Source organism: Balaenoptera ricei, chromosome 16 (assembly GCF_028023285.1).
Source record: "Balaenoptera ricei isolate mBalRic1 chromosome 16, mBalRic1.hap2, whole genome shotgun sequence".
Classification (NCBI taxonomy): domain Eukaryota; kingdom Metazoa; phylum Chordata; class Mammalia; order Artiodactyla; family Balaenopteridae; genus Balaenoptera; species Balaenoptera ricei.
Window position 1 is genome coordinate 89620971 of NC_082654.1, and position 72089 is coordinate 89693059.

The window sequence follows — 72089 nt, forward strand, 5'->3', positions numbered from 1 at the left end:
CCTTTCCTTCCCCGGTGGCGCACTCCTCCCATGATGCCCTGGGGCGCACCCCTCCCATGATGCCCCGGGGCACACCCCTCCCATGATGCCCCGGGGCACACCCCTCCCATGATGCCCCGGGGCCCACCGGAAGCAACTCCTCACCTCTCTGGGAAATTGAAACCGCCTTTCTTCTCGGTAGTTACCGGCTGTTTCCTTGGAAGTCCACGGCTGCTGATTTTTTCACGTGTTTTCAATACTGTGATCCACCCACCCTCCCCGAACTAGATGGTAAGCTGTTTGAGAGAACCAACTTCTAATCCCCAATGCCTGGAACGGTGTCTTTATAAGCCTTTTGCTAAATGAAGAGCAGCTAAACGTTTTGTTTGACAGAGTGAAGCAAAGCTGAGTAGAAAAACAGCAGATAACAGAGCCAACGCTCAGCAGAGAATATGGAAGAATAGCGTTACCTTTATAATAACAGCTGGCATTTAAAACCCTAAATCCTTACCTTAGTTTGCAAGGCTCTAAGCATCTGGCCCCTAGCCGCTTCTGCCACTTCATTCCTTGCTACTGTATCCCTGGCTCCTTTCATCCCTGCCCTACTGGCCTTTATTCTCTTCCTGTGCAGGCAAGTTCCCCTCCCAGAGCCTTTGCATTTGTTTCCTCTGCCTGGAATACTGTGCCCCGTTGATATTCTCCTGGCTTGCTCTTCCTCTAAGTGCTCAAATATCATCTCTTTAGAGAAACTTATCCTGATTGATCCATTTCAAACCCACACAGCCACTGTTTCCTTATCCTAATTTTCCTTTCCTTCAGAGAATTTATCACTAATTGACATTTGATATCTGTTTGTTTGTTGTCTGTCCCCACATACACACACACTAGAATAGAGTTTCCATGAGGGCAGAGACTTTGCCTGTTCTGTTCCCTAGTGCTTAAAATCTTCCCAGCATGTAGTAAGCCCTCAATGAATGTTTGATGAATAAACAATTGAATACGTGCATGCTCCCTGTTACCGGCTCTGTGCATTACAGCTTCAAAATTAGCAATTCCATATGTGAATTTCATCACCATCCTGGTTTTGTGAGAGATCTCAAGCTGGTTCCATCTAGCCCCATCTTGGTCAAGTTTGAGGACTTTGCCATCATACCCCCAACCACCTTTTGGGTAGGGTGATAAATTTATCTGGGTTTGCCCAGGATTGTCCTGATTTTAAAACTGAAGTCTCAGGAATCTCTTCAATTCCAAGCAAATTAGGAAGGTTGGTCACCCTGCTTTGAGGTATCTAGGCTCCATTTTCCTCGTCTTGTTTTATTGTTGTGAGTGTGTGGAATGAGGGGGTGGGGGGTGGGGGGTGGCGGTGACTTAAGAGTGTTCTGGGCCACCTGGAGAGGAAATTGGCTATATGTAGTGGGTAGAATGGGAGGGCTGGATGGCCAGTAGTGAGGCTGTGGTCAGCTGATGGGCCTTACCAAACAGCAACAAAAAAGAGATGAAAGAACAACATAGAAGATGCTGTCCTGGCTTCCAGAGCCCTCTGGCACAGGCAATGGTTGGTACATTCTCTAGAGAAAGTTCCTGGCTTCTAAGTCTCAGGCTCTGCTGTTGACATGGCCTCACCCACTCCATGTCACTTTCAAAAAGTAGCCTATCATGCATTTATTAACTCATTTGTCACAAGAACCCCATGAGTTAGGTATTGTTATTATCCCCATTTTACAGATGAAGAAACTGAGGCTCAGAAAAGTAGAATAAGTTGCGCAAATTCAAATAGTTTAAATAGTGAAGTCAGGATTTGAACCTCAGTATTCTGACTCTCAAAGTCCACTCTTAGTCACTACATTATCATGCAGCTCTTAACAATGTAAATATGCATTTGGGCTATGCCTAGCCAAGGGCATAAAATCTTTTTTTTTTTTTTAGGCTATGTTGTTTCATACCCCAACAGTTGAAATTAAAAGTAATTGATCACGCGTTTCTTAGTTCTAATGAGGCTTTAAGCACTGAAGAAACCAACAAAAAAAATACAACTACTAGACAAAAATGGGCAAATGACATGGACCCTAAGTCTCACAGGCATCAGTCAAGATTATGAGGCCAGATAAGAAAGTCTCCAGTTTACTGGACAGACCTTACTGGTAGAATTTCTTCTCTGAACACAATGTTCCCAGGCCATGCACACACTCTCTCCATGATATTTTCAGAGAAGGATGCCTCGTTTGCGTGTAATTCTGAGAAGCATGTATAATTCTGAGAGCGTTAGTGTCTTAGCAGGATCTTGCAAAGCCAGAAACAGCTGTCTTGTAGTGAAAACACAAACTGGACTTGGATTCAAACCAGACTTGTTCTAGCTCCCATTCTGCCACTTACTAGCTGTATGACTAGTCACTTAATCTTGCCAAGCCTCAGTTTTCCAACCTGTAAAACTGATAAATCTCTGTCCTCACTGATTGAAGGAAAATCAGTTTAAATATTTCTCTGGATAATCGCCCATCAACTTTTTGCTTTGCAAAATTGTAGTGTAGAAATGCCAGCAGTATGGAAGTTTATGTATTGCACTTGAAAGAGTTCTGAACTAGCGCTCTTGGATCTGAGAGTAGAATGGGAAGGGGGTCTGTCTAATTAATTAGCATTAATTAGGTAACCTGTCCAGAACCTCAGTTTCTGATTCTGTAACATCAGGGTTAGATTAGGTAATATTCAAGGTTCCCCTCTAGTTCTGGATCTAATATTCTCACTCAATATTTTTAATTAGGCGATTCAATATAAATTTGTATCATTCACTAATATACCTGTCCTGTGACTTTTGCCCAGAAATTTCTGTTTCTGGCTGGGGAACTTCTTGCTGCTTTTGGAAATTTCATCTGTTACATAGCTCTTAGATAGTTGTAACGGGTAAGGGATGATCCTCCTATCAGCACAATTAACTGCCCTTTCTTCTCAAGTAGCCCTCTGCGGAATGAACTTGATTACACTTGTTTCCTGGGCCTCTCTATTTGGCCCTGCTGCTGCTTTCTCCATCCAAATCTGCATTTCCTCTGAATGTGCCTTATATAGTGATTGGTGGAGAGATTTGCTCCCCGGGAAATCAGGAAAACGTTTTCCTCCTCCTTAACACCTGCTCACTCCTTAATCCTTGGCTTCAAAGCTTCCACCCCCACCATCCTGCTGACATTAATGTCAGGATCACCTCTCTGACTGACCCAATGCCCTTTTCATGGTTCTCCTTTTCTCCATCTTCCCTGTAGAGCTTTTTACTATATCCTCTCTCTTGAAAATACCACCCTCTCGAAAATACCACCTCCCTTGACTTCTTCTGACACTAATAATGAAGTTCCCATCACTTTAGAGTTGACAAAATGATTTTGTAACAAGACTGGAGAAAACCCTCATCGACAGAACTCCTCTCAGGGTTGGGAGAGATGGAATGATGGTGTGGGGTGTGAGCTGGGGACTACAGGGCATAGTGGTGGGATAAAGATGAAGCTCCCAAGGGGAATATGTGAGTAAAAATAGGTGATCACCAAACTTGCTAAGGATAAAAGTGGTGTTCTTTACTTGAGGACTTCTATTTTGTTGAGTAACCAGATGAGTAGGCATGCAGGTCAATTGCAGAGCTAAAGGGCCCCATGTAACAGAGGAACAACTGAGTACCCGTAGGGGTCGGGCAGACACCTCAGGGGAAGAAAGGAAATCAACCACCTGCATCAGTGTGACGGAAAATGGACTTCGTGGAAGTCATTGCTGATGGAAACTGAATACTTTAGGGGATGTAATATAATCCTCTTCTAGTCTGCTCTACAAAATCTTCAGTAAAGCCTGCACTGCTCACTTATGTTTTTTGTGCTAGTGGATTATTTGCCAAGGTCTGTGTCAAGGTTGATACAGATTGAAGCATACTGTTTGGCACTGGCTGGAAAGAGACTGCCTGCGGAGACAGCCACATCTTGACAGTATCTCATTTGATCCCCACACTATCCCCATGACTTGGGCAGAAACAGAATTATGTTTCTGATTTTGCAGCGGAAGGAGAAAACATCACAGCTGCGAAAACAGGTGATGGGACTTGCCATTTATGGCAGTAAATGACAGAAGTAAAATATGGATCCACGTGGCTCTTTTGACTCCAGCAAGATCTCACTCAGGTATTTGTTTACCTGAAGAATAACCTTTTTTTTTTCCACTCTTTTTGTCTTCATTTCCGCCTCTCACCTCCTCAACATGCAGCCTTTCTCTGAGAACCCAGCTTCCTTAATAAGTTCAACTATCAACTGCATACAGGTGACACCCTCATACTCACAGACCTACATCTTCAGTCTTAATGTCTCCTGTATGTAAACTTTGAATCCTTATCTCTACCTACTTAGCTGGATATCACCATCATCTCAATCTCAATCTGTCCAAAATCGAAATTCCTATTTCCCCCCTTCACTATTTCTCCTGGGCAGGTATCATGCCCCTAGATTTCTAGGCTGCAATGAGGGCTGGATGAAAGGTAGGATCCTCTGATTCCTTTTTCCTCCTCAAACTCGGCATCATCAAAGTCTTGTGGATCCTGCCTTCAGGGTATCCCTTGGGTTTTCTCTTTCCTTTTACATCTCATTTCTGTACTGCTTAATCAAGGCCCTCTTCATTTTACACCATGATTATTTTTATATTCAATGCAAATAGATATTACTTGCATGTTTAATATTATGTTGAGAGGATTGTAATATATTAATGTTGGATAGGGCCTCGAAAAATAAGTCTAGAGGACTTCCCAGTGGTCCAGTGGGTAAGACTCCGCTCTCCCAATGCAGGGGGCCCGGGTTCGATCCCTGGTCGGGGAGCTAGATCCCACGTGCATGCCACAACTAAAGATCCCGCATGCCACAAAGAGGATCTCACATGCCGCAACTAAGACCTGGAGCAGCCTAAATAAATAAATAAATGTTAAAAATAATTATAATAAGTCTAGAGCTCAGAGAGGTCTTAAATGAGAGAAACATATTCCTTTCACCTCCTGGGGTTCTCTTTTTGCCAGGCCTAAACGGGACAGTGAGGCAGACAACTTCAAGCCCACACAATACTCTTCTTGAACCTACGGGATGGACCCGGAGATACCAGGGGACAATCACTGGGAAAGCCAGCCCTCTGGTGCTATGGAGAATTTTAACACACATCTGAATTTATAGGGTCATCCAGGGGTTAATTCTAACTGCCCACCTACTCCCATAAATCAGAGCCTGTATAATCATCTTGGCAAGTTGTACACCAAGATTTTCTAAATAGTTGCTAAGTGGTTCTAGGACCTCAGGTTCTCCCTGTCCATTATATCCTACCATCAGTTCTATACTAATCTTCAGATATATGTGTGTGTCTACACACACACACACACACACACGTTCACTTTTCTGCTTAAAACCTTGAAAGGTTCCCCAATGATCTCAGAATAATGTCCTGACTCCTTCCATGGGCATTGGGAGCCCATCACAGACAAGCCCAGCCCACTTCTCCAGCCTCACCTCCGTGTTACCCCCAACCCTTCCATCCAGGCTTGCCCATTCCACCTTCCTGAAACACACCCTGGGAAGTCTTGTTTCTAACCACAATCCCTACGTTCCCTAAGCCTGGAACCTCCTCCCTGTACTCTTAAAATCTGCCTCCTTTAAGAGAGAGTAGAGGATAGAGGAAAAGGCGAGGCTTTGGAATCAGCAACCTGGGATTCCAATTCTGGCTCCATTGTCTACTAGCTGTGGGGCCTTTTGGTCAATCCCTTAACTCCCTTAGGCCTCAGTTCCCCATATGGACAATGGGAATAATAAGAATATAAACAGTATAACCCCCTAAGGCTTGCAGAGAAAAATAAACATAATAAAATATACAAAAGTGCTATGTAAACTGGAAAGAACTACAAAAAGCATTATTATTATTTTTTATTATTATTATTATTATCTCCACAGTCACCATCCCCTTCAGATCTCTCCTCCAAAGCAGTATCATTATCATTAATAACAATTCGAGAATATTTTACATACACAACATACCTTATGGGTTTTAAATACCTTGTCCATACATCTAGTCCACTGTGCATCTCACTCATCTTGGCACTTAACCTTGGAAAAGTAATTTATCTTTTCGTGTCTCTGTACTCTCTTCCCATGTCCATTATCACCTCCTTTGGAGCAATGTCCCTATTTCATATCTCCTTTCCCCATTGCCAGCACTCAAAAGTGATGGGCTTGCAAAAGTGAAAGGTTATAGGCATTGGCTCTAGAGCCAGAGAGGATTTGAATCCCATTTCTGCCACTTACTAGTTGTGTGGCCTTAGGCAGTTTATTTAAACTCTCAGTGGCCCAAATTTCTTCAGCCATAAAATGGGAATGATGTTAGCACCTACCCCACAAAGTTATTATGATGCTTAAGTGAGCCAATATGGATAAAGCCTGGCACGTAGTGAGTTCTTAATAAATATAAACTATTACTATTAAGTGAGACTGAGTCTGATTCCATTCTTTTCTGCCTTATCACTTCAGCCCTCTTTCAACACAGATTCCCCATGAATCGTCCTTATTCATTTATACACAGGAACAAAATCTACTGAGCATCTGTTACATACAAAAGACTGTCCCTTGGATAAAAGCAGCTGTGTTTATGCCTGATCATTCTCTGTTGCTTTCTCCTGGGCCAAATGGTACTAAGAATGAGACAAGTTCTCTGTGGATTGCAGCCTTCAGCCTTCTCCTCTTGTTTTCTCAAGCAGGGAGTAAGATGGTGTTCCAACATCAGATCACCAGGTACAAAAAAGTTCTTCATATTTTTTTACTGAAAGGCTTCTCAGGCCCCTTAACATGCTAGTATTTATGGTGAATCTCCAGCAACAGGGAATAGAGTTGGCCACATTTCCTGAACTCATTTAGCCACGGGAACTTTTATTTCACAGTTTCTCTCAGAATCAGCATTCTGTCAAATCTACTTTGGAAAATGCTACGTGGAAGTCCTATTCCTATCTGTTTCTCCTTTGTCCACAATTTCATTTTGACTAATGCAAACTGTCCTTGGAAATGCCTCACCTATATGAGACTACCCACTGGAAGACTAGAGAATCTTTTTTTCTTTTTAATTGAGGTATAGTTGATTTACAATATTGTATTAGCTACAGGTGTACGGAAAAGTGACTCAGTTTTATTGTTTTCAGATTATATTCCATTATAGGTTATTACAAAATATTGAGTATAATTCAGTACACATTGATCATATACAACATAAACAAGTCAGGCTGTATTGCTGTAAATGGCTCTAACTTCTAAAATGTATGGTAATTCCTACATAGTCAAACATTACTTATGTTTCAGCCAAAAAACAACCCCGAGCAACCATAAGAGTTGTCACAAAGACCATGTATTTCCATTAGAACTTCTAGAACTTCCCATGGAACTTATGACTCCTTTTTTTTGTTTGTTTTTTCCTTTAGCTTGCTCATCTGTTTCCCATTCTATAGCAGATTAGAAAAAGGAAGATTGGGCTCACAGAGGCAAACACACTAACCACAGACAGAATACAGCTGAGTACCTTGCCGTGAAGGTGTAGATATAAAAACTAGAAAGGTGACACAAAAATTCATTGCAACCTAGGAACAATTAGTGCAGGGTAAAATCGGCGAAGAAACTATAATATCCCTGACGACTTTATTACATCCCCTCCCAGGCCCCTGAGTGATCAAGGAAAAGTTGAAGTCTATTCAAGATACTAAATTAAATAAATCAAGATAATATATAATACATTTTAGAAAGTTTTCCATCTACAATGGATTTTTTAACAAAATAAATTAATGGCTAAGAATAGATGGGTTAGATGGACCTAGAGATTATCACACTAAGTGAAGTAAGCCAGACAAAGACAAATATACGATATGGCTTATATGTGGAATCTAAAAAAAAAAAAAAATGATAGAAATGAACTTATTTACAAAACAGAAGTAGACCTACACATATAGAAAACAAATTTATGGTTACCTAAGGGGAAAGGGAGGTGGGGGACAAATTAGGAGTTTGGAATTAACACATACACACTACTATATATAAAATAGAAAAACAAAAAGGACCTACTGTATAGCACAGGGAACTATACTCAGTATTTTGTAATAAGCTATAAGGGAAATGAATCTGAAAAAGAATATATAGATATATATGTGTGTGTGTGTGTGTGTGTGCGCGTGTGTATATATATATATATATATATACATACACATACATGAATCTCTTTGCTGTACACCTGAAACTAACACAACATTGTAAATCAAATATACTTCAATTAAAAAATAATGTTTAAAAAAAAAGAATGGATGTGTTAAATGGCCAATCTTATGTTTTCCGGAGATTTCTGAGAAGAGGCGCACACCACCTCATATTTACGATGCTGGGTAAAGGAGACGTACTTAGTATCCATGCTATTGATCATCCATCGCTTGACAATTCACCCTGTGGCTCTGCCCTTCACTGACCTTCTTAGCACACTCTGCCCCAGTTCTGCTCGGCCTCTAGGACTCTCTAAGTCTCAAAGATCTGTGTCCAACGTCAAAATCCCTACGCAGCTGACTTGGCATTATACAGCCTCCGCTGGTCATTTATCCAAGTAACTTAACAAGAGTGAAGGATCAGGGCTACGATGCATTTACATCTAAGGAGTAAATGGTGATCCCCCAATACAGCCACGTTAGAGTGCTGGGCTTGCGCATTTGGGAGTATAAAGGGAGCTGGGGGGCCACACTTTCGAAACTGCTTCGACCACAGCACCGCAAGGTAAGTGCTCACAAGTGCCCGCTTTTTTGCTCCATGTAGCTGTGATTATACCTGATCAGGTTACCTGGAGAGGAGAGAAGGCAACACAGCAGCCTTTGCTGAGGGCCTACTAAGCGTAAGGAACTGTGTTAAGGGCAATATGGGAGACAAGATGGCGAGGCCTTTCAAGAAGCTTCTACAAAGAGTAAAAAGACAAGAATATAAGCAATTATGACACCAAAAAAAAAAAAAAAAAAAACTAACCTGCAGGATATAAAGCTGAATATAATACGTGCTTACCCCTCTAATTGTTTAGGTCAGTATTATAATTGCAGTTAGCAAATAAACGTGCTAATTTGTGATATCTCTTCTGTGATTGCCTTGAAGTATTATTTGAAATTTTTGTGGTTGGTTATGTAAATTTTTTTCTTATGTCAGGATTTCTGGGAGATGATTGCGGGAAGAAATTCTCCCATGCATTTGATCCATCTCAGAATGCATCCTAGTTTGCTTATTAATGACCAGTTTCCAGACTGCTCATTCATGGCATGCCTTGTGGACTGCGGGCTGGGTCATGTCTGACACTGCAGGAGCATCCCACAGAGGGATTCTGTAGCTTTAGGAGCTTGCGATGCTTCGATTTCTGGCCACCATCTTCACCAGAATACCTTCTGTCATACATTCACAGGGTTAAGAGAAACCTTGGGGATTTTCTGGTCCATCTGTCTCATTTACAGAAGGAAACCAAAGCTCAAGGAAATTACAACAGCTACTTTACAGAGCTGGCATTAGAAAACCGAGGTTCTGCCTCCAAGTGTGATTTCGTTTGAACCAAGGATTCAGAATATGATACTTAATCATTTAATCTTTTCCTGAGAAAGTTGTGAGAATTTTAGGATATAGCTGGAGATTATTAGAGACTCATAAAAGGTAGAGACCAAGAGTACGCGACCAAAGTAGGAAAGCAAGCGTTGAAATGTCTCTTCCTGCCTAAATGGTATTTCACGACATGTTCCCCAGGTTCCATAAAAGTACTGTGTGGTAAATGGGAAGTTTAAGTTAAATTTGATATTGAAAATTATTCAGACTCTTATGGTATCCTGAGATCTTCATGTAGGTTATCAACTTCTGGACTGAGATTCCTTAGTCCCAAATAAGTTATCAGCTACCCTACCTTCATCTTCTCCAAGAGAGTATAGGATATTTAAGAGAGTGCCCTTCCTAGACCTCTTAAAGAAGTCTTGCCCATAATTCACAACTTTTCTCTCATTGACAAAGAATTCAACTTCTGGTCTAAAAGCATCCAAGTTACAATCCGGATCATTACCCTCCCTCCCTCCTTTCTTTTTTGACCCCTCACGGCCCCCTACCCTCAGCCGGAAGCATCATCTCTCTAAGTCCCCATAACACTTCATTTAGACGCTTACAGAATTTGTATTATTCTTCCTTGTTCAAATATTTATTTGAGCATTTCTCTTAACTGTTCCTAAATTTTGCATTCCTTTAGGGTAGAGACTGTCTTTATCCTTTTTTATACCCCCTATGGAGCTGACATGGTACTTTGCACACACAGAAGATACTCAAAAAAATTGTTAATCAGTGCTGTAATTACCCAATTATTTAAAGAATGATGATTTCACCGAAGGGATAAATGGAAAATGTATTTCCATCCCACACCATCCACAGTGTACTATTTCAATGTAGCTAAACTTAGAAAAGTACAATTTCTAGATTTATTTAAACTCTTCATAGTTCATTTGTTCTTTGTTTGGTTTAGTTTTGGTTTCCGGAATCACTCTCTCAGAAGCCACTTCATTCCTGAAGGACACTAACCATTGCTTTGGAAACCAAGAAGGTAAGAGTCACTTTCATCTTGATTGGGAATACAATAATTGAAATTAGCAAACAGTGTTTTACACATTCTCATTCTTGCCACACTCATAGGAATCTGAAACTGATGAAATTAAAATCCATTACTTAAGTATTTCTAAAGGCAGATTACAAAATATGCACCTAAGGAAGCAGGGCTTCCCAAATTTGCTCATCACACTAACAGGAATAAAACACACTGCAGAACTTTGACACACAAGCTCCAGGTCAATATACTTAGGTTGGCCCCAAACATGATGTTTGTAGGCTCAAGATTCAGTCTTCACACAAGTCTAACTTTGCTGTGTTTTGAGCAGAGGCTGCACCCATGAATCCCCTCAGCTGTGTCTTTACTCACAAATGATGCTGAGAGAATAAGGAGAAATGGATTCAAACCTATGTCCACTGTAGTAATAAAAAAAAATTACTCCCCCACCTCAAGATTTGTGTTTATTGGAAGTAATTCTAGATGAATTAGTACTAAGGAAACCAAAGTATAATTAAGTCATGACCACACCATTGCTGACAAGATGCAGTAGCTGAGAAGTTCCCAGGAGAGGGCTGAAAGTTGAGAGCAGTGTCATTGTGCACTGACAGCAGTAAGAGCGGTTGGGGAGCACTCAGAAGGTGGTGCTGGAGGTCAGGGAGACTGGGATGGCCATCCCCATTGGAAGACCCCTAAAGACAGGAACAGAGGGGATGGTTGGAGGGAACACAGCTGTGTAGGGCTGGAAGCAGGTCAAGCTCTCAAAACCAAGAAGCAGATAATTAGGGGACTTTCTGGGGGTAGAGTTTCCAGGGACACCATGAGTCATGCCAAGAGAGTTGGATGAGACCTAACAAGGGAAAGTTTTATCAGCCAAGAATACATGGTTTTAGCCCTGGGTCCCAGAGTACAGTTGTATAAATATGGGGACAAGATCTGACTTAGCAACCGGATGCACACAGCGTGTGTTGAGGGGCTTTGCTTGACAGTGAGTGGTGAGCCATCGGTGTGAGGAGGCTGCCAGAGGGCAGTCACCACCTCGGGCATGACACCTAGGTCAGGAGAGGTGAGGGCACATGCTGATGGAGGACAACATGTGGTCTGGATGTCACACTTAAGAGATTAACAGGAGTGAGCTCACTGTGATGGTAAAGGAGATGCAGAAGCACATCACGGAAGAAACAGATGAAGACAGCACTGGGGCTACTTAGCCTGGAAAAGAAAAAGCTAAGGAGGGACTTCCCTGGAGGTCCAGTGGTTAAGACTTCGCCTTCCAGGCTCAATCCCTGGTCGGGGAGCTAAGATCCTATATGCCTTGCAGCCAAAAAACCAAAACATAAAACAGAAGCAATACTGTAACAAATTCAATAAAGACTTGAAAAATGGTCCACATTAAAAAAAAAAAAAAAAGCTAAGGGGAACCCAGAGCAGCCATCAAATGGGTGAAGAGTTGTCTTGTGGGGAGAAGGTTTGAACTCTTTCTGTTGTTACCAAGAGCCGAAAGGAGGATCAAACATCCTGAAGTCACAGAGAGCCAGATTTCAGTTTAAAGCAAGAAGTATCTTTGGCCTGCAGAAACTACCCCAAATGATTTTCCAAAATTTTCCAAAGGGAAAAAAGTCATCTTGAAGGCATTTGAGTAGGCTGGACAACACATTTGCAAGAATATCGCTGAGACAACTCATGCATCATCTAGGCAGTAAAAGTAGGAGATACTGGATTCTGAGTCATGGTTAGAGCTGTGGGTGGAAGAAGAAAAATCTTCACCTCAACACACGCAGTGACTTGAATCCCAGACGGAAAGTCTTGTTTTTCTAAGAGACCTAAAGGTATAGTTTGACCATGAGTCATTGTAGTCTTTCCCCAACTTCAGACTTCAATCTTATACTACTATCACAAATTTTGCAATACCCATTTAAGACCAGTACTGCTAATTCACTTAATATTTTGATTTACCTTGATTCCTTTTTCTTCTTAGATGTGTTTCTCAAAGTTAGCCTATATGCTTGCTATGAAAGTCTGGACCGTCTATCTCAGCATCAGCTGAGACATTTAGATATTCAAAATCTCAAACTCTACTCCAGCTCTGCTGAATCAGAATATCTATTTCAACAAGATACCCAGTTGGATTCCTATGCCCACCAAAGTTTGAGAAACACTGCTTTATATCACTACTATAAACAGATATTTCACTGTCTCTAAGTCGTTAGCACATATTATTCTATTTTATTCTAACTTTCTTCACATTTTCACAAAATATTATCTCTAAACTTGGGATGCATCTTATAATCAATGAAAGGAGTACTGTAATTAGCAGGGTGTTTTCCTTTATTAGTGGGACACAAAATAGGTTATCTTACAATCGATGGCATCTTACATTTTGCTAAAATAAGGTAATAGACTTTAATATAACTATTAAAATTAAGAAATAGTTGCCTAAAATCATTTTGTATTTGACCATTGGGACTATGCCATGGTTTTGGAAAGACTGGCTTTATAAAAGCAAAATAATGCTCCTAAACATCACTGTGTTTGAGGCCCTTGAGAACAATTCAGTTTCCTCAGTCCCAACCACAGAGATTCTGTTGCAGATGATTTTGATGTGGATCAACTTTCGACACTTTGGGTAGCAGGCTGAACACTAAGTCAAGCTAAATGACATCAGATCATACACTTGCAGCCTGATGAGATTCCCTCACACTATAGTGCAACCATTCTCAAACTGTGGCCCATGGATCCTTGGAGATTCCTAAGAACTTTTCAAGAGGTACATGAGGTCAAAACAATTTTCATAATACCCAGATGCCATGTGCTTTCTTCACTGTTTGACTTAATGATGCAAAAGCAAGGATGGATAGACGATCTGACACTTTATTACAAATCAAGACATGGCACCAAGCTGTACTAATAGTCATAGTATTCTTCACAGCCATACACTGACAGTGAAAAAGAATTTTTTTTAATTTAAAAAGCCAGCTTCAGGATTTCCCTGGTGGCACAGTGGCTAAGAATCCGCCTGCCAATGCAGGGGACACGGGTTCGAGCCCTGGTCCGGGAAGATCCCACATGCTGCGGAGCAACTAAGCCCGTGAGCCACAACCACTGAGCCCGTGTGCCACAACTACCGAAGCCCGCATGCTTAGAGCCCATGCTCCGCAACAAGAGAAGCCACCACAATTAGAAGCCCGCGCTCCGCAACGAAGAGTAGCGCTCGCCACAACTAGACAAAGCCTGCACGCAGCAACAAAGACCCAACGCAGCCAAAAATAAATGTAAATAAATAAATAATTTTTTTTAAAAGCCAGCTTCATTGAAAAATGACCTAAAATTTGCAACAATGGAAAGTATTAATTTGACTACATGTCAAATGTATCCACATCTTTATAATATTCTACATGATCAAACAGGAAGTTCATGAAAAGCTCTCCTTTTGCACACTGGACTTTGACATTTGTCTCAAGGAAAAACACATGTGCAGTTGTCTGAGTTGCAAGATGAACCAGCCACTTGATTCATGAAGCACCATTTTTACTTGAAAGAATGACTAGAGGACAAACTATTGTTTCTCAGACTTGTATATCTGGCACACAGTTTCTCAAAAAGCAGTGAAGTGTGTTTATCCTTTCAAGGAAAACTATTGACAGTATTTTTTACTAATGATATAGTTGAGTTTTCAAGCAAAAATTAAAACTTTGGAAGACTTGTGTCTACTATCATTAGCTTGACAACGTCCTAATATTTGAATTTTCTAATGAGATCAGTATTGATATTAATGATTGTGATTTTTTATACTGTATAATGAAACGTGCCAATATTTGGAAGTTCTGTATAATTCAGTGAACAATATTTTCCAAATGATCAATGTATGATGTTTACACATGGGTAAAAGTTTCATTCAAAGTTCAACACAGACCAACAGATCATAATGTTTGTTGATATGGTTTCAGATTCCACATTGCAACTAGCCTTTAAGGAACTACCACAGAAACTACCACGTGTCAAGTTTTGGTATAGTATCTAAAAAGAATTTCCACAATTATGTGAAAGGGCAATTAAAATACTCTTTCCTTTTCCAAATTATATATCTGTGAAAGATTTTCTATATCTACTTTAACCAAAAAACAAACAACAAAAAACCAAAAAACCATACAGCAACAGACAGAATACAGAAGCAAGCATGAAAACCCATCCATCTTCTACTCAGCAGACATTAAAGTGAGTTGCAAAAATGAAAAACAACGGTACTCTTGCCACTAATTTTTTTGTTTTGGAAAATATAGTCATTTTCATAAAAATATGTCATTAATGTTAACATGCAATGAATTTGATAGGAACTTTAAATGAATTAGATTTTCTCAATTTTGACTTCTAATACCATAAATATTGGTAGATATGACCTGCATAAACCAAACTCACTGGGTTCTCAATGGTTTTTAAGAGTGTGAAGGGGTTCTGAGGAAACAAAGCTTGAGAACTGCTGCTGTTGTAAAACTCACTTAAGCCACAAAAGTAGGGACTATCTTCACAGATGAGGAAACAATATGGATGAATTCTTCCTCTCCACCAGGCAGTAACTGAGAACATTTAAACCGCATGAAGCCTGCAAGCCAGAGGTCCTCTTTGTGGTGCTATATTGAGTTCCAATCTCTTAACTATGAAAACTTAACCACGAGCACACAGATGGTTCAGCAGAGCCTCTGGCCAAAGTAAAATCGAAATGCAACTTATCCTGAATAAGATCCAGAGGGTCGCAGTTGCTCCTCTTTCTGTAGGACTAGATTCCCCCAGAATCTCAAGGAGGGATATTGAAACAACAGTTACCAACGAAGAGTAATTTCATAAAGTGTAAGATTGAGGGCGGGGGAAGTTCCAAGAGACAACCATAAAATGTTCAATTTTCCCACTTTTAATAGGAAACATAAAAGGCTTTATTCAAAACATATGACCTATTTCTTAAGAGAGATATGGGGATACATGTGTGTAATTGAACTCCATTTTATGGCCACTTACAGAAGAATGTATGGAAAAGAAAAAGCAGAGAAAGAAAGGGAGAAGGGGAAGAGTTGTGGGGAAAAGAATAGAGGGTCAGAAAGGATACGGAAAGAGGTCCAGAGGGAACAGGAAAAGCAAATGCAGATGAGGAAAAGGAACCAGAAAAGTCACACAACCTGCAGGGGCCTTAGAAATGAGCTAGCTTGCTTCTTCATTTTAAGTGAAATTAGTGGCCCAAAGAAGTTAAGTGGTTTGACCAAGTTCGGTGCCGGGACTTTAAGCCAAATTTGTCTAGCTTCTAAGCAAGGAAAACACATAAAGAGAAGGTCTGTGAAAAGGGATTGTTTGGAAAGAAGTGACGGGAGGGATGAGCGGGAGGGTGGACAGAGAGAGAGAGGCAGAAAGATACATAAACACACCATACACGTACATGCACACACACACACACGCTAAGCAGTGAGTTCTAAAGCAGGTATTTAATTAAACACTGTTTGTCACACCCCGACACTGCTACACATAACTAAAGTTTGGAGACCCCTGCCTTAAGCCCAGTACTTCTCAACTCTACTATGCCTAGAAATCACCTGGAGATCTTGTTAAAGTGCAGATTCTGGTTTTGTAATGCGGGGTGGTTCTGAGATTCTGAATGTCTAACAACTCCTCGGTGATGCTGATGCAACGTGTTCAAGGACCACTCTTGGAGTCAGAAGGCCCTACACCAGCAGTTCTCAGAGTGTGGTCCCTGGACCACAATGATGAATTCACCATCAGCTGATGAATGCACCACCAGCATTGCCTAAGAACTTGCTAGAAATGCATATTCTCAGGCCCCATCCCATACCTACTGAATCAGAAGCTCTGGGGGTGAGGCCCAGAAATCTGTGTTTTAACAAGCTGTCCAGGTAATTCTGGTGCATATTAAAGTTTGGAACCATTGCACTAGGCCATAATGTCTCCTATCACCTTGTTGCCTGTAATTGGCTAAACAAGTGTGGCAGTACTTTATGTTCAAGTCATTACTTTTCACTGGGCTATCTGAACTTTCTACTAGGAATTATCAACATTCCAGTAATTCTTTTCAGACACCCTTAAGATTTGGGAATGACACCGAGATCATGAGGCTCAAATGTGATGTGTAATTAAGGAAGTATTCTCTGAGGCCTCCTTTATTAGGCTCAGCTTGTCTTCCTCTAATTGGTTTAGACTTCCACACCTGGAGCTGGACTAAGAGATGTCCCCTCAAACTTTTTTCTTGGAGTAAAATATCTCCTTTAGCTCACCCCCACTTGCCCACTCTAGGCCCCTATACCAGGTCCTGGATTCCTCAGAACGTAGGTTAATCCCAGGAACTTTTGAATCTGGCCCCCTGTCTGAATGGAAATAACAGGATGGAGCTCCCCAAAGCTCCAGATTCAGCAGCCCTGGTCTTCCCAGCCCCTGCAGTCATGAGCTCTGATGCAGAGATGGCCATTTTTGGAGAAGCAGCTCCCTACCTGTGGAAATCAGAGAAGGAGAGAATCGAGGCTCCAAATCGCCCATTTGATTCTAAGAAAGCTTGCTTTGCAGTGGATGATAAGGAATTTTATGTGAAAGGTATGATCCAGAGCAAGGAAAATGACAAAGTCACAGTCGAGACCCTCGACAACCGCGTAAGTGTTGATCTCAGATGTCCTTGCTAACATGGGCATCCCCCTTTGCCTTTGGAGTAGAATAGTAGAAATTGCATGCTGGCCCATAGGAATCTGAAGATAGAACAAGACTCACATTGATCTACTCTGAGTGAAGTCGCAGGTAAAAACTGCCATGGCACGTACCTTTCCTCTGGCTCTTTCCTTCGAGGACTTGGGCTTTGAGAGTTTTTATGATGTTTGCTTTGGAGAAAGGGGAAGGTGGTGGTGGAAGAGTTTGGACTGTTTAAGGGAGAGATTGATACAGATTGCTGCTGGATGGGCGAATATACCAAATAGAACTCTCTAGGCTGCAGAGTGACTTACAGAGGGAGCTCCAGAGGCAATGCCTAATTTAATGCAGAGAATTACAGAGCACCATTCAATTCAATCCTTACTGGACACGCACCATGTCTAGGTCACAGTGTCTATCACTCTGCAAATATGAGCAAATCTCAGTCCCGCTTCCCCAAAGTTTATCATCTAGTGTAGGAATCAAGAGTACACGGTGGGTATGGGGACTTCCCTGGTGGCACAGAGGTTAAGAATCCGCCTGCCGATGCAGGGGACACGGGGTCAATCCCCGGTCCCAGAAGATCCCACATGCCGCGGAGCAACTAAGCCCGTGCACCACAACTACTGAGCCTGCACTCTAGAGCCCGCGAGCCACAACTACTCAGCCCGTGCGCCACAACTACTGAAGCCCGTGTGCCTAGAGCCTGTGCTCTGCAACAAGAGAAGCCATCACAATGAGAAGACCGTGCACCGCAACGAAGAGTAGCCCCCACACGCCACAACTAGAGAAAAGCCCGTGTGCAGTAAGGAAGACCCAACGCAGCCAAAAATAAATAAATAAAATAATTTTTTAAAAAAAGAGTACATGGTAGGTATGAATCGCAGTTCACAAATTCAAGCATACAAGACAGATGATGATGACGATGATGATGATGATGATTGTTATTATTAAACTTAACCTCTGGTGTCAGCCTCTTTTCACAGGGCCGGAAATAAATTTTCTGGAGTTACTATTGGGGTCCCCTCCCCAGAGCCATGCCACATTTTCAGTAATACCACATGGGGTGTCACTGCCCCCCCTGAAGGATTGCTAAGAAACAAGCCCCAGTTTCTTTTTTCTTTTTTTTTTTTTTGGAAAAGATTTTTTTATCCAGTGTTTAAGTAAGATTAAAAACTACAAGATTTTGCTTGCAGCTGATGAGCAAGAAGAGAAAAGTTAAACCCAAATTATCATCTGATTGGCTAGTTAAAACGCTCTGACTCAAGATCAAATTATTCAGTGACACACCAGTTACTTTGTGTGGGCTGAGGAGTTCTGGAGCAAAACAGCCCTAAACAAAACATATCATCTGAGAGCACAGGGCTAATGGGCATATGAAATACTAAACAAGAAAGCTGATAAAGGGAGGCTGTCGCAGACCTTTTGCTATTTTAGGCTTCTAGCAGTTGCTTACCATATACAAGGACCTAGCAGCCAGTTATTTTATCTCTTGACTTATCTGAGGTTAAACAACTTTAACCCACTAAGCAGGAATAAAGAGACACTTTGTAGATGAGTTGGAAAACATAAAGCAGTCCCACTTCTCCAGTAGAGTTTTAGTTGACTTAAATCATAAGAGAAACAATGATTACTGCACATATTGTCCTTGTCACACTGCATCTGTTGAGTAGAATTTCCATTCCAAGTGTTGTTTTCATCTTCACCATCGTCTTGAGTCCTCAATCTATATATCTTGCCCTCCTTTTTCAAGTCTTCCCCCCGTTTCTCCAGCACTCTTTTTCTGACTGGTTCCCTTTTGTCTGAGTTGCTAGAGGATGCAAGGTTTGAGGATTCCAATGATGCTGCTCTCACCGAGGTCTGTGCAGGAGGAGGATTACTAAATAAGAAGTTGCTAATCAATCTCCAGATGGCAAGGAATGGGTAAAGTACTGTCCCCAAGAATGTCCAAAAGTCGCCACTGGAAGAATGTACCATGGATGTAGTTGGTCTTCCTGCTGGCAACAGTACCACTGAAGCACTTGGGGCAAGTTCCAAATCCAGTAATTTCTTTTTATAATCTTCTTTGGTAAATTCCCTCCTGGGAAACATTGTCGCTAATGAAAAATTACTGTAAGTGTTGCCAACAGTCTGTGCAGCAAACTGCCTTGCTGCTTCTAGAGGAGCATCAGAAGGGAACTGATTTGTGAAGGAAGAACCATCAGGAAGACGGAATTGAATTCTCGCAACACTGCTTCCTTCTGTTGCGGAAGAGTCTCTCTTGACTTCCATTTCTGCCTGTTTGGCCAGCAGGGCTGCAGCTTTAGCAGCTTCTACTTCTTCCTGTGTCTTTGCAAAACGAGCAGCTCTCTCTGCACGGTCCAGTGCAATCATCTGTTTTATACGCTCTCGAGCTGCCCTATCTTCTGCCTTTTCTCTGTTCCTTTCTTCTAACATTCCTTTTGTTAATTCTTCTTCTTGCTTTCTTTTATAATCCAACATTTCTTTTCCAGTTTTCCTCCTCTCAATTTCCTCCTTAATCTCTCTCTGTTCTTCCTCTTTCCTTTTCTCTTCTCTCTTTTCTTCAAGTTGTTTGGTTAGTCTTTCCACTCTGACGGTGAGCTCCTCTGTAGGTCTCTGATTTGAACATCCACCAGGCTCTGGAGACACAGTGGCCTGGCCTGAAATTTCTCCTCCTGTTGCAGAATCTGACTTTGTATCAGAAGTGGGTGGTGTCTCACAGAGCTCTGCATTTCTGGACTGACAGTTTTCAGAAGTGTTGTTCTGATCAAATGAGGTGGATGGAGTAGAGACTGAACTTTCTCACTGGCCACTATTTGCCACTGATATTTCACCTTTTAACGAGTGCATCTGCCGGACTTTGTGGATTCTGGTAACAAGTTCATCTGCAGGAACACTTCCTGCTATTACTTCCAAGGGAATTCCACTGTCTCCAATAAAGAAACTGGATGGAACACACACTACAGGATAGATCTGTGAAAACTGTAGGCAGGCTTCACTTTTGGTATCGATTTTCACAGCAACAAAGCTGTTGGAAGATGCTTCTGTCACTTTCTCATCTTCCCAACTTGCAGCCATCTGTGTAGCCTGTTCATCATCACCTGCCACGAACACCACGAAGACCGCGCCGCTCCTCTTGGCCGACGCGATGGCGGCCGGAATGGCGCCCTGGAACCACAGCATCGCTGCCCTCGGGCACAGGCGCTCGCTCGACGTGTTGCCGCCTCGGTCCCGGAGCCGACCCGCCCTATCCGTCTTTGGGCCCCCACGGCCCGCCTCCGGCTCCGCACCGGCGCGCAGGCCCGTCAGCGGCTCCCAGGACGCGTGCAAGCGCGCAGGCCGAGGCGCGCCCCGCGACGCATGACGCCACGCGTCGCCGTTGGCAGCGCGCCCCTGTCCTTTGTCTCGTTGGCAAGTCGGTGCGTGCGGGAGCCCGGGAGACCGCAGGCCCTGCAGTCCCGGAAGTGGAAGGAGCGCCCCAGTTTCTGAACCTTCAGGACACACAGATTTTTCCATCTTCCTTATGCTATTTTGGATGTCCCTCTCTCTCTAGTTTAGGGCGGTGGGGCAGAAGGGCTTCCTTTCCTCAAGAGATTTGGTCTATATCAACAAATCTCCTCCCTTTTATCTTTTCGGTAAAACCCTCAAAGCTCTTCTGAGGATTAGGGCTTTTGGAAAACAAACGCTAGAAAGGCTTACAGGCTCTCTCGCTTTTATGCCCTATTTTCTACCTTTCCTGAGTAATGGAGTGCCAGTTGTATGCTTAAAGGGGAGGGAAAACAGAGAGGGGAAAATTAGGTAATAGTCTCAAAATACTGTTCAGGCATGGACCATGCTTCAAGTCCAAATGTTTTAACTATTAGGGCAGCGGTGCAAGGAATTCTGGAAGCCTTGAAAAGACAGGCGAGAGCAGAAACAGGTCATGGAAGAGGTGGCACTTCAGAAGAGCTTTGAAGTTTGCTAGATGTAATTTCAATGTAGATATATTCCAGACAAAGGGACCCACATGAGCAGAGGTATTGAGGTGGAGATTTACAGAACACACTGGAAGAGTTTTTTCCAATCTTCCAAGCTTGATCTCATTGCAGCACTCATAGCAAATGGGGTAAACAGAGGCAAGCTGCTGTGGCCTTGGCCATCCTGAGTTCCACCTGGCCACCCTGAGGCTGAAGGGCTCTATAACTTTGCACACCTGTAACCCTCTTCTGGCACACAGAATGGCATGCTGACTTGGGGGCATCAGACCAGAATTGATTATACAGTTTGACCAGTCTTAGATTTATCAAGAACACTTATTTACGGATCATCTCTGGGCACAGAAATGATCCATAAAGTTAACCACGGTAATGGGGTAATCTCACCACAATATCTCACCATTTTCACCCCACTGGTAGGTCACCACATCGGCTCTCCCACTCATCATGTGATTTTTCCTCTCAATATCCAGACACTCACTCCGAACAGTGACCAAGTCTTCCCCATGAACCCTCCCAAATTTGACAAGATCGAGGACATGGCCATGATGACCCACCTACACGAGCCAGGAGTGCTGTACAACCTCAAAGAGCGTTACGCAGCCTGGTTGATCTACGTGAGTACCCTTCAACCTCTCTTTATTCCATTTCCTTCTCTTAGTAAAGTCAAGATCCATAGGTTGAATTTTCTGATTTTCTCAGACCTACTCAGGCCTCTTCTGTGTCACCGTCAACCCATACAAGTGGCTGAAGGTGTACAACCCTGAGGTGGTGATGGCCTACAGAGGCAAAAAGCACCAGGAGGCCCCGCCCCACATCTTCTCCATCTCTGACAACGCCTATCAGTTCATGTTGACTGGTGAGTAATTTCTTTAATCCATATTTTAAAAAATAGTTTTAGTGAAGTATTCAAGTCCTTTAACTGCACTGGTTCTTAGTTAATTACTCGAGCCCTTCATAGGCTTTGGTCATCCAAACGGTGCAATGACCAAAGTGACCTCAGTAGATTCAGAGGATGTCAGGATGGAAAGCCAGGGGCGCAGTATCTTCCATTACCAGTCACGGTTCTTAAGCCAGAGCTTGGGACTGAAGCCACACTAAGTACATGCTTCTCTGGGGGTGGATGTGAAGCACAAGGAGATGTGCTGCCCCCACCTCCAAAGAAACCCCCAACAGGAACACACTTGGAAGAGAGACTATATTAGTAGCCACTTAGGAATGCAAAGTTGGAGAAATGGGCACAGCAACTTCCCTTCACCTGTTTTCTCAGGCTCCCTCTTTCTCCTCCTTAAATTTCCAGAATAGCAGATGAAATAGCAGAGATGTGGTAATACTGTCACCCTTGTCATGCCTAACATCACTTCGGTCTGTTCCACTTTCACCTGATTTGACTTGGTGCAGAGAGAAGTAGAAGCAAGCATCTGAGATCTGAAGATGCTTAAAAGTCATCCAGGACAATGTTGCCCAAACTTCAGCCATTCCAATGTCACATTCGCAATCCTGGCCATTTCTGCATATTTAAAATCTTTCCTTATAGTGACTGAAGTTCCGTCCATTTCAAAAAGGAAGAATAGGGAATTCCCTGGCGGTCCAATGGTTAAGACTCTGTGCTTCCACTGCAGGGGACACGGATTCGATACCTGGTCAGGGAACTAAGATCCCACATGCCACGTGGCGTAGCCAAAAATAAAAATAAAATAGGAACCGAACAAATCTGCCCTTTGATCTGGAGGAAAACTATTTTTTAAAAAAAGGAAGAATAATATCACTATTAGTATTAGTTTCTTAGGACTGCCGTAACCAAGTACTACACACTGGGTAGCCTAAGCAACAGAAATGCATTGTGTCACAGCTCTGGAGCCTGGAAGTCTGAGATCAAGGTGTCAGCAGGGTTGGTTCCCTCTGAGGGCCGAGAGGGAGAATGTGGTCCAGGCCACTCTCCCAGCTTCCGGTGGTTTGCTGGCCATCCTTGCCATCCCTTGGCTTATAGAATCATCACCTTGATCTGCACTTTCATCTTCACATTGTGTTCTCATCTGTCTCCAAATTTCTCTTTTTATAAGGACACCAGTCATATTGGATTAGGGGCCCACCTACTCCAGTATGACCTCATCTTCACTAATTACATCTGCAATGACCCTATTTCCAAATAAGGTCACATTTTGAGGTACTGGGGGTTAGTTAGGGCCTCAACATATTAGTTTGTTGGGGGGAACACAATTCAACCTATAACACTCTTGTAAATGGAAAACCACGGTCACTGTCCACAAGTAGAAAGTAAAGGTGAAAGAAAAAGGCAATGACAACAAATCAGTGTCCATAAATTCTAATTAGAAGCTGTGGCTTCTTACAAGTTCTAAGTCTGAGACTTGCTTTCTTTGTTGAAAAGGGAGATAAGAAAGCGCTATTGAGGAGGTAAAGATCTGTGAACACGAATAACTTCCACACTGTGGGACTCACCGTTCACTTCCCATGCTGCCCACGTTACACATCCAGCATTTGGGAAATCTGCACAAATTGTCTCCAAGAAGATTCGACATGCCCAAATCATCACACCACTAGTTAATGGCAAAGCCAGAACTAGAACTCATGGGCTCTGTCTACCCCCAATGTTGCCTGATTTGTATATCCTGCCTGTATCTTGTTTATTTATTCTGTCCTGCTTCCTTCTGCATTTCTAGATCGAGACAACCAGTCCGTCCTCATCGCGTGAGGACTTGGAAGGGGCTGTCCATTCCTTCTGCTCTCCTTTAGCTCACTTACTTTTTTAAAAAAATTTATTTTATTGAAGTATACTTGATTTACAATGTTGTATTAATGTCTGCTGTACAGCAAAGTGATTCAGTTATACATATATATTCCTTTTCATATTCTTTTCCATTTTGTTTTATCACAAGGTATTGAATATAGTTCCCTGTGCAATGCAGTAGGACCTTGTTGGTTATGCATTCTATATCTAATAGTTTGAATCTACTCATCCCAAACTCTCAATCCATTTGTCCTCCATTCCCCCTTTCCTTGGTCCCCTTGGCAATTACAAGTCTGTTCTCTATGTCTGTGTATCTCACTTTATTTTATTTTATTTTACTTTATTATATTTTATTTATTTTTGGGTGTGTCGGGTCTTAGTTGCAGCACTCGGGATCTTTTGTTGGGGCGCGTGGGCTCTTCGCTGTGGTGTACAGGCTTCTCTCTAGTTGTGGCAGGCGGGTTTTCTCTTCTCTAGTTGTGGCACGCAGGCTCCAGAGTGTGTGGGCTCTGTAGTTGTGGCACGCGGGCACCAGAGCACGTGGGCTCTGTAGTTTGTGGCACGTGGGCTCTAATTGAGGCACACAAGCTCAGTAGTTATGGCGTGCAGGCTCGGTTGCCCCGCGGCATGTGGGATCTTAGTTCCCTGACCAGGGATTGAACCCGCGTCCCTTGCATTGCAAGGCGGGTTCTTTACCACTGGACCACCAGGGAAGTCCCTCTCACTTACTTTTAAATCAACAGCGGAGAATCCGGGGCTGGGAAGACAGTGAACACCAAGCGTGTGATCCAGCACTTTGCAGCAACTGCGGTCACTGGGGAGAAGAGGAAGGAGCAGCGGCCGGGCAAGATGCAGGTGAGCAGCTTCCTGCACCTGGAAGGCTTGCTGGAATGACTATAACTGAAACCCCAGGTGAGCCCCAAGTGTCCGCAGGGCTTTGTGCTCAGCAGAGATGCACAGCACGAGGTCCTGCCCCAGGGGGTGTTTACCGGGCAAGGCAGGAAATGGCTCCACCTTGTGGACTCGGGCTCTAGCACCAGCTCCATCAGCAACAGCCGAGTGACCTTGAACAACTCCACATCCTCCTTTGGCGAAGGAATGGTTTAGGCCAGTGGTTCTCAAACTGGAGTGCACGTCAGAATCACCAGGAGGGTTCGTTAACAACGGATTGCTGGTCCCCAGGCCCAGAATTTCTGACTGAAATTCCTGTCTCACATTCAAAATCCTGGCATGTTGCATTTCTGTCATGTTCCCATTGTTCATGCCCTGTCCAGGGATCACACTTTGAGAACCACTGGGCTGGACAGTAGTTTCCAAACAGCTCTGAAGTCAGAAAGGCAAGCAATCATGTGGGGAAGGGGGAAAGGTGAAAACTCTGCTTTCTATAAGTGGATTTCTACGTAATAATTCTCACAAAATATTTTATGCAACTTAAACATTTTTTTGAGAACCACTGTTTCTATCATATGGGTCACTTTCATTGCTCACAGTCTGTTTCTACTTCTGAACCCGAATATCTGTATAAATGGGTCCTGGTGCATGCAGGAACAGAGGTCTATATTTTACAAATCCATAATTTATAATAAAATGTTATCAGAGAAGAAAGGCCATCTGGGAGATTGAGAGGTAGCGGGTAGGGCTCCAACCTGGAATCTGGTGTGGCCAGAAGCCACTTTGATGCTGTGCTAAGACTCCTTCTACGATGGGACCTTGAAGCCTCCTTGGGTGGGGTGGGGATGGGCCTGTGGGTACTCAGCACAACTGTACCTGCCACCAGCCTGAGCTGGGCGACATCTCTCCCTGGGACCTTCCCAGAGCATCCACACTTTTGAGTCACTGGGAAGTTACTTCGGAAGACGTCCAAAGTCCTCTCTTTTCCTCTTCTCACTTATTATTAGGGAACCCTGGAAGACCAGATCATCCAGGCCAGCCCCCTCCTGGAGGCCTTTGGAAATGCCAAGACCGTGAGGAATGACAACTCCTTGAGATTCGTTAAGACTCAGTCCAATTGTCAATGACCCCCAGAAAGAAAACCCTCTCCTCCAATGCTGAATATGAAAAATGGCCACATAAACTAGGATATACCTGGCCTTAGTCTACCCCCAAGCGCTTCAGATCAAGCTGCCCAACCGGGATATTCTGATAACCCTTCAAAGAACATTTTGTCTTATTCCCAGCCGAAGGAAGATTTAGCTGTCCTTCCCTAACTAATCAGCATCACCTCAGAGCCTCCTGAAGTCACAATGATTCAAGATTCAAATTCCACAAGTACAAAATGACTTCTCTATGCTAAAATTGGTCTCTTCAGGTGGAAGCATTTTAAAATACATAAGTCCATTGAACAGTATCCACTGACTTATTAGCCATGAAAACCTTAGTGTGAAGTTAGTTAGCAGATCTGACCTTCTCCAAGTCAGGAGGTGCTGGGAGGAGGGAAAACCTGGTGGAGGCAGCAGAGCTCAAAAATTGGGAAGAAGTTGATACTGAAGATACTGAAGGATATGTCCCATCCTTCAATGTTTCACTTAGGATTAGCTCAACCAAAGAGGCATTTACTTCCGACACTGGCAAATAAACAAGTATCCAGTCTCCTATCTAATTTCACTGGCCAGTAGAGCAAGTACCCAGAGGCACTTGCATTCAGCAGCTAGAACTCCTGAAGAGCGAACACATAATTCACATAAACCTACACTGGTCCTTCATTAACTCTTCTTAGGCTTCATTCAGAGAATACTGAGAATACTACTGAGGATGTACTACATTCCAGGGTCTGTGGGTGAACAAGCAAGGCAATATTTTTGCCCTCCAATTGGCTCACAGAGTGGTAGCGACCAATTAAGCAGATGATGTAAGAAGGGAGTATACACACACACATATATACTATATATAATTTCACCCCTCACTCCCCAAGATTGGGGGAACCCAAGTGCTGAGTGGGTCTTTGGGGAGCCAGGAGGCCTGGCCTGGGGGCTAAGTTTGCATGTAGTAAGTAGTAAGGAAAACTGAGGCAAGAAATCTCAGAAGTAACATCCAGAGGCAAAAAAGAAGTCAGATAGTCCAACCAGGTTATCAGTTCAGAGGTGTTACAAAGAGTTTGAGCAGGATAAAGACCAAGGAGACAGTCAGGTGTGAGGTGGTCCCAAACAGAGACTTGAGAGGGAGCCTGCAGGCATCCCCAGAGCTGTGGGAACAGGGCCAGGTGCTCTGGGCAGAGCTACCTGAGTCTTGGCTGAGCCGGCGTGGGGACCAGATGCCAAGCAAACAGAGAGAAGGAAGGTCCTCATGCTTCTGGCATCACCTCCTCCGTGAGCCTACACAGCCCACCCATCCTCAGTAGTACCTAACAGAAGCTGGCTACAGTACCACAGAAAGAAAATAACTGTGTTTTTCAATCTGTCTTTGGACAGGGGACGTTCATTCGTATTCACTTTGGAGCCACAGGAAAGCTGGTGTCAGCGGACATTGAAACCTGTGAGTCCAAACACTCTATCTGGCACCTTGGATTTGGCCACAGAGGCATCTCCTGGGGTCCCTAAAATCACATCGTTTTTTGTTATCTTAGATCTCTTAGAAAAATCCAGGGTGGCATTTCAGTTATCCCGTGAGAGAGGCTATCATATTTTTTACCAAATCATGTCAAACAAGAAGCTGGAACTTATGGGTAAGTTCCTTGGTTATCATTCTCATCTTCCAAATCGATCACATTGGAAAAAAACTCAGAGTCAGTTGTGCATAAGATGCTAAAGGGATCCATCTTCTTCACAGACCTGCTTCTCATTTCAACCAACCCCTTTGACTTCCCCTTTGTGAGCAAAGGAGAGGTCACCGTGGCCAGTATTGATGACAGTGAGGAACTGTTGGCCACTGATGTAAGTATTTTGTGTGTTTATTTACTTAAGTAAGGAATTGTTGAATTTATGAACTGAGAGGTACCCATGATCTCAGGAGGAAGCTGGGATGCAGGGATGCTCAGTGATTAGACCCAAGAGCTCAGAGAATTAGTACAGATCACACCCCTCCCCCACTTGGTTCCATTTCAGAAGATTCCAGGAAATGGGAATACAGAAAGTTCTCCAAAATAGGCCTTCAGTTCCATTCTCCAGCTTTTGAGAGTAAATGTTTGCATGGATAAGGTCTTTAAAGTTTTTGTTGGAAGTTTTCAGGGTACCAAACCATCTACATGGTTCTTTTAAGAAAATCTAGAAAATACAAAAAAGTCTAAAGCAGGAGAAAAACAGTCCCGCTCTGCAGCAGCCGTTCCATTCCTCCGGCTACCTGCCACCTCGGGCTCACAGTAGGCACCCACCTCCTCAACACACCTGTCAGGCCTCTGGTCTTTAGCTTTGGGGAATATCTCCAGGGTCAATAACCATAATATTAACTAAGTGCATTGAGCACTCACGCATGCTAGGAACTGAGAAAAGAGCTTTGCCTCAACAAAACCTCTGGGATCAGCACCACTGCTACCCCCGTTTCATAAAGGTAGAAGCTGAGTCTTAGGAAAAAAACACACGATTTGCACGAAGACAGTTTGTAAACGACGGTCTGAACCCAGATCTGCCCAACCCCAGAACTTGCATTTTTAACCCTAACCCTAACCCTAACCCTAACCCCTAACCCTAAACCCTAACCCTAATTGTCTAACTTTAACCCTAACCCCTAACCCCTAACCCTAACCCTAACCCTAATTGTCTAACCCTAACCACTAACCCCTAACCCCTAACCCCTAAACCCTAACCCTAACCCTAAACCCTAACCCTAAACCCTAACCCTAGCCCTAACCCTAACAACCCTAACCCTAACCCGAACCCGAACCCTAACCCTAAACCTCTAACCCTAACCCTAACCCTAAACCCTAAACCCTAAACCCTAAACCCTAACCCTAACCCTAAACCTTAAACCCTAAACCCTAACCCTAAACCCTAAACCCTAACCCTAACCCTAACGACCCTGACCCTGACCCTGACCCTGGCCCTGGCCCTAACCCTAACCCTAACCTCATAGTGTTGCTGACCCTTCCATTGATATAATTGTATGTAATTGAACTTATTCAATAAATCTATTAAACATCTGCCCTCTGCCCAACACCCTCCCAGGTGTTGGAAATGCAATGAAAATACTCCATAAGATGCGCACCTGGTGGGCACATTATTAACAAAAGGCTTTTACATTTTTACCAGTAGTTTCTCCTTAAGGTCATCACTTGCCAATTAATGACCATGCTGTTTAGGAAGCTCATTAAAAACCCAGGAGTCACGGTTCCCGGCAGGCTCTCCCGTTCTCCCTCGGGCACTCTTCCACCCTCTCTAAGTTTCAGTTTCCAGGAACTCGAGCCTATTGAGAGAGTGAGGAAATAGCTAATCTGGTTTTTGGATGGTAGACCATAAACCAGATTTAAAGAAAAATATGTCATTGCTGGTTTTCATTCAAACAGACAAGTATAATGAAGGAATCCCTCTGGCCCTCCAGGAGTTGCCTGGGAACCTAGTCTGCGAAATACTTATACATCAAGAGATGGCTCTGAGCTGGAATTCTACAAAAGAAGAGTAGAGCAACCCAGTACAGCTTTATACCCCCTCAGCCGCAGGAGGAGAATGGCTGCAGGCTACTGAAAGCCAGCAGCATTGACAAATTAACTCCCCCCAGCCTTTGCCAAACTACAGTGGTACCTCTGAGTTCTCTGTTTCCTTCTCTATTCTGACTCTTTTCTCAATAAATCCACATTTCTTAATATAGTGTCACAGTGGAAGCAAAACAGACCTTCAATTTTCAGACCTCAATTTATAAAGCAAAGGTTCTAGGGGTTTTGTTTTTAAATTAAAGGACCACATCATTTGAAAATTGTACAGGTTCTAATTCTTCAGTTCCAAGACACCAAACACACTGCATGCGGTCCCCATGGAAAGGCCCCTCTCAGCAGAAGCGCCACCGATTCCACAATGAAAGGGCAGCAAGGTGCCCTTCTCCCTTCTCTGCTGCCTGGATGGCCCCCATGTTTTTCAATCCATGCCCCCTGGCAAGTTTCTAAGGTGCAATTCTGAGACCCTTCCCTTTCCCATCCCAGCAGGTGGCCAAGGGCCGGCCCGGGCTGGAGACGTGCAGGAAGCAGAGCTGGGCCAGCTGGCCAGAGTGGGGTTTGGGGGTTCTCAGCAGGAGAAATCACCATGCAGGATAAATCCCTTGGCCTTGCCATAAGCCAAGGGTAAGTCTCTCAGGGCTACGGGCCCTCTCAGGTTCTCCTTGCAGATACCTCGTGTGAGGCACTTGGCTACTTGGGAAAACCGCGTGGGAGCGAGCTTTACACCAGCAGATGTTTTGTAAAATTGAACGGGGTAGGCTCGGGCCTGTCCTCAAAGCCTCTACTCAAAGGCGAGACCTTCCTGCGACTGCCAGGTTAGGGGGTTCCGCGACTGTGCCGAACAGCTCTGGTGTGAGTCATGGTTCCCTCCTCCACCCACCCCCACGAGCCCCTGAGGACGCCCCGCGCCAGGTGCGCTCTGGCCAGGATGCCCACTTCCGGGAGAGGCGCGCGGACCGCCGGCGCGCTCAGGTGAGCTGCAGCCAATGCCAAGCGAGACCCGCCCCGCCGGCGCCGCGTCCGCGCGGCACAGCACGGTCTCGGCACTCTGGGCACGGGCGCCTGGGGCCGGGCGTCCCCTCTCCTGCGAGCGCCAGGCAGGAAGCGGCGCCCCTGCGAGGCCGCTAGTGATGCCCCGGCGCACGGGCCCCTGCGGCGCGGAGATCGCTCCAGGCTGGACTCAGCGAGGCCAAGGCCGCCAGCAGGAGCGCTTGCCGGGACCCGGCTCGGGCGGCGGAGCTGCAGGCCCCCGCAAACAACCCAGTTTTTTAAATGGAAAAAGGACTTGAAAAGACCCTTCTCCAGATAAGACATACAAATGGTCAACAAACACCTGAAGAGATGTTAAACATCGTTAGTCACGATGGAAATGCACATTAATATCACAACGCCATACCCCTCCACAAACACTAGAAGGCCTATAATCAAGATAATTAAAAATAACAAATTTTGGCAAAAATGTAGAGACATTGATACAGAGTTTCCCATGGGGAAAATGAATCGGTCCAGGAGATGGATGGTGAGAATATTTGTACAACAATGTGAATGTAGTCAATGCCACAGAACTGTATACTCAAAATGGTTTAAATGGTAAATGTTACTTTTAATCACAATGAAAAGAATGAATGAAGCACTGATGATACATGTTAGAACATGGATGAACACTGAAAACATTCTAAGTCAAAGAGCTCATGCAGAAAAGGTCACCCAGATCATACTTAGCTCGTGTATTTTAAATCCATAAAGGTTTTGAAAATGAGGGAAAGTCTCAGTAATGGTTTCAGAAAAAGAAAACTGGATCAGAATGGGAAAAGACATTTCCATAGAGTTGCGGAGATGGTGAACGTTGAAGTGGGCCCGTGGATAGGATTATAAGGTGGAACCATAAAATTTCGTCTTTGGGTCTTTATGTTCTGGTTCCCTGGGAGAGGACCCCAGTATTGCATAAAACACACTGGAGTAGTTTATGTGAGGTGGTGTATTTTGTACTGCTACTTATAGTTTTTTTATACACTTGAAATTACTGGGGAGTACATTACTTTTCAAAAGAACCAGGTCAAAACCATGCCCAAGAAAAGCAGAGAAGACATCAAACTTCATAATAGAGGCCAAGCCTTAACCAGATGCGGTTCACCTAAAGTGGTGACGCTCATCATTCTTGTAGGGTCCACGCGTTATTAACAGGCACCATGGGAAGGTTATATTAGGAGCCACTGTGTCTTGCGTGCTGTGGATGACCTGGCTGTAGTAGAAACAGTGGGATTTCTGAATTCTAGTCTCCCACATCAAACCACCAAAAACCTGTTAGAACTAATAAACGAATTTAGTAAAGCTGCAGGGTAAAAAATCAGTACACAAAAATCACTTCTCTTTCTTTCTTTTTTTTTATAAATTTTTTAAAAAATATTTATTTCTTTATTTAGAAATTATTTACTTCAGGTAGGAAGTCCTAGAAGGAATGCTTAGCAGAGTGCTTTTTCACTGCAGCTCACAATAGGGCAATGAGGCACAATTCCATGGCATGTTAGATGGCGTAGAAACGTTTTCCTAAAGCTGCTGGAGTGCTGAAGAAATCTAGTTCTCCCAAGTAAGAGTGTAGCATGTGGCCCTTTGCTCGGCATACACAGAGGGCATCTGAAGGGCCAACTGACCTGGCTGTTGCTCAGCAAACATAGAGGGGTCTGGGGGTACTCAGGGATCTGTAGGGAAAAGGGTGCCAACCGGGGGGCTTAGGAGTCCGGAAAAGGGTACTTCCTCTAAAATAAAGCAGAGGAGTGACGAAGACATCATGGAGGAAGTTGCAAGACGCCATTTCTGCACGGCTACTCACAGCATTACCTCGAGGCCAGTACTCACGTTGAGTTTCCCTTTAGATCTAGAGAGCGGCAGGATGAGCAACACCCCGGCGATGGAAGCACCCGGCTTAGCTAGAGAAAACTCATTTTCTTCCTAGAGCCATGCCTACGGTGGCTAGTGGCCTGTCAACAGCAGTCAATTTCAAGTAGCTTCAAGGCAGCATGAATGGAGCTTTCAAAATGGGAAAGCAGGTTTTCCCTGGGGGTGCAGTGGTTGAGAATCTGCCTGCCAATGCAGGGCACACGGGTTCGAGCCCTGGTCTGGGAAGATCCCACATGCCGCGGAGCAACTAGGCCCGTGAGCCACAACTACTGAGGCTGCGCGTCCGGAGCCTGTGCTCCGCAACAAGAGAGGCCGCCATAGTGAGAGGCCCACGCACTGCAAAGAAGAGAGGCCCCCGCTTGCCGCAACTAGAGAAAGCCCCCGCACAGAAACGAAGACCCAACAGAGCCATAAATAAATAAATAAATAACATAGGATTTCTTTAAAAAAAAAATGGGAAAGCAAGGCTAGTTCCATCAGGCCCCCATTTCCACGGGCACACGCAGCATACATCCCTGTGCTTTCTAACAAGTCCAAACAGACACAGGTTACCCAGTGGTTCCTTCCTTGAATCAACTCCTCGAAGCAGGGTGTTCTGCAAACAGCAAACTGCCTCAACCAAGGAACGCCCCAGCTAAGCCTCCGGGACCGTGGCTCTTCAAAAGCCTGCAGTGTTGCATGAGGAACTGGGCTTTAGTTGCAGTCGGAACGCAAGCCGACATTCTCCTGGAGGCAGGGTGACTTCAGGCAGGGGGTCCCAGATCGAATGCGAAGCCGAGGGTTATTCTCAGTACAGCTCAGACTAGGGCAATGAGTCACACTTGCACGGTATGTTGGACCTGCTACAAAGGTGTTCGTCGACCTGTGGGAGTGTTGAGGAAATCACGCTCTGCCAAGAAAGAGTGCAGTCTGTTGCCCTACACTTGGCACACACAGAGTGGCTCTGAAGGGCTACGGGCCTGGATGTGGCTTAGCAGGCCCATGGGGGCCTGAGGGTACTCAGTGTTCTTGCAGGGAATAGGGTGCCCATGCGTGGTTCCTAGATGTCCTGCAAAGCGTACTGACGTTAAAACAATGCAGAGCAGAGGCTACGGCCTCCTGGAAACTGCTGCACGCCTCCGCTTCTGCATGGCAATTCAGGGACTTACCTCGAGACAACTGCTCAGGCTGAGTGTCCCGTTAGCGACACAGCATGGTAGGATGTTGACTTTCTCCTCGAGCAGAGTGACTTCAGGTACGGGGTCCTCTAAGAATCCTAAGCAGAGTGTTTTCCCATGGCAGCTCAGATGGGGGCCATGACGAACAGTTCCATGGCACGTCGCACTGGCTAGAAATGTGGTCCTGAGGCTGTTCCAGTGTTCTGGAAATGTAGCTCTCCTTAAGGAATGAGCAGTGTGTTGCCCATCACTCGGCATACACAGAGGGCCTCCGAGGGACCGACCTTTGGGCCTCGATGTTGCTCAGCAGGCCCACAGGGGTCTGGAGGTACTCACTGATCTTGGAGGGAAAATGATGCACACCCGAGGGGCCTAGGAGTCCTGAAAAGGGTAGTTCATTTAAAATAAAGCAGAACAGGGGCTTCCCTGGTAGCTCAGTGGTTGAAAATCTGCCTGCCAATGCAGGGTACACGGGTTCGAACACCGGTCTGGGAGGATCTCACAGGCCACGGAACAACTAGGCGCGTGAGCCACAACTACTGAGCCTGCGAGTTTGGAGCCTGTGCTCCGCAACAAGAGAGGCCGCGATAGTGAGAGGCCTACGCACCGCGATGAAGAGTGGCCGCCACTAACCGCAACTGTAGAGGGCCCTAGCACAGAAACGAAGACCAAACATAACAATCAATCAGTCAATCAATAAATCTTAAAATAACAATAAATAATGAAAAAAATAAAATAAAATAAAGCATAACAGCGAATAAGACCTCATGGAAAGAGCTGCATGCCTCCCTTTCTGCGCGGCTACTCAGGGACTTACCTCGAGGCCAGTACTCACGTTGAGTTTCCCTTTAGCTCTAGAGCGAGGCAGGATGAGCTCCACTGCGGCCATCGAAGCACCTGGCTTACATAGAGAAAACTCATTTTTTTCCCAGAGCCATGCCTACAGTAGCTAGTGGCCTGTCAAGAGCAGTCAATTTCAAGTAGCTTCAAGGCAGCATGAATGGAGCTTTCAAAATGGGAAAGCAAGGCTACTTCCATCAGGCCCCCACTTCCACGGGCACACGCAGCATACATCCCTGTGCTTTCTAACAAGTCCAAACAGACACAGGTTACCCAGTGGTTCCTTCCTTGAATCAACTCCTCGAATCAGGGTGTTCTGCAAACAGCTAACTGCCTCAATCAAGGAACACCCCAGCTAAGCCTCCGGGCCCGTGGCTCTTCAAAAGCCTGCAGTGTTACACGAGAAACTGGGCTTTACTTGCAGTCGGAACGCAAGCCGACATTCTCCTGGAGGCAGGGTGACTTCAGGCAGGGGGTCCCAGATCGAATGCGAAGCCGAGGGTTATTCTCAGTGCAGCTCAGACTAGGGCAACGAGTCACACTTGCACGGTATGTTGGACCTGCTAGAAAGGTGTTCGTCGACCTGTGGGAGTGTAGAGGAAATCACGCTCTCCCAAGAAAGAGTGCAGTCTGTTGCCCTACACTCGGCATACACAGAGTGGCTCCGAAGGGCTACGGGCCTGGATGTGGCTTAGAAGGCCCATGGGGGCCAGAGGGTACTCAGTGTTCTTGCAGGGAATAGGGTGCCTACGCGGGGTTCCTAGATGTCCTGCAAAGCGTACTGACATTAAAACAATGCAGAGCAGCGGCTACAGCCTCATGGAAACTGCTGAACGCCTCCGCTTCTGCATGGCAATTCAGGGCCTTACCTTGAGACAACTGCTCACGCTGAGTGTCCCGTTAGCGACACAGCATGGTAGGATGCTGACTTTCTCCTTGAGCAGAGTGACTTCAGATACGAGGTCCTCGAAGAATCCTAAGCAGAGTGTTTTCTCATGGCAGCTCAGACGGGGGCCATGACGAACACTTCCATGTCATGTCGCACTGGCTAGAAATGTGGTCCTGAGGCTGCTCCAGTGCTCTGGAAATGTAGCTCTCCTTAAGGAACGAGCAGTGTGTTACCCATCACTTGGCATACACAGAGGACCTCCGAGGGACCGACCTTTGGGCCTCGATGTTGCTCAGCAGGCCCACAGGGGTCTGGAGGTACTCACTGATCTTGGAGGGAAAATGATGCACTCCCGAGGGGCCTAGGAGTCTTGAAAAGGGTCCTTCCTTTAAAATAAAGTAGAACAGGGGCTTCCCTGGTGGCGCAGTGGTTCAGAATCTGCCTGCCAACGCAGGGTACATGGGTTCGAGCCCTGGTCTGGGAGGATCCCACTGGGCGCGTGAGCCACAACTACTGAGCCTGCGCCGCTGGAGCCTGTGCTCCGCAACAAGAGAGGCCGCGATAGTGAGAGGCCTATGAACCGCGATGAAGAATGGCCCCCACTTACCGCAACTGTAGAGGGCCCTAGCACAGAAACGAAGACCCAACATAACAATCAATCAATCAATAAATCTTAAAAAAAGAATAAAAAATGATAAAAATAAAATAAAATAGAGCAGAACAGCGACTAAGACTTCATGGAAAGAGCCTCATGCCTCCCTTTCTGCACGGCTACTCAGGGACTTACCTCGAGGCCAGTACTCACGTTGAGTTTCCCTTTAGCTCTAGAGTGTGGCAGGTGACCTACACCCCGGCCATCGAAGCACCCGGCTTACCTAGAGAAAACTCATTTTATTCTTAGAGCCATGCCTACAGTGGCTACTGGCCTGTCAACAGCCGTCAATTTCAAGTAGCTTCAAGGCAGCATGAATGGAGCTTTCAAAATGGGAAAGCAGGTTTTCCCTGGGGGTGCAGTGGTTGAGAATCTGCCTGCCAATGCAGGGAATAAGGGTTCGAGCCCTGGTCTCGGAAGATCCCACATGCCGTGGAGCAACTAGGCCCGTGAGCCACAACTACGGAGCCTGCGCGTCCGGAGCCTGTGCTCCGCAACAAGAGAGGCCGCCATAGTGAGAGGCCCACGAACTGCAAAGAAGAGAGGGCCCCGCTTGCCGCAACTAGAGAAAGCCCCCACACAGAAACGAAGACCCAACAGAGCCATAAATAAATAAATAAATAACATAGGATTTCTTTAAAAAAAAAAATGGGAAAGCAAGGCTAGTTACATCAGGCCCCCATTTCCACGGGCACACGCAGCATACATCCCTGTGCTTTCTAACAAGTCCAAACAGACACAGGTTACCCAGTGGTTCCTTCCCTGAATCAAATCGTCGAAGCAGGGTGTTCTGCAAACAGCAAACTGCCTCAACCAAGGAACGCCCCAGCTAAGCCTCCGGGCCCGTGGCTCTTCAAAAGCCTGCAGTGTTGCACGAGGAACTGGGCTTTACTTGCAGTCGGAACGCAAGCCGACATTCTCCTGGAGGCAGGGTGACTTCAGGCAGGGGGTCCCAGACCGAATGCGAAGCCGAGGGTTATTCTCAGTGCAGCTCAGACTAGGGCAATGAGTCACACTTGCACGGTATGTTGGACCTGCTAGAAAGCTGTTCGTCGACCAGTGGGAGTGTTGAGGAAATCGAGCTGTCCCAAGAAAGAGTGCAGTCTGTTGCCCTACACTCGGCATACACAGAGTGGCTCCGAAGGGCTACGGGCCTGGATGTGGCTTAGCAGGCCCATGGAGGCCTGAGGGTACTCAGTGTTCTTGCAGGGAATAGGGTGCCCACGCGGGGTTCCTAGATATCCTGCAAAGCGTACTGACATTAAAACAATGCAGAGCAGCGGCTACGGCCTCCTGGACACTGCTGCACGCCTTCGCTTCTGCATGGCAATTCAGGGCCTTACCTCGAGACAACTGCTCACGCTGAGTGTCCCGTTAGCGACACAGCATGGTAGGATGCTGACTTTCTCCTCGAGCAGAGTGACTTCAGATACGATTTCCTCGAAGAATCCTAAGCAGAGTGTTTTCTCATGGCAGCTCAGACGGGGGCCATGAAGCAAACTTCTATGGCACGTCTCACTGGCTAGAAATATGGTCCTGAGGCTGTTCCAGTGCTCTGGAAATGTAGCTCTCCTTAAGGAACGAGCAGTGTGTTGCCCATCACTCGGCATACACAGAGGGCCTCCGAGGGACCGACCTTTGTGCCTCGATGTTGCTCAGCAGGCCCACAGGGGTCTGGAGGTACTCACGGATCTTGGAGGGAAAATGATGCACACCCGAGGGGCCTAGGAGTCCTGAAAAGGGTACTTCCTTTAAAATAAAGCAGGAAGCAGGGTCTTCCCTGGTGGCGCACTGGTTGAGAATCTGACTGCTAACGCAGGGTACACGGGTTCGAGCCATGGTCTGGGAGGATCCCACAGGCCGTGGAGCAACTGGGCCCGAGAACAACAAATACTGAGCCTGCGCCACTGGAGCCTGTGCTCCGCAACAAGAGAGGCCGCGATAAAGAGAGGCCTACGCACCGCGATGAAGAGTGGCCACTACTTACCACAATTGGAGAGAGCCCTAGCACAGAAACGAAGACACAACATAGCAATCAATCAATCAATCAATAAGTTTTAAAAAAACAATAAAAAATAAAAAAATAAAATAAAATAAAGCAGAACAGCGACTAAGACCTCATGGAAAGAGCTGCATGCCTCCCTTTCTGCGTGGCTACTCAGGGACTTACCTCATGGCCAGTACTCACGTTGAGTTTCCCTTTAGCTCTACAGCGTGGCAGGATGAGCTCCAACCCGGCCATCGAAGCACCCGGCTTAGCTAGAGAAAACTCATTTTCTTCCCAGAGCCATGCCTACGGTGGCTAGTGGCCTGTCAACAGCAGTCAATTTCAAGAAGCTTCAAGGCAGCATGAATGGAGCTTTCCAAATGGGAAAGCAAGGCTAGTTCCATCAGGCCCCCATTTCCACGGGCACATGCAGCATACATCCCTGTGATTTCTAACAAGTCCAAAGAAACACTGGTTACCCAGTGGTTCCTTCCCTGAATCAACTCCTCAAAGCAGGGTGTTCTGCAAACAGCAAACTGCCTAAACCAAGGAAATCCCCAGGTAGGCCTCCAGGCCCGTGGCTCTTCAAAAGCCTGCAGTGTTACACGAGGAATTGGGCTTTACTTGCAGTCGGAACGCAAGCCGACATTCTCCTGGAGGCAGGGTGACTTCAGGCAGGGGGTCCCAGATCGAAAGCGAAGCCGAGGGTTATTCTCAGTGCAGCTCAGACTAGGGCAATGAGTCACACTTGCACGGTATGTTGGACCTGCTACAAAGGTGTTCGTCGACCTGTGGGAGTGTTGAGGAAATCACGCTCTGCCAAGAAAGAGTGCAGTCTGTTGCCCTACACTCGGCACACACGGAGTGGCTCCGAAGGGCTACGGGCCTGGATGTGGCTTAGCAGGCCCATGGGGGCCTGAGGGTACTCAGTGTTCTTTCAGGGAATAGGGTGCCCATGCGTGGTTCCTAGATGTCCTGCAAAGCGTACTGACGTTAAAACAATGCAGAGCACCGGCTACGGCCTCCTGGAAACTGCTGCACGCCTCCGCTTCTGCATGGCAATTCAGGGCCTTACCTCGAGACAACTGCTCAGGCTGAGTGTCCCGTTAGCGACACAGCATGGTAGGATGCTGACTTTCTCCTCGAGCAGAGTGACTTCAGGTACGAGGTCCTCGAAGAATCCTAAGCAGAGTGTTTTCTCATGGCAGCTCAGATGGGGGCCATGACGAACAGTTCCATGGCACGTCGCACTGGCTAGAAATGTGGTCCTGAGGCTGTTCCAGTGTTCTGGAAATGTAGCTCTCCTTAAGGAACGAGCAGTGTGTTGCCCATCACTCGGCATACACAGAGGGCCTCCGAGGGACCGACCTTTGGGCCTCGATGTTGCTCAGCAGGCCCACAGGGGTCTGGAGGTACTCACTGATTTTGGAGGGAAAATGATGCAAACCCGAGGGGCCTAGGAGTCCTGAAAAGGGTAGTTCATTTAAAATAAAGCAGAACAGGGGCTTCTCTGGTAGCTCAGTGGTTGAAAATCTGCCTGCCAATGCAGGGTACACGGGTTCGAACACCGGTCTGGGAGGATCTCACAGGCCGCGGAGCAACTAGGCGCGTGAGTCACAACTACTGAGCCTGCGAGTTTGGAGCCTGTGCTCCGCAACAAGAGAGGCCGCGATAGTGAGAGGCCTACGCACCGCGATGAAGAGTGGCCGCCACTAACCGCAACTGTAGAGGGCCCTAGCACAGAAACGAAGACCCAACATAACAATCAATCAGTCAATCAATAAATCTTAAAATAACAATAAATAATGAAAAAAATAAAATAAAATAAAGCATAACAGCGAATAAGACCTCATGGAAAGAGCTGCATGCCTCCCTTTCTGCGCGGCTACTCAGGGACTTACCTCGAGGCCAGTACTCACGTTGAGTTTCCCTTTAGCTCTAGAGCATGGCAGGATGAGCTACACCCCGGCCATCGAAGCACCCGGCTTACCTAGAGAAAACTCATTTTCTTCTTAGAGCCATGCCTACAGTGGCTAGTGGCCTGTCAACAGCCGTCAATTTCAAGTAGCTTCAAGGCAGCATGAATGGAGCTTTCAAAATGGGAAAGCAGGTTTTCCCTGGGGGTGCAGTGGTTGAGAATCTGCCTGCCAATGCAGGGCACACGGGTTCGAGCCCTGGTCTGGGAAGATCCCACATGCCGCGGAGCAACTAGGCCCGTGAGCCACAACTACTGAGGCTGCGCGTCCGGAGCCTGTGCTCCGCAACAAGAGAGGCCGCCATAGTGAGAGGCCCACGCACTGCAAAGAAGAGAGGCCCCCGCTTGCCGCAACTAGAGAAAGCCCCCGCACAGAAACGAAGACCCAACAGAGCCATAAATAAATAAATAAATAACATAGGATTTCTTTAAAAAAAAAATGGGAAAGCAAGGCTAGTTCCATCAGGCCCCCATTTCCACGGGCACACGCAGCATACGTCCCTGTGCTTTCTAACAAGTCCAAACAGACACAGGTTACCCAGTGGTTCCTTCCTTGAATCAACTCCTCGAAGCAGGGTGTTCTGCAAACAGCAAACTGCCTCAACCAAGGAACGCCCCAGCTAAGCCTCCGGGACCGTGGCTCTTCAAAAGCCTGCAGTGTTGCACGAGGAACTGGGCTTTAGTTGCAGTCGGAACGCAAGCCGACATTCTCCTGGAGGCAGGGTGACTTCAGGCAGGGGGTCCCAGATCGAATGTGAAGCCGATGGTTATTCTCAGTGCAGCTCAGACTAGGGCAATGAGTCACACTTGCACGGTATGTTGGACCTGCTAGAAAGCTGTTCGTCGACCAGTGGGAGTGTTGAGGAAATCGAGCTGTCCCAAGAAAGAGTGCAGTCTGTTGCCCTACACTCGGCATACACAGAGTGGCTCCGAAGGGCTACGGGCCTGGATGTGGCTTAGCAGGCCCTTGGGGGCCTGAGGGTACTCAGTATTCTTGCAGGGAATAGGGTGCCCACGCGGGGTTCCTAGATATCCTGCAAAGCGTACTGACATTAAAACAATGCAGAGCAGCGGCTACGGCCTCCTGGAAACTGCTGCACACCAACGTTTCTGCATGGCAATTCAGGGCCTTACCTCGAGACAACTGCTCACGCTGAGTGTCCTGTTAGCGACACAGCATGGTAGGATGCTGACTTTCTCCTCGAGCAGAGTGACTTCAGATACGATTTCCTCGAAGAATCCTAAGCAGAGTGTTTTCTCATGGCAGCTCAGACGGGGGCCATGACGCAAACTTCTACGGCACGTCTCACTGGCTAGAAATATGGTCCTGAGGCTGTTCCAGTGCTCTGGAAATGTAGCTCTCCTTAAGGAACGAGCAGTGTTTTGCCCATCACTCGGCATACACAGAGGGCCTCCGAAGGCCCGACCTTTGTGCCTCGATGTTGCTTAGCAGGCCCACAGGGGTCTGGAGGTACTCACTGATCTTGGAGGGAAAATGATGCACACCCGAGGGGCCTAGGAGTCCTGAAAAGGGTACTTCCTTTAAAATAAAGCAGGAAGCAGGGTCTTCCCTGGTGGCGCACTGGTTGAGAATCTGACTGCTAACGCAGGGTACACGGGTTCGAGCCATGGTCTGGGAGGATCCCACAGGCCGTGGAGCAACTGGGCCCGAGAACAACAAATACTGAGCCTGCGCCGCTGGAGCCTGTGCTCCGCAACAAGAGAGGCCGCGATAAAGAGAGGCCTACGCACCGCGATGAAGAGTGGCCGCTACTTACCACAATTGGAGAGAGCCCTAGCACAGAAACGAAGACACAACATAGCAATCAATCAATCAATCAATAAGTTTTAAAAAAACAATAAAAAATAAAAAAATAAAATAAAATAAAGCAGAACAGCGACTAAGACCTCATGGAAAGAGCTGCATGCCTCCCTTTCTGCGTGGCTACTCAGGGACTTACCTCGAGGCCAGTACTCACGTTGAGTTTCCCTTTAGCTCTACAGCGTGGCAGGATGAGCTCCAACCCGGCCATCGAAGCACCCGGCTTAGCTAGAGAAAACTCATTTTCTTCCCAGAGCCATGCCTACGGTGGCTAGTGGCCTGTCAACAGCAGTCAATTTCAAGAAGCTTCAAGGCAGCATGAATGGAGCTTTCCAAATGGGAAAGCAAGGCTAGTTCCATCAGGCCCCCATTTCCACGGGCACATGCAGCATACATCCCTGTGATTTCTAACAAGTCCAAAGAAACACTGGTTACCCAGTGGTTCCTTCCCTGAATCAACTCCTCAAAGCAGGGTGTTCTGCAAACAGCAAACTGCCCAACCAAGGAACGCCCCAGCTAAGCCTCCGGGACCGTGGCTCTTCAAAAGCCTGCAGTGTTACACGAGGAACTGGGCTTTAGTTGCAGTCGGAACGCAAGCCGACATTCTCCTGGAGGCAGGGTGACTTCAGGCAGCGGGTCCCAGATCGAATGCGAAGCCGAAGGTTATTCTCAGTGAAGCTCAGACTAGGGCAATGAGTCACACTTGCACGGTATGTTGGACCTGCTACAAAGGTGTTTGTCGACCAGTGGGAGTGTTGAGGAAATCGAGCTATCCCGAGAAAGAGTGCAGTCTGTTGCCCTACACTCGGCATACACAGAGTGGCTCCGAAGGGCCACGGGGCTGGATGTGGCTTAGCAGGCCCATGTGGGCCTGAGGGTACTCAGTGTTCTTGCAGGGAATAGGGTGCCCACGCGGGGTTCCTAGATGTCCTGCAAAGCGTACTGAAGTTAAAACAATGCACAGCAGTGGCTACGGCCTCCTGGACACTGCTGCACGCCTCCGCTTCTGCATGGCAATTCAGGGACTTACCTCGAGACAAGTGCTCACGCTGAGTGTCCCGTTAGCGACACAGCATGGTAGGATGCTGACTTTCTCCTCGAGCAGAGTGACTTCAGATACGAGGTCCTCGAAGAATCCTAAGCAGAGTGTTTTCTCATGGCAGCTCAGACGGGGGCCATGACGAACACTTCCATGTCATGTCGCACTGGCTAGAAATGTGGTCCTGAGGCTGCTCCAGTGCTCTGGAAATGTAGCTCTCCTTAAGGAACGAGCAGTGTGTTACCCATCACTCGGCATACACAGAGGACCTCCGAGGGACCGACCTTTGGGCCTCGATGTTGCTCAGCAGGCCCACAGGGGTCTGGAGGTACTCACTGATCTTGGGGGGAAAATGATGCACTCCCGAGGGGCCTAGGAGTCTTGAAAAGGGTCCTTCCTTTAAAATAAAGTAGAACAGGGGCTTCCCTGGTGGCGCAGTGGTTCAGAATCTGCCTGCCAACGCAGGGTACATGGGTTCGAGCCCTGGTCTGGGAGGATCCCACTGGGCGCGTGAGCCACAACTACTGAGCCTGCGCCGCTGGAGCCTGTGCTCCGCAACAAGAGAGGCCGCGATAGTGAGAGGCCTATGAACCGCGATGAAGAATGGCCCCCACTTACCGCAACTGTAGAGGGCCCTAGCACAGAAACGAAGACCCAACATAACAATCAATCAATCAATAAATCTTAAAAAAAGAATAAAAAATGATAAAAATAAAATAAAATAGAGCAGAACAGCGACTAAGACTTCATGGAAAGAGCCTCATGCCTCCCTTTCTGCACGGCTACTCAGGGACTTACCTCGAGGCCAGTACTCACGTTGAGTTTCCCTTTAGCTCTAGAGTGTGGCAGGTGACCTACACCCCGGCCATCGAAGCACCCGGCTTACCTAGAGAAAACTCATTTTATTCTTAGAGCCATGCCTACAGTGGCTACTGGCCTGTCAACAGCCGTCAATTTCAAGTAGCTTCAAGGCAGCATGAATGGAGCTTTCAAAATGGGAAAGCAGGTTTTCCCTGGGGGTGCAGTGGTTGAGAATCTGCCTGCCAATGCAGGGAATACGGGTTCGAGCCCTGGTCTCGGAAGATCCCACATGCCGCGGAGCAACTAGGCCCGTGAGCCACAACTACGGAGCCTGCGCGTCCGGAGCCTGTGCTCCGCAACAAGAGAGGCCGCCATAGTGAGAGGCCCACGAACTGCAAAGAAGAGAGGGCCCCGCTTGCCGCAACTAGAGAAAGCCCCCACACAGAAACGAAGACCCAACAGAGCCATAAATAAATAAATAAATAACATAGGATTTCTTTAAAAAAAAAAATGGGAAAGCAAGGCTAGTTACATCAGGCCCCCATTTCCACGGGCACACGCAGCATACATCCCTGTGCTAACAAGTCCAAACAGACACAGGTTACCCAGTGGTTCCTTCCCTGAATCAAATCGTCGAAGCAGGGTGTTCTGCAAACAGCAAACTGCCTCAACCAAGGAACGCCCCAGCTAAGCCTCCGGGCCCGTGGCTCTTCAAAAGCCTGCAGTGTTGCACGAGGAACTGGGCTTTACTTGCAGTCGGAACGCAAGCCGACATTCTCCTGGAGGCAGGGTGACTTCAGGCAGGGGGTCCCAGACCGAATGCGAAGCCGAGGGTTATTCTCAGTGCAGCTCAGACTAGGGCAATGAGTCACACTTGCACGGTATGCTGGACCTGCTAGAAAGCTGTTCGTCGACCAGTGGGAGTGTTGAGGAAATCGAGCTGTCCCAAGAAAGAGTGCAGTCTGTTGCCCTACACTCGGCATACACAGAGTGGCTCCGAAGGGCTACGGGCCTGGATGTGGCTTAGCAGGCCCATGGAGGCCTGAGGGTGCTCAGTGTTCTTGCAGGGAATAGGGTGCCCACGCGGGGTTCCTAGATATCCTGCAAAGCGTACTGACATTAAAACAATGCAGAGCAGCGGCTACGGCCTCCTGGACACTGCTGCACGCCTTCGCTTCTGCATGGCAATTCAGGGCCTTACCTCGAGACAACTGCTCACGCTGAGTGTCCCGTTAGCGACACAGCATGGTAGGATGCTGACTTTCTCCTCGAGCAGAGTGACTTCAGATACGATTTCCTCGAAGAATCCTAAGCAGAGTGTTTTCTCATGGCAGCTCAGACGGGGGCCATGACGCAAACTTCTATGGCACGTCTCACTGGCTAGAAATATGGTCCTGAGGCTGTTCCAGTGCTCTGGAAATGTAGCTCTCCTTAAGGAACGAGCAGTGTGTTGCCCATCACTCGGCATACACAGAGGGCCTCCGAGGGACCGACCTTTGTGCCTCGATGTTGCTTAGCAGGCCCACAGGGGTCTGGAGGTACTCACTGATCTTGGAGGGAAAATGATGCACACCCGAGGGGCCTAGGAGTCCTGAAAAGGGTACTTCCTTTAAAATAAAGCAGGAAGCAGGGTCTTCCCTGGTGGCGCACTGGTTGAGAATCTGACTGCTAACGCAGGGTACACGGGTTCGAGCCATGGTCTGGGAGGATCCCACAGGCCGTGGAGCAACTGGGCCCGAGAACAACAAATACTGAGCCTGCGCCGCTGGAGCCTGTGCTCCGCAACAAGAGAGGCCGCGATAAAGAGAGGCCTACGCACCGCGATGAAGAGTGGCCGCTACTTACCACAATTGGAGAGAGCCCTAGCACAGAAACGAAGACACAACATAGCAATCAATCAATCAATCAATAAGTTTTAAAAAAACAATAAAAAATAAAAAAATAAAATAAAATAAAGCAGAACAGCGACTAAGACCTCATGGAAAGAGCTGCATGCCTCCCTTTCTGCGTGGCTACTCAGGGACTTACCTCGAGGCCAGTACTCACGTTGAGTTTCCCTTTAGCTCTACAGCGTGGCAGGATGAGCTCCAACCCGGCCATCGAAGCACCCGGCTTAGCTAGAGAAAACTCATTTTCTTCCCAGAGCCATGCCTACGGTGGCTAGTGGCCTGTCAACAGCAGTCAATTTCAAGAAGCTTCAAGGCAGCATGAATGGAGCTTTCCAAATGGGAAAGCAAGGCTAGTTCCATCAGGCCCCCATTTCCACGGGCACATGCAGCATACATCCCTGTGATTTCTAACAAGTCCAAAGAAACACTGGTTACCCAGTGGTTCCTTCCCTGAATCAACTCCTCAAAGCAGGGTGTTCTGCAAACAGCAAACTGCCTAAACCAAGGAAATCCCCAGGTAGGCCTCCAGGCCCGTGGCTCTTCAAAAGCCTGCAGTGTTACACGAGGAATTGGGCTTTACTTGCAGTCGGAACGCAAGCCGACATTCTCCTGGAGGCAGGGTGACTTCAGGCAGGGGGTCCCAGATCGAAAGCGAAGCCGAGGGTTATTCTCAGTGCAGCTCAGACTAGGGCAATGAGTCACACTTGCACGGTATGTTGGACCTGCTACAAAGGTGTTCGTCGACCTGTGGGAGTGTTGAGGAAATCACGCTCTGCCAAGAAAGAGTGCAGTCTGTTGCCCTACACTCGGCACACACGGAGTGGCTCCGAAGGGCTATGGGCCTGGATGTGGCTTAGCAGGCCCATGGGGGCCTGAGGGTACTCAGTGTTCTTTCAGGGAATAGGGTGCCCATGCGTGGTTCCTAGATGTCCTGCAAAGCGTACTGACGTTAAAACAATGCAGAGCACCAGCTACGGCCTCCTGGAAACTGCTGCACGCCTCCGCTTCTGCATGGCAATTCAGGGCCTTACCTCGAGACAACTGCTCAGGCTGAGTGTCCCGTTAGCGACACAGCATGGTAGGATGCTGACTTTCTCCTCGAGCAGAGTGACTTCAGGTACGAGGTCCTCGAAGAATCCTAAGCAGAGTGTTTTCTCATGGCAGCTCAGATGGGGGCCATGACGAACAGTTCCATGGCACGTCGCACTGGCTAGAAATGTGGTCCTGAGGCTGTTCCAGTGTTCTGGAAATGTAGCTCTCCTTAAGGAACGAGCAGTGTGTTGCCCATCACTCGGCATACACAGAGGGCCTCCGAGGGACCGACCTTTGGGCCTCGATGTTGCTCAGCAGGCCCACAGGGGTCTGGAGGTACTCACTGATTTTGGAGGGAAAATGATGCAAACCCGAGGGGCCTAGGAGTCCTGAAAAGGGTAGTTCATTTAAAATAAAGCAGAACAGGGGCTTCTCTGGTAGCTCAGTGGTTGAAAATCTGCCTGCCAATGCAGGGTACACGGGTTCGAACACCGGTCTGGGAGGATCTCACAGGCCGCGGAGCAACTAGGCACGTGAGTCACAACTACTGAGCCTGCGAGTTTGGAGCCTGTGCTCCGCAACAAGAGAGGCCGCGATAGTGAGAGGCCTACGCACCGCGATGAAGAGTGGCCGCCACTAACCGCAACTGTAGAGGGCCCTAGCACAGAAACGAAGACCCAACATAACAATCAATCAGTCAATCAATAAATCTTAAAATAACAATAAATAATGAAAAAAATAAAATAAAATAAAGCATAACAGCGAATAAGACCTCATGGAAAGAGCTGCATGCCTCCCTTTCTGCGCGGCTACTCAGGGACTTACCTCGAGGCCAGTACTCACGTTGAGTTTCCCTTTAGCTCTAGAGCATGGCAGGATGAGCTACACCCCGGCCATCGAAGCACCCGGCTTACCTAGAGAAAACTCATTTTCTTCTTAGAGCCATGCCTACAGTGGCTAGTGGCCTGTCAACAGCCGTCAATTTCAAGTAGCTTCAAGGCAGCATGAATGGAGCTTTCAAAATGGGAAAGCAGGTTTTCCCTGGGGGTGCAGTGGTTGAGAATCTGCCTGCCAATGCAGGGCACACGGGTTCGAGCCCTGGTCTGGGAAGATCCCACATGCCGCGGAGCAACTAGGCCCGTGAGCCACAACTACTGAGGCTGCGCGTCCGGAGCCTGTGCTCCGCAACAAGAGAGGCCGCCATAGTGAGAGGCCCACGCACTGCAAAGAAGAGAGGCCCCCGCTTGCCGCAACTAGAGAAAGCCCCCGCACAGAAACGAAGACCCAACAGAGCCATAAATAAATAAATAAATAACATAGGATTTCTTTAAAAAAAAAATGGGAAAGCAAGGCTAGTTCCATCAGGCCCCCATTTCCACGGGCACACGCAGCATACGTCCCTGTGCTTTCTAACAAGTCCAAACAGACACAGGTTACCCAGTGGTTCCTTCCTTGAATCAACTCCTCGAAGCAGGGTGTTCTGCAAACAGCAAACTGCCTCAACCAAGGAACGCCCCAGCTAAGCCTCCGGGACCGTGGCTCTTCAAAAGCCTGCAGTGTTGCACGAGGAACTGGGCTTTAGTTGCAGTCGGAACGCAAGCCGACATTCTCCGGGAGGCAGGGTGACTTCAGGCAGGGGGTCCCAGATCGAATGTGAAGCCGATGGTTATTCTCAGTGCAGCTCAGACTAGGGCAATGAGTCACACTTGCACGGTATGTTGGACCTGCTAGAAAGCTGTTCGTCGACCAGTGGGAGTGTTGAGGAAATCGAGCTGTCCCAAGAAAGGGTGCAGTCTGTTGCCCTACACTCGGCATACACAGAGTGGCTCCGAAGGGCTACGGGCCTGGATGTGGCTTAGCAGGCCCTTGGGGGCCTGAGGGTACTCAGTATTCTTGCAGGGAATAGGGTGCCCACGCGGGGTTCCTAGATATCCTGCAAAGCGTACTGACATTAAAACAATGCAGAGCAGCGGCTAAGGCCTCCTGGAAACTGCTGCACACCAACGTTTCTGCATGGCAATTCAGGGCCTTACCTCGAGACAACTGCTCACGCTGAGTGTCCCGTTAGCGACACAGCATGGTAGGATGCTGACTTTCTCCTCGAGCAGAGTGACTTCAGATACGATTTCCTCGAAGAATCCTAAGCAGAGTGTTTTCTCATGGCAGCTCAGACGGGGGCCATGACGCAAACTTCTACGGCACGTCTCACTGGCTAGAAATATGGTCCTGAGGCTGTTCCAGTGCTCTGGAAATGTAGCTCTCCTTAAGGAACGAGCAGTGTTTTGCCCATCACTCGGCATACACAGAGGGCCTCCGAAGGCCCGACCTTTGTGCCTCGATGTTGCTTAGCAGGCCCACAGGGGTCTGGAGGTACTCACTGATCTTGGAGGGAAAATGATGCACACCCGAGGGGCCTAGGAGTCCTGAAAAGGGTACTTCCTTTAAAATAAAGCAGGAAGCAGGGTCTTCCCTGGTGGCGCACTGGTTGAGAATCTGACTGCTAACGCAGGGTACACGGGTTCGAGCCATGGTCTGGGAGGATCCCACAGGCCGTGGAGCAACTGGGCCCGAGAACAACAAATACTGAGCCTGCGCCGCTGGAGCCTGTGCTCCGCAACAAGAGAGGCCGCGATAAAGAGAGGCCTACGCACCGCGATGAAGAGTGGCCGCTACTTACCACAATTGGAGAGAGCCCTAGCACAGAAACGAAGACACAACATAGCAATCAATCAATCAATCAATAAGTTTTAAAAAAACAATAAAAAATAAAAAAATAAAATAAAATAAAGCAGAACAGCGACTAAGACCTCATGGAAAGAGCTGCATGCCTCCCTTTCTGCGTGGCTACTCAGGGACTTACCTCGAGGCCAGTACTCACGTTGAGTTTCCCTTTAGCTCTACAGCGTGGCAGGATGAGCTCCAACCCGGCCATCGAAGCACCCGGCTTAGCTAGAGAAAACTCATTTTCTTCCCAGAGCCATGCCTACGGTGGCTAGTGGCCTGTCAACAGCAGTCAATTTCAAGAAGCTTCAAGGCAGCATGAATGGAGCTTTCCAAATGGGAAAGCAAGGCTAGTTCCATCAGGCCCCCATTTCCACGGGCACATGCAGCATACATCCCTGTGATTTCTAACAAGTCCAAAGAAACACTGGTTACCCAGTGGTTCCTTCCCTGAATCAACTCCTCAAAGCAGGGTGTTCTGCAAACAGCAAACTGCCCAACCAAGGAACGCCCCAGCTAAGCCTCCGGGACCGTGGCTCTTCAAAAGCCTGCAGTGTTACACGAGGAACTGGGCTTTAGTTGCAGTCGGAACGCAAGCCGACATTCTCCTGGAGGCAGGGTGACTTCAGGCAGCGGGTCCCAGATCGAATGCGAAGCCGAAGGTTATTCTCAGTGAAGCTCAGACTAGGGCAATGAGTCACACTTGCACGGTATGTTGGACCTGCTACAAAGGTGTTTGTCGACCAGTGGGAGTGTTGAGGAAATCGAGCTATCCCGAGAAAGAGTGCAGTCTGTTGCCCTACACTCGGCATACACAGAGTGGCTCCGAAGGGCCACGGGGCTGGATGTGGCTTAGCAGGCCCATGTGGGCCTGAGGGTACTCAGTGTTCTTGCAGGGAATAGGGTGCCCACGCGGGGTTCCTAGATGTCCTGCAAAGCGTACTGAAGTTAAAACAATGCACAGCAGTGGCTACGGCCTCCTGGACACTGCTGCACGCCTCCGCTTCTGCATGGCAATTCAGGGACTTACCTCGAGACAAGTGCTCACGCTGAGTGTCCCGTTAGCGACACAGCATGGTAGGATGCTGACTTTCTCCTCGAGCAGAGTGACTTCAGATACGAGGTCCTCGAAGAATCCTAAGCAGAGTGTTTTCTCATGGCAGCTCAGACGGGGGCCATGACGAACACTTCCATGTCATGTCGCACTGGCTAGAAATGTGGTCCTGAGGCTGCTCCAGTGCTCTGGAAATGTAGCTCTCCTTAAGGAACGAGCAGTGTGTTACCCATCACTCGGCATACACAGAGGACCTCCGAGGGACCGACCTTTGGGCCTCGATGTTGCTCAGCAGGCCCACAGGGGTCTGGAGGTACTCACTGATCTTGGAGGGAAAATGATGCACTCCCGAGGGGCCTAGGAGTCTTGAAAAGGGTCCTTCCTTTAAAATAAAGTAGAACAGGGGCTTCCCTGGTGGCGCAGTGGTTCAGAATCTGCCTGCCAACGCAGGGTACATGGGTTCGAGCCCTGGTCTGGGAGGATCCCACTGGGCGCGTGAGCCACAACTACTGAGCCTGCGCCGCTGGAGCCTGTGCTCCGCAACAAGAGAGGCCGCGATAGTGAGAGGCCTATGAACCGCGATGAAGAATGGCCCCCACTTACCGCAACTGTAGAGGGCCCTAGCACAGAAACGAAGACCCAACATAACAATCAATCAATCAATAAATCTTAAAAAAAGAATAAAAAATGATAAAAATAAAATAAAATAGAGCAGAACAGCGACTAAGACTTCATGGAAAGAGCCTCATGCCTCCCTTTCTGCACGGCTACTCAGGGACTTACCTCGAGGCCAGTACTCACGTTGAGTTTCCCTTTAGCTCTAGAGTGTGGCAGGTGACCTACACCCCGGCCATCGAAGCACCCGGCTTACCTAGAGAAAACTCATTTTATTCTTAGAGCCATGCCTACAGTGGCTACTGGCCTGTCAACAGCCATCAATTTCAAGTAGCTTCAAGGCAGCATGAATGGAGCTTTCAAAATGGGAAAGCAGGTTTTCCCTGGGGGTGTAGTGGTTGAGAATCTGCCTGCCAATGCAGGGAATACGGGTTCGAGCCCTGGTCTCGGAAGATCCCACATGCCGCGGAGCAACTAGGCCCGTGAGCCACAACTACGGAGCCTGCGCGTCCGGAGCCTGTGCTCCGCAACAAGAGAGGCCGCCATAGTGAGAGGCCCACGAACTGCAAAGAAGAGAGGGCCCCGCTTGCCGCAACTAGAGAAAGCCCCCACACAGAAACGAAGACCCAACAGAGCCATAAATAAATAAATAAATAACATAGGATTTCTTTAAAAAAAAAAATGGGAAAGCAAGGCTAGTTACATCAGGCCCCCATTTCCACGGGCACACGCAGCATACATCCCTGTGCTTTCTAACAAGTCCAAACAGACACAGGTTACCCAGTGGTTCCTTCCCTGAATCAAATCGTCGAAGCAGGGTGTTCTGCAAACAGCAAACTGCCTCAACCAAGGAACGCCCCAGCTAAGCCTCCGGGCCCGTGGCTCTTCAAAAGCCTGCAGTGTTGCACGAGGAACTGGGCTTTACTTGCAGTCGGAACGCAAGCCGACATTCTCCTGGAGGCAGGGTGACTTCAGGCAGGGGGTCCCAGACCGAATGCGAAGCCGAGGGTTATTCTCAGTGCAGCTCAGACTAGGGCAATGAGTCACACTTGCACGGTATGTTGGACCTGCTAGAAAGCTGTTCGTCGACCAGTGGGAGTGTTGAGGAAATCGAGCTGTCCCAAGAAAGAGTGCAGTCTGTTGCCCTACACTCGGCATACACAGAGTGGCTCCGAAGGGCTACGGGCCTGGATGTGGCTTAGCAGGCCCATGGAGGCCTGAGGGTACTCAGTGTTCTTGCAGGGAATAGGGTGCCCACGCGGGGTTCCTAGATATCCTGCAAAGCGTACTGACATTAAAACAATGCAGAGCAGCGGCTACGGCCTCCTGGACACTGCTGCACGCCTTCGCTTCTGCATGGCAATTCAGGGCCTTACCTCGAGACAACTGCTCACGCTGAGTGTCCCGTTAGCGACACAGCATGGTAGGATGCTGACTTTCTCCTCGAGCAGAGTGACTTCAGATACGATTTCCTCGAAGAATCCTAAGCAGAGTGTTTTCTCATGGCAGCTCAGACGGGGGCCATGAAGCAAACTTCTATGGCACGTCTCACTGGCTAGAAATATGGTCCTGAGGCTGTTCCAGTGCTCTGGAAATGTAGCTCTCCTTAAGGAACGAGCAGTGTGTTGCCCATCACTCGGCATACACAGAGGGCCTCCGAGGGACCGACCTTTGTGCCTCGATGTTGCTTAGCAGGCCCACAGGGGTCTGGAGGTACTCACTGATCTTGGAGGGAAAATGATGCACACCCGAGGGGCCTAGGAGTCCTGAAAAGGGTACTTCCTTTAAAATAAAGCAGGAAGCAGGGTCTTCCCTGGTGGCGCACTGGTTGAGAATCTGACTGCTAACGCAGGGTACACGGGTTCGAGCCATGGTCTGGGAGGATCCCACAGGCCGTGGAGCAACTGGGCCCGAGAACAACAAATACTGAGCCTGCGCCGCTGGAGCCTGTGCTCCGCAACAAGAGAGGCCGCGATAAAGAGAGGCCTACGCACCGCGATGAAGAGTGGCCGCTACTTACCACAATTGGAGAGAGCCCTAGCACAGAAACGAAGACACAACATAGCAATCAATCAATCAATCAATAAGTTTTAAAAAAACAATAAAAAATAAAAAAATAAAATAAAATAAAGCAGAACAGCGACTAAGACCTCATGGAAAGAGCTGCATGCCTCCCTTTCTGCGTGGCTACTCAGGGACTTACCTCGAGGCCAGTACTCACGTTGAGTTTCCCTTTAGCTCTACAGCGTGGCAGGATGAGCTCCAACCCGGCCATCGAAGCACCCGGCTTAGCTAGAGAAAACTCATTTTCTTCCCAGAGCCATGCCTACGGTGGCTAGTGGCCTGTCAACAGCAGTCAATTTCAAGAAGCTTCAAGGCAGCATGAATGGAGCTTTCCAAATGGGAAAGCAAGGCTAGTTCCATCAGGCCCCCATTTCCACGGGCACATGCAGCATACATCCCTGTGATTTCTAACAAGTCCAAAGAAACACTGGTTACCCAGTGGTTCCTTCCCTGAATCAACTCCTCAAAGCAGGGTGTTCTGCAAACAGCAAACTGCCCAACCAAGGAACGCCCCAGCTAAGCCTCCGGGACCGTGGCTCTTCAAAAGCCTGCAGTGTTAACGGAGGAACTGGGCTTTAGTTGCAGTCGGAACGCAAGCCCACATTCTCCTGGAGGCAGGGTGACTTCAGGTAGGGGGTCCCAGATCGAATGTGAAGCCGAGGGTTATTTTCAGTGCAGCTCAGAATAGGGCAATGAGTCAGAGTTGCACGGCATGTTGTTCCTGCTACAACAGTGTTCGTGGACCTGTGGGAGTGCTGGGGAAATCAAGCTGTCCCAAGAAAGAGTGCAGTCTTTTGCCTTACACTCGGCATACACAGAGTGACTCCGAAGGGCTACAGGCCTGGATGTGGCTTAGCAGGCCCATGGGGGCCTGAGGGTACTCAGTGTTCTTGCAGGGAATAGGGTGCCCACGCGAGGCTCCTAGATGTCCTGCAAAGCGTACTGACGTTAAAATAATGCAGAGAAGGGGCTTCGCTTGTGGTGCAGTGGTTGGGAATCCACCTGCCGATGTAGGGGACATGGGTTCGAGCCCTGGTCCACCAATATCTCACATGCTGCAGAGGAACTAAGCCCGTGCTCCACAACGACTGAGCCTGTGCTCTAGAGTCCGGGAGCCACAACTACTGAGCCCGCATGCCACAACTACTGAAGTCCATGTGCCTAGAGCCTCTGCTCCACAACAAGAGGAGCCATGATGCTAGTTCTCACTATGACCCTGACACTGGCCCTAACTAAGACCCTGACATTACTCCTAACTCAGGCCCTGACAGTGGCCCTAACTAAGGCCCTGAATACTACTCCTATCCCAGGCACTGACAGGATACCTAACGAAGGCTCTGATGCTAGGCGTAACTAAGGGCCTGACACTGTCCCGAACTAAGTTCTTGACATTACTCCTAACTCAGGCTCTGACATGATACCTAACAAAGGCTCTGATGCTAGCCCTAACTAAGGCCGTGAACCTGTCCCTAACTAAGGCCGTGACACTCCACCTAGCTCAGGTCCTGACACTGTCCCTAACAAAGGCCCTGCTGCCGTCAATATCTAAAGTCCTGACACTATCCTGTGCTTATCTCCTGACCCATCTCGTACTAAGGTCCTGAAACTGTCCCTAAGTGAGCCTTGACGCTGTCCCTAAGTGAGGCCCTGAGGCTGTCCCTAACTCAGGCCCTAAAGATAGGCCTCACTTAGGCCCTGTTGCTGTACCTTAGTTAGGCTCTGATGCTATCCCTACATCTAGCCTTGACACTGGTCCTGATTAAGCCCCTGACGCTGGTTCTAACTATGTCCCTGATGCTCTCAATAACTAAGGTCTTCACGCTATCCCTAGCTCATTTCCTGACACTATCCCTGGCCTGGAACTTAACTCTGTCCCGAGCGAATGTCCTGCCCCTTATCCTCCCTGAATCCCTAATGCTCTCCCTAACTAAGGCCCTGACTAGTCCTAACTAAGGCCCTGACACTGTCACTAACTAACGCCCTGACACTACTCCTAACTCAGACCCTGACACTGTCCCTAACTAAGGCCCTGACACTACTCCTAACTCAGTCCCTCACACTGTACCTAGCAAAGGCTCTGATGCTAGTCCTAACTAAGCTCCTGACACTGTCCCTAACTAAGGCCCTGCTGCTGTCAATATCTAAAGTCCTGACACTATCCTGAGCTAATTTCTGCACCCATCTCTTACCAAGTTCCTGAAATTGTCCCTAAATATGCCCTGACGCTCTCCCTAAGTGAAGCCCTGAGGTTGTCTCTAATAGAAGCCCTAATAATGTCTTTAACAAAGACCCTGATGCTGATCCTAATGAGGCCGTTATGCTCCTCCTAAGTCCTGCCCTGACACAGTCCCTAACTCAGGTGCTAACTGAGAGAGTCCTCAGGTATTCCCTGTCGCTGTACCTTAGTCAGTCTCTGAAGCTGTCCCTACATCAAGCCCTGACACTGGTCCTGAATAAGGCCATGACGCTGCTCCTATATAAGGCCCTGATGCTCTCAATAACTAAGGTCTTCACACTATCCCTAGCCCGTAACTTGGCTCTGTCCCTAGCTAGTGTCCTGCCTCTTATCCTAACTAAGAACCTAATGTGGATCCTACGAAGGCCCTGATGCTACTCGTAAGTCATGCCGATACTGTCCCTAGCTAAGTCCCTGACGCTCGGCCTCACTCAGGCCCTGTCGCTCTCCCTAAGTCAGGCTCTGACATTGTCCCTACCCGAAGCCCTGACGTTGGTCCTAAATAAGGCCCTGATACTGTCAGTAAGGTCTTGACACTATCCCTAGGTCATTTCCTGACACTATCCCTAGACCTTAACCTCATCCTGTCCCTAGCTAATATCCTGCCTCCCATCCTAACTGAAGCCCTATTGCTCTGCCTAACTAAGGCCCTGACTAGTCCTCACTAAGGCCGTGACACTCTCTCTAGCTAAGGCCCGGAAGCTGTCCCAAATACAGACCCTGCGGCCGGCAATAACTAAAGGCCTGACAGTATCCTGAGCTAATATCCTGACCCATTTCTTACCAAGGTCCTGACACTGTCCCTATGTAAGCCCTGATACTGTCCCTAAGTGAAGCCCTGAGTCTGTCCCTAACTCAGGCCCAGATGCAGTACCTAACTCAGACCCTCAAAATGTCTTTGAGACCCTGATGCTCTTCCTAAGTCATGCCCTGACACTGTCCCTAGCTAAGGCCCTGACGCTAGGTCTTACTCAGGTTCCGTCGCTCTCCCTAAGTCAGGCTCTGACGCTGTCCCTACCTGAAGCCCTGACACTAGCCCTAAGTAAGGCCCTGATACTCTCTGTAAGTAAGGTCTTGACGCTCTCCCTAGCTCATTTCCTGACACTATTCCTAGACCTTAACCTAACCCTGTCCCTAGCTAATGTCTTGCCTCTTATGCTAACTAAAGTCCTGATGCTCTCCCTAACTAAGGCCCTGAAATTAGTCCCAAGGCCCTGACACTGTCCCTAACTACGGCCTGGATGCTTGTCCTAACTCAGGCCCTCACACTGTCCCTAACTAAGGCCCTGACACTACTCCTAACTCAGTCCCTCACACTGTACCTAGCAAAGGCTCTGATGCTAGTCCTAACTAAGCTCCTGACACTGTCCCTAACTAAGGCCCTGCTGCTGTCGATAACTAAAGTCCTGACTCTATCCTGAGCTAATATCCTGACCTATCTCTTACCAATGTACTGACACTGTCCCCAAGTAAGCCCTGACACTGTCCCTAAGTGAGGCCCTGAGGCTGTCCCTAACTAAGGCCCTGACGCCCAGCCTAACTCAGGCCCTCATGCTAGGCCTAACCCTGGCCCTGACATTGTCCCTAACAAAGGCCCTGACCCTAGTCTTACCTTAGGCCCTGATGTTTGGTCTAACTCAGGTTCTGACGCTGTCCCTAACTAAGGCCCTGAAGCTGTCCCTAACGTCAGCCTTGCTGCCGTCAATAACCAATGTGCTGACACTATCCTAAGCTAGTATCTTGATCCATCTCTTACCATGGTCCTGACACTGTCCTGACAAAAGTCCTGATGCCGTCCCAAAGTGTGGCCCTGAGGCTGTCCCTTTGAAGCCCTGTTGCTGTACCTAACTCAGGCCCTGATAATGTCTTTAACTAAGGCCCTGATACTGATCCTAGCTAAGACCCTGATGCTAGGCCTCACTCAGTCCCTGACACTGTCCCTAACTCAGGTCCTGACTCTGTCCCTAACTCAGGCCCTGACCCTTTGCCTAACTCAGGTCCTGACACTTTGCCTAACTCAGGCCCTGACACTTTGCCTAACTCAGGTCCTGGCAATAACTTTAACTAAGACCGTGATGCTGATCCTAACTACAGTCCTGATGCTGGTCCTACGTCATGCCCTGACACTCTCCCCAGCTCAGGATCTGATGCTGTCTGTTATATCTTGGTCTCTCCCTCCCTAATTCCCTGAGGCTTTCCATAACTATAGACCTGACACTGTTTCTAACTAACTGCCTGACTCTGGCCCTAACTGATACTGAATAATCAGCCTCTCTGCACCGGTTCCGAATCAAATCTTGAGAACAGTGTTTTGGAAAAATAGAAAAGATTAGTTTTACCACTCTGCCAGCCAATGGAGGACACAGCAGGCTCGTGCCCTCAGCAGCTGTGTGTCCCAATGCAGGAAGAGTTGGTGTTTTAGAGCGATGGTTCAAGGGTGTGGTTGCTCATAAGGATCAGTGTGTATGCAGGGCCTGCACTCCTTTAATCTGGTCTCAGATAGTTTCTTGATGAGCTCCTCTGGAATGAAGAATGCTAACATCTTCCACTTGTTGGGGGTTTTAGTTCTTTAAGGAGCTCAAAGATATTGTTATGTGTATCCCTTGAGGCAGAACCAGGATCCTGCCACAAGGCTGCACTATTGTTTCTTGACTCTTCTTCCCTGTCTCTGCATCCCCTCACTTCCCTGATTAGCAACTGTTCGAATTTGCCCTTTGGAACTCAGGGAAGGTCCTGGAGTCTCTAGTCTATTCCCTACAAACAAGTTAGGAGGCACACAGAAGGGCTTCTGTGCCCAGGAGACCACAGAGTCCCTCTCAGTTTCACTCCTCCTCTTCTGGATACTCCTCAATATTGAGGAGAACAGATTTTTGACAAGAAAAGGGATAATCATTTCAGATTGAGACATTAATCATAAACTTGGCACAAGAACTCGGTTTTCAGGGGACTCGGTTTTAATCCCCACTTCACTTTTATCTTTCCCCACATCCTTCAAGGAACAGGGTGATGACCGCTCTGGCTACTTCTCGCTGAAATGGGGCGCAGTCCTGCCTAAATCTAGGGGAATGGATACCAAGTTAGAAATATTTGAGCTCCAAGTCCTGTACCTGAGACTCGTATGATTAAGATCTCAGTCCCTTGGTCCCCCATTTTGGCGCAACCAATCCAGTTAAAATAGGAGGGGTAACAACTGAAATTTTAACAGTAAAAATAGATCTCATTCCCTTAGGAATTCAGGAGAATAAGTCTGAAACCTGGTCTGGAACTGGCACTTCAGAGAGGCTTCGCAGCCAGTTGTCTAATTCTACCTAAGTAGGTTTTAACTTCTGATGTAGTATTGATGTATCCATAACAGGAGCTATTGACCACTACACATATGTCTCATCTTTCTATTAGTATCTGATCTAACGTCATTGTTTGAAATGTAATCGTTAAGAGAGGAGTCCTTGAAAACGTACGGTTGCAGCTACCAGCAGACATTGTTTTGAGAATGGCTAGTGGCATCCTGAGTCTGATATAGCTCAGAAATTCAATTTCAACAATACAGGAACGCGGGGACTTACCTGGTGGTTCAGTGGTTAAGACTTCGCCTTCCAACGCAGGGGGTGCCGGTTTGATCCCTGGGCAGGAAGCTAAGATACCACATGCCTCGTGGCCTAAAAACCAAAACATGAAACAGAAACAATATTGTAACAAATTCAATAGACTTAAAAACTGGTCCACATCCAAAAAAAAAAACTTAAAAACAAACAAAAAAAATACAGGAACGCATCTAAATCACATCTACAATGGTCACTTAGGTTTATCTTGGATGTCTGAACCATAGTTACTTTTTGACTGTCAAATGCATTCCCCTCCTCAATGCCAAAGCAGATGTACAATTCATATCCAAAAGGCCAAAAAACAGGCCACTTTGGTCAGTAAAATTTAAGTTAAACCATGTAGAAGCCAGAGTGACTTCCTCACACCTCAATACGTGAAGAGTTTTTTTCCCTTTTGATTACAAGTCTTTCAATAGAAAGCATTGATGATCAAAATGTCAATCCGTCCGTGCCAGAATGATTCAGCTGTTTGGCCCAGGTGTAGATCATGGCCCTCAGCGCTAGGCCTCCTTTATATTTGCCTAGTTAATCCACATTGGGGGAATACTGATCAGGTATCGTGAACATGCTCAGAGGTATGTTAATGAGAAAACGCTTTATATAGGCCATACATTTTATTATTCATACCCAATTGTCACACAAGCATTGTACATGTGCTTTTAGCAGTAGACCTAAAGCAAACAGTGATACATCATGAGTAATTACATTCTGATAACTTCACTAGGTAATTTTCCTTTCCTCTTAAACATCAGGGCAAAATGAAGCCAACACAGTAACTTTCATAAATACACACTTCAGTACAGAGGTGTCATTTACCCAATTGCTCCAAGTCCTAAGTAGCTTCAGGTGAAGGACTTCCCTGTGTCTGGGAAACACAGATCAAAGCCAGTAATAAAAAAACAAAAACACTATAACCATATTCACCAGTTCACTCAGTAACCAATCCTTTTGTTAACTTTTTATGAAGCCATCCGATTCTCCATTAAGATTTTTCATTTCTTACCCAGTTTGGCATTATCATATGAAATTTATCAGAGACCTGTGCTTGCCAAAAGGTCCTTCACATAGATCTTCTTGAAGATGGAGCAGTTTTGCAAAGTGTTAGAGCACAACAGTAACTATCTATAAATCACATAAAGACTTAAAACGTCATGGTTAAACATTTGATCACAATGTAAATGACAAAAGAAACCATTATTGCTGTGACATACAACATTTAAAAATGACTGGAATTATGACTGATCAAATTTTACCAGGACATACTAGATTTTTAGGAATTCCATGTAATTTAACATACTAATCAAACATTTCTCTCTGAGATGGCTCAAGGGCCTTCTAAAGCATCTCCAAGTTAGCTGGAGATCAAAAGAACTGTTAGAATTGGCCAAACAACACTCATTCACTGAACCAAAGTAAAGAGATTTCAAACAAAAATACAGATCACAGACACAGGCAAAAAAACTCACAAGCTGTCCACAATCAAAAACAGCATTCCAAGAAAACTTTGGAGGGAGAAACAAAATCCAGGCTTGCCCTAACCCACTTCCAACAAAATCCATCTTAGAAAATCCTGGTCATGCACAACTCTTTCCTCAGTGTTCCCTTTTCACAAATGTTCATCACTTCTGTATCCATCTTATGCTGCCCCTTATTTTTTTCCACATTCAGACACAACCAGCTCTAGTGCAAAGTGACTTTCCTTTCTCTTTGTACCATCAGCCTGTTACCTAGCTGCTCACTTTCTTTATTATGTAGCTTCATAAATGCTTGAACATACAGAACTTCTGTCTTTCTCTTCCTGTGACAAAATAACTAGCTGAAGGATAGTATAGTCATTTAGGCTACCATTCAAAGACCACCTTTCCGCATTTTTCAAGAATGTATCCATACACTGGCCAGACAAAATTACAATAGAATTTCATTCTTTTCTTAGTCTTAGGTTTACAACTATAGGTTGACCAGTCTGCCAGGATTTTGCCCACTGGCTATCAGATGGAACTGAAGAAGAAGCACTTCTTATGTCTGAACCATAGAACACTCAAATGTGGGCTAAGAACAAAACAAAATCCTAACCACCAATGGAAGCCTCAAACCAAAGGAACCAGAAACCAAACAGAAACCAAACAGCACAAGACTCAAATCACCTTCCAAGTCTCAACTTAGCCTGTGACCTCTGTCCAAGTGGTGCACCTTCCAAATGAGATTTCCTGGAATGAAAAGTCACTCAAATGGGAACCAAGGTTCCCCCAAATGTACAGGGCTAAAAGGACCTCAGACTGCATGCCAGGGGAGTTACCACATGCTGGCTGAGGTGCTGCAACATCCCAAATGCTATTTTTCTGGTTCCCCCAAATAATCCCTTGGAGTAGGACATTCGGGGCAGTCCAGGCAGGAGGAAGAGAGGAATGTCCTCAGGCAAAGATGGCCTCGGCAGCTGCTAGGGTGGTCCCTCTTCCACCATCGACTCCTGCCCCAGAGTTCTAACTGCTGGGATGACTGGGGCTCGGCCTTTCCAGGCAATGGTCCCACGTGGTCTGGCCTCTAAAGGAATTCTCCAACCCTACACTCTCTCGAAAGAGGCTGGCGTGGAGAAAATCTCAGTGTCCAATCAAGTCAGGGGACCCACAGGGGCCATCCCCAAGTCAGTCCCACACTGGGTACTAAATTTGATGTCGAAAACTCGGCCTCTGTGCACCAGTGCCAAATCGAATCTCAGAGAGAGAGGTTTGGAGGAAGTAGAAAAGAATAGCTTTACTGCTCTGACAGCCAAAGGGGGACACAGAAAACTCATGCCCTCAAAAACCGTGCGTCCCAATGCAGGAGGATCTGGTGAGGAATTTAACAGAAATGGTTTAAGGACACACTTGATCCTAAGGAGTAGTGTGTGCACAGGGCCTTAACTCACTTTAATCTGGCCTCAGATGATCTCTTGATGAGCTTCTCTGGAATGAAGAACACGAAAATCTTCTATTTTGCGGGGGTTTTAGGTTGGTAAAGCGCCCAAAGATACTCTTAAGTGTATCCCTTGAGGCAAAACCAGGATCCTGCCCCAAGGCTGCACTGCTGTTTCTTGACTCTTCCTCCCTTGTCTCTGCATCCCCTCCCTTCCCTGATTAGCAACTATTCGAATCTGCCCTTTGGAACTCAGGGAAGGTCCTGGAGTCTCAAGCCTAACTAAGGCCCTGACACTACTCCTAACTCAGCCACTGACACTGTACCTAACAAAGGCTCTGATGCAAATCCTAACTCAGGCCCTGACACTGTCTCTAACTAAGGCCCTGCTGCCGTCAATATTTAAGTCCTGACATTATCCTGAGCTAATACCCTGACCCTGATCTTACCAAGGTACTGAAACTGTCCCAAACTAAGCCCCTGGTGCTGTCCCTAAGTGAGACCCTGAGGCTGTCCCTAACAGAGGCCCTGATAATGTCTTTAACGAAGACCCTAAGGCTGATCCTACAGAGGCCCTTATGCTGCTCCTAGGTCATGCCCTGACACTGTCACTCACTCAGGCCCTAAAGATAGGCCTCACTTAGGCCCTGTTGCCGTAACTTAGTTAGGCTCTGACGCTGTCCGTACGTGAAGCCTTGACACTGGTCCTGATGAAGGCCCTGACGCTGGTCCTAACTAAGGCCCTGATGCTCTCAATAACTAAGGTCTTCACCCTATCCCTAGCTCACATCCTGACACTACCACTGGCCTGGAACCTGACTCTGTCCCGAGCTAATGTCCTGCCCCATATCCTCACCGAAGCCGTAATGCTCTCCCTAACTAAGGCCCAGACTAGTCCTAATTAAGGCCCTGACACTGTCCCTAACTAAGGCCCGGAATCTATCTCTAATATAGGCCCTGCTGCCGGCAATAACTAAAATCCGGACACTATCCTGAGCTAATATCCTGACCCATTTCTAACCAAGGTCCTGACACCGTCCCTAAGAAAGCCCTGTTGCTGTCCCTAAGTGAAGACCTGAGGCTGTCCGTAACTCAGACCCTAAAGCTATGCCTAACTGAGGCCTTGACGCTGTGACTAACTCAGGCCCTGATCATGTCTGTAACTAAGACACTAAAGCTGATGCAACAAAGGCTGTGATGCTGCTCCTACATCATGCCCTGACAGGGTCCCCAGCTAAGGGCCTGACGCTAGGCCTCACTCAGGCCCTGTCGCTCTCCCAGAGTCAGGCACTGACGCTGTCCCTACCTGAAGCCCTGACACTGGTCCTAAATAAGGCCCTGATACTGTAACTAAGCTCTTGACACTATCCCTAGGTCATTTCCTAACACGATACCTGGACTTTACCTTAACCCTGTCCCTAGCAAATGTCCTGCCTCTTATGCTAACTGAAGCCCTTATGCTGTGCCTAACTCAGGCCCTGAATTTAGTCCCAAGGCCGTGACACTGTCCATAACTAAGGCCTAGATGCTCGTCCTAAATCTGGCCCAGAACTGTCCCTAACTAATGCCTTAACACTATTCCTAACTCAGGCCCTGACACGGTACCTAACAGAGGCTCTGATGCTAGTCCTAACGCAGGCCCTGACACTGTCTCTAACTAAGGCCCTGCTGCTGTCAATATCTAAAGTCCTGACATTATCCTGAGCTAATATCCTCACCCATGTCTTACTAAGGTCCTGAAACTGTCCCAAAGTAAACCCTGACGCTGTCCCTAAGGGAGGCCCTAAGGCTGCCCCTAACAGAGGCCCTGAGAATGTCTTTAACGAAGACCCGAATGCTGATCCTACAGAGGCCCTTATGCTGCTCCTAAGTCATGCCCTGACACTGTCCCTAGGTAAGGTCCTGATGCTAGGCCTCACTCAGGCCCTGTCGCTCTCCCTACGTCAGGCTCTGACGCTATCCCTACCTGAAGCCCTGACACTGGTCCTAAATTAGGCCCTGATGCCCTAAGTAACTAAGGTCTTGACACTATCCCTAGGTCATGTCCTGACACTATCCCTAGACCTTAACCTAATCTTGTCTTTAGGTAATGTCGAGCCTCCTATGCTAACTAAATCCCTGACGCTGTCCCTAACTAAGGCCCTGACACTACACCTAACTCAGTCCCTGACACTGTCCCTAAGGTCCTGACACTACTCCTCACTCAGTCTCTGACACTGTACCTAAGAAAGGCTCTGACGTTAGTCCTAACTCAGGCCCTGGCGCTGTCTCTAACTAAGGCCCTGCTGCCGTCAATATCTAAAGTCCTGACATTATCCTGAGCTAATATCCTGACTGATGTCTTACCAAGGTCCTGAAACTGTCCCAAAGTAAGCCCTGACGCTGTCCCTAAGTGAGGCCCTGAGGCTGTCCCTAACAGAGGCCCTGATGTCTTTAACGAATACCCTAATGCTGATCCTACAGAGGCCCTTATACTGCTCCTAAGTCATGCCCTGACACTGTCCCTAACTCAGGCCCTAAAGATAGGCCTCACTTAGGCCCTGTTGCTGTACCTTAGTTAGGCTCTGACACTGTCCGTTCGTGAAGTCCCGACACTGGTCCTGATTAAGGCCCTGACGCTGTTCCTAACTAAGGCCCTGATGTTCTCAATAACTAAGGCCTTCACGCTATCCCTAGCTCATTTCCTGACACTTTCCCTGGCCTTGAACCTGACTGTGTCTGGAGCTAATGTCCTGCTTCTTATCCTCACTGAAACCCTAATGCTCTCGATAACTAAGGCCCTGACTAGTCCTAACTAAGGCCCTGACACTGTCCCTAACTAAGGCCCGGAATCTATCTCTAATATAGGCCCTGCTGCCGGCAATAACTAAAACCCTGACACTATCCTGAGCTAATATCCTGACCCATCTCTAACCAAGGTCCTGACACCGTCCCTAAGAAAGCCCTGTCGCTGTCCCTAACTCAGGCCCTCAAACTATCCCTAACTGAGGCCTTGACACTGTGACTAACTCAGGCCCTGATCATGTCTAAAGATACCCTAATGCTTATTCAGCCAAGGCCCTGATGCTGCTACTAAGTCATGACCTGACAGGGTCCCCAGCTAAGGCCCTGATGCTAGGCCTCACTCAGTACTTGTCACTCTCCCTAAGTCAGCCTCTGATGCTGGCCCTACCTGAAGCCCTGACACTGGTTCTAAATAAGGCCCTGATACTCTCAGTAACTAAGGTCTTGACACTATCCCTAGCTCATTTCCTGACACTATCCCTAGACCTTAACTTCACCTTGTCCCTAGCTAATGTCTTGCCTCTTATGCTAACTAAATCCCTGATGCTGTCCCTAACTAAGGCCCTGAAATTAGTCCCGAGGCCATGACCCTGTCCCTAACTGAGGCCTGGAGGCTGTCCTTAACAAAGGCCCTCAACTTATCTTTAACTGAGGCCCTGACACTCTCCCTCACTAAGGATTGAGGCTGTCTCTATCTAAGGCTCTGAGTCTGTCTTTAACTAATGGCCTCATTCTTTCCCTAACAAAGGCCCTGACACAGTCCCTAACTAAGGCCCTGACACGGTCCCTAATAACATGAGCTGTCCCTCATTAATGCCCTGATGCGGCCCATAAATGATGTACTGAAGACGGCACTAAGGTCCAGACGATGTCACTAATGACCCAAAATGTCTCTTACTAAGGCCCTCAAATTACCTCTGAGGCCCTAAAGATGTCCATAACTAAGTCCCTGACACTATCTCTAACTAAGACCCTCAAGTTATCTTTAACTGAGGCCATGACAGTGTCCCTAACAAAGAACTTGACACTGTCTCTAACTAAGGCCCTGAGTCTGTCTTTACCTAACGGCCTCACTCTTTCCCCAACTACTCCCTGACGCTGCCCCTAACCAAGGCCCTGACGGTGTGCCTAATTGCCTGAGCTGTCTTTCACTAATACCCTGACCCTGTCCATAACTAACGCCCTGATGATGTCCCTAATGAACAGCCTGAAGTGTCTCTTACTAAAGTCCTCAAGTTTTCTCTGAGGCCCTGACACTCTCCCTAATTAAGGCCTTGACACTGTCTTTAAGTAATGGCCTGATGCAGTTCCTACCTGAGATGTTGATGCTCTCACTAAGACCCTGAAGTCTCTACCTGAGAAGCTGACACTGTCTGTAACTGATTTCCTGACTTTTTCCTTAACTAACATCCTAATTTTGCCCCTAAATAACACCCTGACACTGGTCCTAACTACGGCCCTGATGCTGAACCTATCTAAGGCCCTGACGATGTCCCTAATAGACTTAGATGTCCCTCACTGTGGTCCTGATCCTGTCCATTACTAAGGCCCTGAAGATGTGCCTAAGTACGTCTCTGACCCTGTCCTAAGGCCCTGACCCTCTTCCTAACTAAGGGCCTTGACGCTGTCTCTACAGAAGGCCCTGACACTGCCCCTAAATAACGGCCTGACACTGGTCCCAAGTATGGACCTGATCCTGTCCATAACTAAGCCCCTGAAGATGTCCCTCATTAAGTCTCTGACACTGCCCTTAATAAGCCCGACACTGTCCCTAGCTAATGGCCTAAGCTATAACTTACAAAGTCCCTAACACTATCCCCAAGATGCTGACACCCTTCCTAACTTAGGCTTTGATGCTGCCCCTTAGTGCCTAAGCGGTGACAAAATAACACCCTGATTCTATTACTAAGGCCCTGAATATATCCCTAAGAAAGTCTCTGAAGTGTCCCTAACTAACGGCCTAAACTGTCTCTTACTAAGGCCCTCACGTTATCTCTGAGGGCCTAACAACACTGTCCCTAAGGCCCTGTTGCTGGCCCTAACTAATGTCCTGATGCTGAACCTGAGGCCCTGATGCTCTTCCTAACTAAGGCCTTGATGCCGATTCTACCTGAGGCCCTAAAACTGTCTGTAACTAATGACCTGACTCTTTCCCTAACTAACACCCTAATTTTGTCCCTCATTAATGCCCTGACACTGGTCGACACTACAGCCCTGATGCTGACCCAATCTAAGGCCTTGATGATGTCCCTAATAGCCTTAAATGTCCCTCACTGTTGGCCTGACCCTGTCCCTAACCAAGGCCCTGACCCTCTTCCTAACTAAGGCTGTGATGACGTCTCTACCTGAGGCACTGACACTGTCTATAATAACGGCCGACTCTTTCCCTAACACCCTGATGCTGCCCCTAATAGCCTCATGTATCTCTCAATGATGCCCTGATCCTGTTCATAACTAAGGCCCTGAATATGTCCCTAAGTATGTCTCTGACGCTGCCCTTAACTAAGGCCCTGATGCTCTCTCTACCTAAGGCACTGACACTATCTATAATAATGGCATGACTCTTTCCCTAACTAACACCCTGATGCTATCCCTAAAAAAGATTTTAAAAATAAAGGAAAAAAACAAGAAAACTACCCCAGTACAACTTATAAATATGAATGTAAAAATCTATCACACAATAATAGCAACATGAAACCAACAGAACTTTAAATGGATAAAGCCATAAGCAAGTATCTCTACACCAGGAATTTCAGGTTGCTCAACATATGAAAAGTAAGCAATGTATTCAACCACAATAATGGTGTGAAGTAAAAACACATAATCATATCAATTAATGCAAAAAATCTACAATGAAAATCCAGTGTTATTTCATGAAAAACACTCAAGAAAGCAGGAATAAAAGGAAAGTTGTTCAATATGGAAAAGAGTAGTACAAAAAGCCACAGCAAACATCATGCTCAACGTTAAAGATTGAAAGATTTACTCCTGAAATCAGGAACAGGGCCAGGAAGCTGGCCTTCATCACCGTTACTCAATAGTGTACTGGAAGTTCTACCCAGAATCTTGAGGAAAGAAATAAAAGGCTTCCATGGGTGAATGGAAAAATTAAAACCGGGTCTCTTCACAGAACATAGGTCACATCATCTTATATATGAAACTACCTATAATCAGCAAAGAAATTATTTGAGCTAATCAACTAATTAATAAGCAAAGTTACAGAACAAAATATCAATTCATGAAAATCTATCTTATATGCATAAGCTGGCAAAAAATAATCTGAAAAAGAATTTATGAGAACAATTCCATTTTTAATAATGTCAACATCAATATTTAGGAGTATATTTAATCAAGGTACAAGACTTGTTGTTATGTATGTAAAGTTGTATGTTTGAAATTACTGGAAAGTCAATTACTTTTCAAAACATCATGTATGTCAACAGCATGCCAGAAAAGCAGAGAAAACATCAAACTTCCATATAGGAGCCAAGCCTTACCCAGATCCAGTTCACCCAAAGTCCACATGTCATTTAGAGGCACTGTGGGAAGGTTATATTAGGAGCCGCTGTCCTCCGTGTTGTGGACGACCTGGATATGGTAGAAACAGTGGGATTTTTGAATTCCAATTTTCCACTTCATTCCACAAAAAAACTATTAGAACTAATAAATCAATTCAGTAAAGTTGCAAAATCAATACACAGAAATCAGTTGCCTTTCTAAACACTAATAATGAACCATCAGAAAGAGAAAGAAAGCAACCCTATTTACAACTGCATCAAAAAGAACAAAATACCTGGGAATAAAGTCAACCAAGGAGGTGAAAGACCTGCACACTGAAAACTTTAAGACATTGATGAAGACATTGCAAAACACACCAATAAATGAAAAGATATCCTGTTCTCATGGAATGGAACAATTAATATTGTTAAAATATCCATGCTACCCAAAGCAGTGGACACAGTGAATGCAATCCCTCCCAAAATTCCATGGTATTTTCCCCCAAAATAGAGCAAATCCTCCTAATATCTGTGGGGAACCACACAGGACCCCAAATAGCCAAAGAAACCCTGAAAAAAGAGAACGGGCTGGAGGCATCTCCCTCCCTGACGTCACACTCTGCTAAGAAGCTACAGTCACCAAAACAGTGTGGAACTGGCTCAAAACGGGCACAGGGACCAGAGGAACAGGACAGAGAGCCCAGAATTCAACCCACACGGACGGGGTCGGTGAATTTATGACACAGGGACCAAGGACACACCAAGGAGCACGACACGCCCCACGATAAATGGTGCTGGGAAAACTGGACGCCCCGTAACTCACGCTGGCTACCCTGCACACAAACCTGACCAAACACCCAGCTTTCCACGCCAAGCCCTCCCTCGCTCACACGAAGACGGACCCCCTCAACGGTCAGTCGCCCACAGGAAGCTTCTCCCCACTTTTCCTCACCGTCTCTTCACCTTTTCCTCAGGCATCACCTGGGTCCTCAGGAAACCTAGTTCCCTAGTCAGCGTGGACGCAGCCCCATTTTGTCCTGAAGCCGAAACCCCAGCGAGTCCTAAGGAGACGGAGACCACGCTCCTCTCAGCAGAGACGCTGAGCCCGGCGTCCTACCCGAAGGCCCCCGCCCCCGCCCCCGCGCCTGAGGCGGCTCAACTCCTCTCAGCTGCCCTCACAATCGAGTTCCATGGAACGAGCATGCGCTGTGGGTCAGAGGGGCGAACTCGGCGCCACCCTGTGGTCAGTGCAGGAAGTGCAGGCCGCGCCTCCCTCACAGGTCACTGGGGGCAGCGTGCCCTACTGACAGGACTGCTGAATCCATTAAACTGGAAATTCAAACTGAAATGGAGTCTCTATCCCAAAAGTTTTCTAAAAGTAGTTAAGGAACAATTAATTGGAAACCATTTGGAATGAAGTGAATGTAGATGCAAACTTTACAACTTATACCAAATTCACTCAAAGTTATTCAGAGGCAAATTTTATTTTAGTTTATAATTTATGTTTGGCTGCGTTGGGTCTTCGTTGCTGCATGTGGGCTTCCTCTAGTTGCGTCGAGCGGGGCTACTCTTCGTTGCGGTGCACGGGCTTCTCGTTGCGGTGGCTTCTCTTGTGGGCGAGCACGGGCTCTAGGCGCGCAGGCTTCAGTAGTTGTGCCGCGCAGGCTTGGTTGCTCTGCGGCATGTGGGAGCTTCCCGGACCAGGGCTCGAGCCCGTGTCCCCTGCATTGGCAGGCGGACTCTTAACCACTGTGTCACCAGGGAAGTCCCCACAGACAAACTTTAAATACAAAACTATTCAAGGGGCTTCCCTGGTGGCGCAGTGGTTGAGAATCTGCCTGCTAATGCAGGGGACATGGGTTCGAGCCCTGGTCTGGGAAGATCCCACATGCCGCGGAGCCACTAGGCCCGTGAGCCACAACTCCTGAGCCTGCGCATCTGGAGCCTGTGCTCCGCAACAAGAGAGGCCGCGATAGTGAGAGGCCCGCGCACCGCGATGAAGAGTGGCCCCCGCTTGCCACAACTAGAGAAAGCCTTCACACAGAAACGAAGACCCAACACAGCCAAAAATAAATTAATTAATTAATCAATTAAAAAGAAATGCTGTCTCTCAAATTTAACTTCCAGAATATATTCAGGAAAAACGCATACGCCCTTTTTGGCCAACCAAAGAAGCGGGCAATGCAAATCAACACTACAAAGAGGTATCACTTCGAATCAGAAAAAAGGACCATCCTCACAAAGGGTAAAAACCAGATATGCAGGACAAGGAGAGGAGAAAAGGGAGCCTCGTTACGCTGAAGGGGGGAATGGAAATTGCCAACGGCCACTCTGGAGAAGTGTGCTGTGTTTCCTAAAACATCTAAAAAACAGAGCTACAAAGCATAGGGCGCTTCCACTCATGGGCCTATATGTTGGAAAATCCAAAAATCCACAGGACGCAGGCACCCCGTTTACCGCTGCTATGTTTACAACAGCCTCGACTTGGGTACAACTTCATAGTCCTTGGAAGGAAAAAATGGTGAAAGAAAATTTGATACTTAAGCACAACGGAATATTACTCAGCCCTGAAATCAATGAAATGAGGCCAGTTGCAGCAACTCAGGGGGACTTATGTATGGTCATTGAGAGTGAAATAAGTTAGACAGCAAGAGAAACTTATCATAAGATATCACTTATAAAGGGAATCTAAAAATCGCCAACCGTGAACTGAATTACAAACAGAACACCATCACACATTTACAAAACACACTTATGGCTGCTTAAGGGGAAAAGTGTGGTGCGTTGATGCATAAACCAGGAGGTTGAAATTGGCACAGATACCGTTCCATACGCCAATAATGTAATCGCCAAGACATACTCATTGTTCAAGGAACTGGACTCAGCACACTCTATTCACAGAAAAAACATATATCTGACTACTAGAAACTAGAAAAGAATTTATTGATGTCTCTCTGTAAGTGACTCAGGTGGATGTACAGCACCAAGAAACACAACATTGCAAATCAGCTACACCCCATTATAAAAATTAAATATAAAAAGAGAAAGACAGTGAGAGAGAGAGAGGAATTCTTACAAAATTCAATCAGGGGCTGTGAGGCAACTGGACTGACCACATCTACACTCACAGCTGAATGGGACATAAGGCTGGACACCCTAACCCTAAACCCTAACCCTAACCCAACCCTAACCCTAACCCTAACCCAACACTAACCCTAACCCTAAACCTAAACCCTAACCCTAACCCCTAACCCTAACCCAACCCTAAGCCTAACCCTAACCCCTAGCCCTAGCCCTAACCCTGACCCTAACCCCTAACCCTTAACCCCTAACCCCTAACCCTAACCAAGTTCACAAGTAAACTTCTCGCCCACCTGGAGAGAGTGATTTAATTTTAAAGAGTAAAGACACAATCAGCTCAGTAATTGGCCACGGGGGCTGGAGGGGCCAAGGCTAACCTGAGCTGGAGGAACGTGGGTGCCTGCCTGGATGCTCAGAGGCCAAGGGCTGTTCTGAGACCTGCTTGGACGCCCGTGCAGATGGAACAAAGGATCCGTCCAGTCCCAAGAGGGCCCCACCTGCCCTCACGAACGCAACACCAGACTTCCCTGGTGGCGCAGTGGTTAAGAATCCACCTGCCAATGCAGGGGACACGGGTTTGAGCCCTGGTCTGGGAAGATCCCACATGCTGTGGAGCAACTAAGTCCGTGCACCACAACTACTGAGCCTGCGCTCTAGAACCCGCGAGCCACAACTGCTGAAGCCCACGTGCTTAGAGCCTGTGCTCTGCAACAAGAGAAGCCACTGCAATGAGAAGCCATCAAATTATGAAAAATGTTGTTAAGAGGATGGATGGGAAAGGTGGTATCTTTGGAGCAACAGAATCATATTTTTTTCCGGTATATTCTGAAAAATAATTCTATTGATATCCACAGTTTTTAGCACCCAAAAATGGATTTAGCCCTATATATTACATAAGTACATGTCTATGCAATGTAATAAAACGCCTACAAACGTACTGAAAAACTTCAAATGGAATTCGGCGACTTGAGACTTTTCAGAAATTTCCTTGCG

At 47.2% G+C, this 72089-nt stretch overlaps 1 protein-coding gene and 1 pseudogene across 1 annotated transcript; one reads left to right on the plus strand and one right to left on the minus strand.

Moving 5' to 3' along the window:
* The first annotated feature begins 17033 nt into the window (after positions 1-17033).
* On the plus strand, positions 17034-30250 carry LOC132350470 (myosin-13-like). Its single transcript, XM_059899655.1, has 11 exons — positions 17034-17237; positions 21716-21859; positions 21945-22101; positions 23924-23951; positions 24735-24846; positions 25890-25982; positions 27399-27462; positions 27554-27652; positions 27757-27864; positions 30059-30125; positions 30238-30250. The coding sequence occupies exons 1-11, from the start codon at positions 17034-17036 to the stop codon at positions 30248-30250; spliced, it is 1089 nt and encodes a 362-aa protein (XP_059755638.1).
* LOC132351023 (UBX domain-containing protein 4-like) lies at positions 17359-20451 on the minus strand (annotated as a pseudogene).
* Positions 30251-72089: the final 41839 nt, after the last annotated feature.

Excerpts from the sequence above, each read along its gene's own strand:
- LOC132350470 (XM_059899655.1), top strand. The coding sequence starts at position 17,034 with ATGAGCTCTGATGCAGAGATGGCCATTTTTGGAGAAGCAGCTCCCTAC. Across the intron at positions 22,102-23,923 it reads CTATCAGTTCATGTTGACTG|ATCGAGACAACCAGTCCGTC; the intron begins GTGAGTAATTTC and ends CTGCATTTCTAG. Across the intron at positions 24,847-25,889 it reads AGCGGCCGGGCAAGATGCAG|GGAACCCTGGAAGACCAGAT; the intron begins GTGAGCAGCTTC and ends ACTTATTATTAG.